General features: G+C 37.0%; 2 protein-coding genes and 1 pseudogene across 3 annotated transcripts; 2 read left to right on the forward strand and 1 right to left on the reverse strand.

The window, feature by feature from the left end:
* The first annotated feature begins 13152 nt into the window (after nt 1-13152).
* LOC122965558 lies at nt 13153-36743 on the forward strand. Of its 2 annotated transcripts, none has more exons than XM_044329704.1 (7): nt 13153-13263; nt 14091-14396; nt 15317-15652; nt 32642-32749; nt 33492-33517; nt 34259-34348; nt 34976-36743. In XM_044329704.1, the coding sequence occupies exons 1-7, from the start codon at nt 13218-13220 to the stop codon at nt 35066-35068; spliced, it is 1005 nt and encodes a 334-aa protein (XP_044185639.1). In that variant the 5' UTR covers nt 13153-13217; the 3' UTR covers nt 35069-36743. The 2 variants fall into 2 exon arrangements, with proteins under 2 accessions (XP_044185639.1, XP_044185638.1); XM_044329703.1 differs by lacking the exons at nt 32642-32749; nt 33492-33517; nt 34259-34348; nt 34976-36743 and adding exons at nt 15834-15941; nt 17099-17124; nt 17878-17967; nt 19070-19773.
* A 12785-nt stretch (nt 36744-49528) lies between these two features.
* LOC122965665 lies at nt 49529-55997 on the forward strand. The gene is made up of 7 exons (XM_044329824.1): nt 49529-49536; nt 49572-49687; nt 50367-50687; nt 51005-51112; nt 51650-51675; nt 52332-52421; nt 53343-55997. The coding sequence occupies exons 1-7, from the start codon at nt 49529-49531 to the stop codon at nt 53439-53441; spliced, it is 768 nt and encodes a 255-aa protein (XP_044185759.1). The 3' UTR covers nt 53442-55997.
* An 88-nt stretch (nt 55998-56085) lies between these two features.
* LOC122965562 lies at nt 56086-58725 on the reverse strand (annotated as a pseudogene).
* Between the last annotated feature and the right edge of the window lie 2616 nt (nt 58726-61341).

The raw sequence follows: 61341 nt of genomic DNA on the forward strand, positions 1-61341 counted from the left end.
TTAATAACAACAACACTTTATTTGTATAGCACCTTTCATACAAAAAATGCAGCTCAAAGTGTTTTACCACAAAACAAATTACATGCACCAAGTGCTTCACATGAAAAAAGATGAATGTAAAAACATGTAAATGTACAGTGCTGCTTGTGAGTTTGTGAACCCTTTAGAATTTGCTCTATATCTGCATAAGTATGACATAAAAATGTGATCAGATTTCCATGCAAGTCTTAAAACCAGATAAAGAGACATCAATTAAACAAATGAGACATAAACTTGTTTATTTATTGGGATAAATGATAAATGTTAGATATTTGTGTGTGGCAAAAGTATTTGAACCTCTAGAATTATCGATTCACTTGAAGGGGAAATTAGACTTGGGTGTTTCAATCAATGGGATGACAATCAAATGTGAGTCTGGGAGCTCCTGCCTTATGTAAAGAAGAGAAATATGGGTCTTCACTATTAAAGTTTGAGCTTCACAACACATGTTTGTGGAAGTGTGTCATGGCTCAAACAAAGGATATTTCTGAGGACCTTAGAAGAAGAGTTGCTGATACTCACTAGGCTGGAAAGGGTTACAAAACCATTTCTAATGAGTTTGGACTCTACCAGTCAACTGTCAGGCAGATCGTGTACAAATGGAAGATATCTAACTCCATTGTTACCCTCCCCAGGAGTGGTCAAACAACACAGATCACACCAAGAGCAAGGCATGTAATACACCGGGAAGCCACAAGGGACCCCGGGTTACGTCTACGAAACTAAAGGCCTCTCTTGCAGTGGCTATAGTCAATGTTCATGAGTCCACAATCAGGAGAACATTGAACATCAATGGTGTGCATGACAGAGTTGTAGGGAAAAAAGCCACTTCTCTCCAAAAAGAACATTGCTGCCATCTATGGTTTGTTAAAGACCACTTGGATAAGCCAGAAGGTGATTGCAAAAATGTTGTGTGGATGGATGAGACCAAAATCAAACTTTTTGGCTTGAATGAGATGCGTTATGTTTGGCAATGAGCAAACACTGCATTCCAGCATAAGAACCTTAACCCATCTGTGAAACATGGTGGAGGTAGTATCATGGTTTGGGCCTCCTTTGCTGCCTCTGGACTAGGACGGCTTTCAATCATTGATGGAGCTATGAGTTCTGAGTTGTACTAGCAAATTCTACAGGAAAATGTCATGGTATCCGTCTGTGAACTGAAGCTCAACAGTAAGTGGGTCATGCAGTTAATATCTGATCACGTTTTAGGTCACATTTATGCAAAAATAGAGAAAATCCCCTCTGTTCACAAAGTTTCAAGCAGCACTGTACATAAGATGGAAAATAAAACCCACTTGATAACAATGAAAATAAGATAAAATAAAGTGAAAATAGAATACATAGAATGCGTACTTCAGTGGTAATTTGAGAATTAATAAGCAAAAATTCAGACAACTCAGAAAGTATTTCACCATGTGTACACAATCAGTAAATCGGCGCCTAGGTCTCTGAAGCCTTTAAGCATTACAGAACCTCCCTTTTCCAATTGACATAAGTCAAGACTCACCACCAGTCTTGATTGACTGAAATAAGCCTCTTTCAACTTACCTTGGAACGTCTTCCCATGGGTTTAACCTCACTTTGGGTCTTATCAAACATTACAAGAAAATGACAGCAACCTATTATTTTTGAAAGCATCTGAAATCGTCTACAGAAGAAAGAATTTAAAACAAGTAAAATGAATGACGGAGAAAGATTCTGGTAAAGCAATAGGAAGAAAGTCACATTCCCAACACTTTTGTATGCATTTAACTTGAAGAAACCCTTGCATGATTTGGCACACAGTTCTCTTTAAAAATAGCAAAACATTTCTTGAAGAATATTATGGTATCAATTCTTTTAAACTTGCGGCAAGAAAGTGAATAAACATATTTTCCAAAATGTCAGTAATTCAAGTTAACCTTTGTTTATATTAATTAACTGTGTGATATTTCAACAATATATAATACAAATATTCCAGTAACTGTGATGTATGCTAACTGTGAGGTATAGACTTGAAAATCACTTTTGAATAAAAATAAATAAATCAACTGATTCATTTTTCATTGAAAAAACAATGTATCCCCTTTGAAAATGAAATGAAATTGTAAATAAAAATCATCAGTGATTACTAAATATTTACCGTAATAATGTAATAATTTTGTGTGTAATCTGTCACTCAAAAAAACAAACAAATGTGTTTTGTCTTTGCAGCAAGCGTCGGTGTCATCTATCTTAACTACTCTCCTGGACGCAATGTCATTCTGCCCTGTGATGGTGTTTCCTCCTCTGACAGATTTTGCTCCACAGTTAGCTGGCTTTACAGCAAAGATCTTTCGGAGACATCTGACCTGGTTCAGAATGGAAATGTTGTGAACAACTCAGCCCAAGCTGCCAGACTGAGTCGGGACACTAACTGCTCTCTGGTCATCAACAACATTATTGCTGAGGATGTTGGTTTCTACACCTGTCGACAAAGACCTGAACTGGACATTGTTATGTATCTAAATATTATGACAGGTGAGAATCATTTCTTTAAATTCCATTGTTGTGATAGATGCAAATATTTACATATTTACAATATTTATAATATAATATAATACAATATAATAATTATAGTAGCACAAACAAAATAAAACCAAAACATCAGATCAGCAGATTTGATCTGAATCAACTTTTGTTTATTTTGATTAAATCTGTGGTGATTTCATCCCATTCCAGGACTACGCGGTCCCCCTGGTGCTGGAGGGCCCACTTATCTCTACTACACACCTGGAGTCGATGTCATTCTGCCCTGCTCATCCTCTGACAGAGATTGCTCCATGGTTAAGTGGCTTTACAACAGAGTTGAATCTCAGACATCTCTTGAGGTTCTGAGTGGAAAAGTTGTGACAAAGTCAACCCGAGCTACCAAGCTGAGTCTGGATACTTACTGTTCTCTGGTCATCAACAACATCACTGCTGAGGATGCTGGTTACTATACCTGTCGAAAGAGAGAACATGACACTGGTTTGTTTCTAAGTATTATGACAAGTAAGTCTCATTTATCACTGAGATTAAAGAATGGAACTATGTTTAATTTAAATGGCATGTGGTGCCAGATGCTGTCAGCTGACAGGAGCACAGAGGTCAATCTCTAAGCAGCTACTACACTTTCACCCTGTCCACCCCAACTCTGTTTCCAAGTTCAGGTGGAGGGTTCACTTCAGCTCTCCCAAACCACTAGGAGGCAGTGAAGAATATACATAGTTACAGATCGGTGGAGTTAAATGGTGGGGTGAAGAGAGGGTGAAGATGAAGAAAATAAATGAGAATACGTGTAAAGAGAATCAGTACCCTAAACTCATGCAGAGGTGATAAATACATGCAGATGTGTGTTATTTCAGTAATGAATCTTTTCAGCATGTAAATATGTATTTGCTTCATTTTTAGTAACACTACCAGCAAGGTTCAAGGGGTGGCAGTGTCTGTCAGTTATGTGGTCTGACCAGTTTGGTCCAGATTGAAATATCTCAGCAACTGTTGGTCAGTCTCGTTCGCCACAAACAGTAAATTAAAATAATCTTGCTGATCCTTTATCTATTGCCATCACCAAGACATTTTTTTATTTGTCCAGTAGTTTGGTTTACAACCTGCAAAATCAGACATTCCCCTTCACCTCAGCTATACTTTGTGTTTAGCGTTTATTAGCAAACTAAGATGTTAAAGATTATGGGCTGAATCTCTGTATGTTAGCATTGTCAGTGTATTTCAGTGAATGCACTGCTGGGTATAACTGTGGCTGTAGATGTTCTTGTTCTCACACTGTCTGTAACAGTGACTTAAAACAAAACCTGATATCGATGGCCGAAGAGCAAAACCCCCTATCTGAAAAATGCACTTTTTTGAGAAAACTAAAAAAAACTTGTTTTCTCACAGAATTCTATTTGTTAAGGATACCCAATACGTAATACACTGTTTTTGGACTATATTATTATATTATGTGTTTATGTGTATTATGTGTGACTAGATATTAATGCCTCACAAAGTGCAGAGAGGAGCTTTTGTACTTGGTGCAAGTTGGAAGAGGTTCTACAAAACAATGCTCTAAATTAAGTTAATAATTAAAATTAAATTAAAAATAAAATTTAGTTTGTTTTCAGGTAAACAGATGTAGTAAATGTAATAGTTACTACATTGTAGTATACTAGGGTCAGAATGGGGAAATGAGAGTGGGAAATTCCTTAAATTCAGTGTTTGCTTCCTTGTCCACTGGAAATGAATGTTCAGTGATTGTGTAACTCACTCGTGCTGTAGCCTCTCTACACACTCAGGGACTCTGCGTTGTGTTTTTGTTTTGTTGTGTGACTTTTCTGTCACAACGAAGGGCGGGATTATCTTGCAGACAGACTGAATATGAGCAGCCTTCCTTGTTCTCATCATCAAAAGTGAAATCCTCCAATCAGAAAATTCTGCAGATAGGAGGTTTTGCACTTTGGCCATCGATATATGTAATGTAGTACCTAAAGTCATGCACATACCTTTGTTGTCAATTACTTTTTTTTTTTTTTAACCAAATTGTGCTTAAATAAGTCACCTCACACTTTAATGTGTCAAATTCCAATTGAAGGGTGCAAGGACTTCACTGGGGTAAAATCTATATCCACCATGAGACCCAGAGTTCATATGCTGTTTTTTTTTTTTTTTGGTTAGTAAACACTACAGGTTATTTGTAATATACTTTCAGCTTGAGCCAGCTTGTCTAATTAAAGGAAACACCATGGATAGGTCCTGATTCAGCTCAGTTTTCTTTCATTTCACCTCAGTTCTTTCCAGTCAAACTGAATTTTCCCCTGATATTACAAGTTACATGTTAAACCAGCAACACTGACACTAATTAGTGAAACATGAAAAAAAGTCAGGAAAAGCAAATTTTCAATGATAAAATAACAGTTTTTAATATTTTCTTTCAGTCTTTCCATCTCCACCAGATGCTGATCCAAAGAGAGATGGTAATGTCACATTAGAGTGTTCTCTGCTGAGATACAGGCAACTTGGTTGTCGACCGGACAGCATCCACTGGGTGAATGAAACAGGCACTGTGCTGTGTAGTGAAAGTGTCGAATACGAGTTCAACGGACAGACAGACTGTGTTTCTGTTCTGACTGTGAAGCGTCAGAGTGGTCACAACAGGAGATACACCTGCCAGGTGGTTGATGAGAGGAATATTGTTCAGGTAGAGGCTCACTACACACCTGTCTTCACAGAAGGGACAAGTGATGATGAGCCAGAAAAGTCCAATACAGGTAAGATAATGTTCAGCCTACCAGATACACTGCTGGGTTTGACATGACAAAAAGAAAACTTTGCCTCTAAGATTGTGAAAAGGTCACATGCACAAGTACCTTCACAACAGCAACATTAAAAAGAGAAAACATTATTTATTCTCCACAGATACATTATGGTTATTTTCTTCTGCAAGGAATTCAATATTAGTTCAATGATTAACTGACATGTTTTTCTAAAGGATGCACCACAGATTGGTCTCCTCTGGACTACACCATGTTGACTCTGCGTATTGCAGGACTTCTCCTGATTACTGTAATTGTTGTTCTTCTCATCAAAGGCAGAGGTCAGAACATAATTTTGTATTCATTTTTTAACATAAACCACCAGAAGTTCAGAATTTAAACTACTATTCTTTTATTTATTTTCCAGGGAAGAAAACACCGCCTGGCCAACACAATGTGAGTTACAAAAACTGCAACATTTTGTACCCATGAAACACTTTGTCAGAATCTCACATGTTGTTTTGTATTTCACAGGTCCATGACGATGGCAATGAAGTCAATTATGAAAATGTAGAAGCAACTTCTGCTGCTACCTGACTGCACTGATCAACAACCTTAATATCAACATAAAAAAAAGTAAAATGTCATTTTACATGAGTGATCAAAGCTTTGAGATAAAATGAGAGTTTTTGATGTTTTTTACATTTACAATATAGATTTAAGTGCTTGCAATTTAAAAAAAGTCACTTGTGTTGACAAAACAACAAAGAATTAAAACCAGCTCTGCAGCTTTACTGAGCTTTTTGTCTCTTTCAGCTCATAGTTTTAGTTTCAGGTACATTTAGTTTCAGGTTCAGTCAATTGATCAGGTGACAGAAAGACTCCAACTGGATGATATTGTTGCTCTGTGTCTGCTGGAAGTGTAAATAGGCCACCTTTTGCTAGCACAATACTTAGCATGTAATAAAATATGCTGAGTAATACACAAGTATACATCATTCCTATGTTTTACACTGTTGGACGTTTTGGCAATGTTCATGAATGTGTAAGTTTAAAAAGGGTTTGTGTTATGATGGTTTAAGGAAGCTACATGAAGCTGAATTCCTTCCTCAAGTCAAACTCTTCAGAAGCCAGTTTTGCTTTAACCAAAGTTCAGATGGTTAAAAAGGTAGACTACAGCTTTACTTACAGAGTGGGCTCATCGAGGAGGGGGGCCTTAAAGAGACTAAGGAGCTAAAACAACCTGTTTCACACAGAGGCTGAACTGAGGGATTGTTGAAACTGTATATGTGGCCCAGACAAACTCTATTCAAGCCTGCTTTAAACTACTTCATTTAATTAAAGTTGGGGACAAAATTAACATAACTTAATGTGTTGCACCACTTTCTGAGGAATTTGCACAACTTGTGCAACGTGTACTAAACTAGAACTGAACCTTCAAGAATGACTGTACAAATACAAACAAACATCACAAAACTTAGGCAACCACCTGAAATTCTGAGGCAATACAGGGGCTGTGTTCATGCATCTTGCAGAAATCCTTTGATAACAATCTCAAAAAGTGAATAAGAAGAAGTACAAAAGTTCCATGTCCTCTGCTGTAAGTGACAGATAAAAAGTATAAAAAGTAAAGCCTACAGACGTGCAGGGGGAGAGGCCATCCTGAATTCCTTGGGAGAAGAGGATGAGGCTTTTTCCTTGTAGGAGATCTCCTAGAGACTCTCTTTAATGTTTGTTTTTTGTATTTTACTATTTTTGTAGTTTTAAATCGCTTGCTTTTTAAAACCCAATAAAACTGGTTTGTATTTTTATACACTCCAACCAAAGTTCCTGACTCGTGCTCATCTCTGAGGTTCTCTGAACAAGTTTCTTAATAATTCAGTTGTTCCACTGTCTGAATGCACAACACACAAACAGAAGTGTTGTAACTCATTACTCTGTAGGACTTACAACAGGTTGGGTGGTGGGTGATGTTGTCATTTTTACACAGAAAGTCAACCAGAAAGAGGAAACAGCGCCATCACAAACAGATCTGGAGCAGAGGAGAAACGGCAGACAACTTCTGCCTGCTGACAGAGAATGACTCTACTGGAATTAATTCTTATTTTAGTGCTTCAGTTTGAAGGTAAAGTAGTGTTTTATTATTTAAATGTAATTTCTTGATTATTATTAAATAAAAGTTGGAGTGAAAATTGCTACTAGGAACTATTTGCCAATATTTGCCTGCTTTAGCTGCTCCTTTAATAATCTTTGACAATTTTTCTGGAATGTAAAAATGTAACACATAATATACAAATATTTGTGTGAGAAAATAAAAAGTACAGCAATTATGAGTGATTTTAAGTTTACATGTATTTTCAAATGTATATAAACTAGATCAAATAGTCTGTTTGCTCTCTGTTCTCCCTGTTGTTCCTTTAAAGGACAAGTTCACAACTTTTCAAGTGTGTCTTAAAACAACAGTCAGGTGTCCATATGAACGGTGAAAGAGGTTTTCCTCACTGGAATTATTCCTCCTGTTCATACTGGCTATTAAAAGATCCTTCAAATGTGCTTTCGATGTAAGTGATGGAGGCAAAAATCCACAGTGTGTCCACACAGTCATTCTGTGCTAAGATGCATTTAAAAGTTGATGTGAAGCTTATATGAGGCTTCAGCAGTCTCAATTAGTCATATCAAGTGGATGTCTGCCACATTTACAGTCTTTTTAGCATCAAATTCCCTCTTTGTGTTTCCTCAGACAGTGTTTCCCTGTTGAACTGCAGGTGGAAGTATAGTAACAAAAAGAGGGACTTTGCCACTAAAAAGACTGTAACGTTGAAAGATATCTACTTGATTTGACTCATTTGGACAACTGAAGCTTCTAGGATTCTCTCCCATAAACACCACCACTAGATGGCGTAGGTAATACTAAATGCAGATGATTTTAAATGTAATGTGTCATTTCTTACAAAACATGTGATTTCTTTCAACCAGGCATCAGTGGAGTCATCCATTTCTACCACAGACCTGGAGATGATGTCATTCTGCCATGTGACGATGTTTCATCCTCTGACAGAGTTTGTTCCACAGTTAACTGGCTTCACAGCAGAGATCCGTCTCAGACATTTGATCTGGTTCAGAATGGAAATGTAGTGAAGAACTCAGCCCGAGCTGCCAGGATGAGTCTGGACACTAACTGCTCTCTGGTCATCAACAACATCACCGCTGAGGATGTTGGTTCATACACCTGTCAACAGGGAGATAAACGGGACATTTATGTGCACTTAAGTGTTATGACAAGTGAGTCTCATTTATCACTGAGATTAAAGAGTTGAACTATGTTTAATTCAAATGGCATGTGGTGCCAGATGTTGTCAGCTGACAGGAGCACAGAGGTCAATCTCCAATCAGCTACTACACCTTCACCCTGTCCACCCCAACTCTGTTTCCAAGTTCAGGTGGAGGGTTCAGTATGACGGGGCTCTCCCAAACTAAGGGGGAGTGGAAGTAGAGTATAAAACCCTCCTTTTGAATGATGACACAATGCTGGGGTGGTTAGAGGTGAAGATGAAAGAAATAAATTATTATAAGTGTACAAAAGACAGCACAGGTGATAAAGACATGAAAATATCTGTTATTTCAGCTATTAATATTTTGTCATAAATATGTATTTGCTTCACTTTTAGTCACACAAGGTTCAAGGGATGGCAGTGTCCATCAGTCAGTTGGTCTGGCCTCTTTGGTTCAGACTGAAATATCTCAGCAACTATTGGATGGATCGCCATGACATTTGATACAGTCATTCATGTTCCACACAATAAAAATTAAAATAATGTTGGTGATCTCCCATCTATTGTCATCACAAAGTCACAATTTCAATTTGTCCAATCAGACATTCCCCTTCACCTCAGCTATACTGTGTGTCAAAGTCATGTACATATGACCAAAGGGTGCACGGATGGGGTAAAGTGGGGTAAAGTCCCCATCCACCACTGCAGAGACCCAGAGTTCATTCGTTGTTATTTTATTGGCTAATAAACACTACAGGTTATTTGTAATGTGTTTATTTTCAGCTTGATTCAGCTTGTCTTATTCAAGGAATCATCATGGATAGGTCCTGATTCAGTTCAGCTCATTTTCCTTCGTTTCACTTCAGTTCTTTCCAGTCAAACTGAATTTTCCCCTGATATTACAAGTTATATGTTCAATCAGCAACACTGACACCGCATAGGTATAAACATGAAAAAAGGTCAGGAAAAGCAGCTTTTCAATGATAAATTAACAGTTTTTACTTTTTTCTTTCAGTCTTGCCATCTCCACCAGATGCTGATCCAAAGAGAGACGGTAATGTCACATTAGAGTGTTCTCTGCTGAGATACAGTCAACTTGGTTGTCGACCGAACAGCTTCCGCTGGGTGGATGAGACAGGCACTGTGCTGCTTGGTGAAGGTGTCGGATACGAGTTCATCGGACAGACGAACTGTGTTTCTGTTCTGACTGTGAAGCGTCAGAGTGGCCACAACAGGAGATTCACCTGCCAGTCGGTCAATAGGAGCAATAAAGTCCAGATAGAGGTTGACTACACACCTGTCTTCACAGATGGAATAACTGATGATCAGACAGACAAGTCCAATACAGGTAAGATAATGTTCAGCCTGCCAGATACACTGCTGGGTTTGAAATGCCAAAAAGAAAACTGCCTCTAAGATTTTGAAAAGGTCACATGTACAAGTATCTTCACAACAGCAACATTAAAAAGAGGAAACAGTGTTTATTTTCCACAGATACATTATGGTTATTTTCTTCTGCAAGGAATTCAATATTAGTTCAATGATTAACTGACATGTTTTTCTAAAGGATGCACCACAGATTGGTCTCCTCTGGACTACATCATGTTGACTCTGCGTATTGCAGGACTTCTCCTGATTACTGTAATTGTTGTTCTTCTCATCAAAGGCAGAGGTCAGAACATAATTTTGTATTCATTTTTTAACATAAACCACCAGAAGTTCAGAATTTAAACTACTATTCATTTATTTCTTTTCCAGGGAACAAAACACCACCTGATGAAAACAATGTGAGTTTAAAAAAAAAACTACAACATTTTGTACCCTTGAAACACTTTTTCAGAATCTCACATGTTGTTTTGTATTTCACAGGTCCATGACGATGGCAATGAAGTCATGTATGAAAATGTAGAAGCAACTTCTGCTGCTACCTGACTGCAGTGATCAACAACCTTAATATCAACGCAAAAAAAGTAAAATGTCATTTTACATGAGTGATCAAAGCTTTGAGATAAAATGAGAGTTTTTGATATTTTTTACATTTACAATATAGATTTAAGAGCTTGCAATTTAAAAAAAGTCACTTGTGTTGACAAACCAACAAAGAATTAAAACCAGCTCTGCAGCTTTACTGAGCTTTTTATCTCTTTCAGCTCATAGTTTTAGTTTCAGGTACATTTAGTTTCAGGTTCGGTCAATTGATCAGGTGACAGAAAGACTCCAACTGGATGATATTGTTGCTCTGTGTCTGCTGGAAGTGTAAATAGGCCACCAATTGACAGCACAATATTTAGCATGTAATAAAATATGATGAGTAATACACAAGTATACATCATTCCTATGTTTTACACTGTTAGACGTTTTGGCAATGTTCATGAATGTGTAAGTTTAAAAAGGGTTTGTGTTATGATGGTTTAAGGAAGCTACATGAAGCTGAATTCCTTCCTCAAGTCAAACTCTTCAGAAGCCAGTTTTGCTTTAACCAAAGTTGAGAATGTTAAAAAGGTAGACTACAGCTTTACTTACACAGAAATTAAATGTACAGTTGGATAAAAATGTAAATGATTCTGTCATGGGGGAATAAAATACATTATGTCCTCTGGATACTTGATGGTAGTTTGTTGCAAAGAAAAACAACAAAAACTGAGGTCGTCTCTTTAATTTCTGCTGGTAAGGTGTTCCATATTTTGGGTGTGTAAGAAGAATAACCAGGTTTCTCATGTTCCATGTTAACGCCACATCTAGAATACGTACAATCAAAACCAGGTTACTAGTGTGCATGTTAACACACTCACTGAAAAGTATTTTCTGTCTGTTAAAGAAAATGAGTGGGTATTTACCTACTGAATCAACTTAATACTTGTCACAACTTGGCTCAAGGCTGGATAAAGGAGGGGAGACCACACATGAGGTATAACTAAAAATAAATTTATTGTACATAACTTAAAGATAAATGAAACTAAACGCAACCAAAATCTCCACCCACCAGGCTCCTGCAGGTAGAGGACTCTGAGTCTGTTCAGAGAGGGTCGTCACATACTGTTCTCTGTTTTTTCTTATAATTTGTACTAAATCGTAGCACCCTTTCTGTAAATGTTCAAAAAGTTAAAAGTTGAGTCAATGATTCTGGAGAAAGATTGTTCAAAACACTTTTTGTCAAATTCAGTGAACATCTCCTCACAGTCCACTAGCTTTTTAGATTTACATTGAGTGTTGTTGTGGGTGTCTGTCAGCACATTTACTGTATACCATGATGTCATTTTTTACAGTGTGCGTGCTCAGCACACTCAAAATCTGTCTAAAATATAAATGTAAATTAAAACACAGCTGCTTTCTGACAGTCAGTGTGGTGACGTCAACAAAAGTGTCAGTCACAAGAAATGAACAAAACATGACAATTTTCAAATGTGCACAAAAAGAAACACTTCAAACATTAAGCAAAACACTGGACAGAAATAAATCAGATTACAGATATTTATATAATCCCTCAGAGTACCCTCAGAGGTAAAGGGGACATATCATGCTTCTTCTGGTTTTCTGTTATTTATATACTGTTATGATGTTGGATGTTAAACATGGTCAAAGTCCCAAAACTTGAGGTGAACGTAATATGTAGGAAAGCTCCCTGCAAGTCAAAATTCGGGGCCTCAACCTGATCTGAACGTTTTGTTTCTATCTTGCTGACGAGCTGATGTCAGGTCGTCCTGCATGCTCATAAGCAGCTGTCTGTTCTGTAGCCTTTGTTGCTAAGGTTGTTCTAAACATTCTTCCATGTGTTGTTTGCGATGACCACTCTTATATGTCAGATCTGATTTCAGCTTGAACATGTACGAATGTATTTGAGAAGATGACATTTGAGTAAAGAATGTGGAAAAGTACTGAAATCCTACTGCTATAGTATGTTTCATGGTTTGTTGACGTAACCTCAACAGATTATTTTTTTTTGGTTTCTCATGAAACAAGCACTTCCTCTTTTAATTACACAACTTTTACAGCTTCACTGTGCGTGAGGAACATACATCACAGAAATAAAAATGCATTTGATTACAGTGGAAAAACACACATGCTGATGTAAACCTAGATCATCATAATATGTATTTTGTATTAAAAAAAAAAATCCTTTCAGTTTTCAGCATCTTTACATTTGGAGATACAAGATTTCACTTCAGAAAAAGATTGTACATGGACAGAATGAAGATATTTGTAGAATCTGCTGTCGATTTTTGGATAAACTACATCTGTAGTATATGATGTGTATGTCTGTTCAGTCAAGTCACCTTGAATGCACCGTCAATCATTTAAAACATGGCATTAGTTATATTATTAGCTGTTTGTGTTGTTCTGTTCAAGAAGTCTATCAAAGTAACGAGGTAGGTTGCTCTTAAAAAGGAATTTATTCATAATTTCCAAAATGACACAACAGCAGTTTGTGACAAACAAGTTTGTTATAATTGAGTCTGTTGTTCTGCTGTCTGAAGGTACAACACACAAACAGAAGTGTTGTAACTCATTACTCTGTAGGACTTACAACAGGTTGGGTGGTGGGTGATGTTGTCATTTTCAGTTAGAAAGTCAACCACAAAGAGGAAACAGCGCCATCACAAACAGATCTGTAGCAGAGGAGAAACGGCAGACAACTTCTGCCTGCTGACGGAGAATGACTCTACTGGAATTAATTCTTATTTTGGTGCTTCAGTTTGAAGGTAAAGCAGTGTTTTATTATTTAAATGTAAATGTTTGATTACTATTAAATAAAAGCTGGAAAGAAAATTGCTACTAGGAACTATTTGCCACTATTTGCCTGCTTTAGCTGCTCCTTTAATAATCTTTAATAACCTCTCTGGAATGTAAAAATGTAACAAAATATACAAATATTTGTGTGAGAGAATAAAAAGCACAGCAATTATGAGTCAGTTTAGGTTTACATGTATTTTCACATGTATATAAACTAGATCAAATAGTCTGTTCATGCTCTGTTCTCTCTGTGGTTCCTTTAAAGGACAAGTTCACAATTGTTCAAGTGTGTCTTAAAACAGCAGTCAAGTGTCCATATGAACAGTGAAAGAGGTTTCCCTCGCTGGAATCATTCCTTCTGTTTATACTGGCTATTAAAAGATCCCCTTCAAATGTGCTTTCAATGTAAGTGATGGAGGCGAAAATCCACAATGTGTCCACACAGTCATTTAAAAGTTGATGTGAAGCTTATATGAGGCTTCAGCAGTCTGAGTTAGTCATATCAAGTGGATATCTGACACATTTACAGTCTTTTTAGCATCAAATTCCCTCTTTGTGTTTCCTCGGACAGTGTTTCCCTGTTGAGCTGCGGTGGAAGTATAGTAACAAAAAGAGGGACTTTGCCACTAAAAAGACTGTAACGTTGAAAGATATCTACTTGATTTGACTCATTTGGACGACTTCTACGATTCTGTCCTATAAACACCAGCACTAGATGGCGTAGGTAATGTAAAATGCAGATGATTTTAAATATAATGTGTCATTTCTTACAAAAGATGTGATTTCTTTCAACCAGGCATCAGTGGAGTCATCCATTTCTACCACAGACCTGGAGATGATGTCATTCTGCCTTGTGACGATGTTTCATCCTCTGACAGAGTTTGTTCCACAGTTAACTGGCTTTACAGCAGAGATCCGTCTCAGACATTTGATCTGGTTCAGAATGGAAATGTAGTGAAGAACTCAGCCCGAGCTGCCAGGATGAGTCTGGACACTAACTGCTCTCTGGTCATCAACAACATTACTGCTGAGGATGCTGGTTTATACTCCTGTCGACTGAGTTCTAAATCGGACAGTCTTGTGCATTTAAGTATTATGACAAGTGAGTCGTCTCATTTATCACTGAGATTAAAGAGTTAAATTATGTTTAATTCAGATGGCATGTGGTGCCAGATGCTGTCAGCTGACAGGTGCACAGAGGCCAATCTCCAAGCAGCTATTACACCTTCATCCTGTCCACCCAAACTCTGTTTCCAAGTTCAGGTGGAGGGTTCAGTATGACAGGGCTCTCCCAAACTAAGGGGGAGTAGAAGGAGAGTATAAAACCCTCCTTTTGAATGGTGACACAATGCTGGGGTGGTCAGAGGTGAAAGTGACAGAAATAAATTATTATAAGTGTACAAACGATCAGTACAGGTGATACAGACATAAAAATATTTATTTCAGCTATTAATATTTTGTCATAAATATGTATTTGCTTCACTTTTAGCCACACAAGCTTCAAAGGATGGCAGTGTCCATCAGTCAGTTGGTCTGGCCACAGACTGAAATATCTCAGCAACTATTGGATGGATCACCATGACATTTGATACAGTCATTCATTTTCCCCACACGAAAAATTAAAATACTCTTGGTGATCCCTCATCTATTGTCATCACAAAGTCACTATTTTGACTTGTCCAATCAGGCATTCCCCTTCACCTCAGTTATACTTTGTCCCCATCCACCACTGCAGAGACCCAGAGTTCATTTGTTGTTATTTTTTTGGCTAGTAAACACTACAGGTTATTTGTAATGTATTTATTTTCAGCTTGAGCCAGCTTGTCTTATTCAAGGAAACACCATGGATAGGTCCTGATTCAGTTCAGCTCAGTTTTCCTTCATTTCACTTCAGTTCTTTTCAGTGAAACTGAATTTTCCCCTGATATTACAAGTTACATGTTAAACCAGCAACACTGACACTAGTTTGGTATAAACATGAAAAAAGTTTTAACAGTAACAGTTTTTCCTTTTTTCTTTCAGTCTTTCCATCTCCACCAGATGCTGATGCAAAGTCAGACGGTAAAGTCACATTAGAGTGTTCTCTGCTGAGATACAGCAACCTCCCTCATTTTCTACGGAACAGCATCCGCTGGGTGAATGAAACAGGCACTGTGCTGCTTGGTGAAGGTGTCGGATACGAGTTTATCGGACAGACAAACTATGTTTCTGTTCTGACTGTGAAGCGTCAGAGTGGCCACAACAGGAGATACACCTGCCAGGTGGTTGATAAGAGGAATAATGTCCAGATAGAGGCTGACTACACACCTGTCTTCACAGGTGGGATAAGTGATGATCAGTCACAAAAGTCCAGTACAGGTAAGATAATGTTCAGTCTACCAGACTGGTATTAAAACTGTATTTGATTGATCACATGTAAATCATAAACCTCATGCATTGTGTCAATAGATCCTATAGTTTAAGATGAGGTGTCACATGTTTGAGTATTTGTTTTGTAATGAATTTGATATCATTGGTTAATTGTATCCTCTGAACACAGGTCCCTCTCTTTACGTCATCACTGGTGCAGTGGTCGGGGTGGTGGTGGTGGTGGTCGTCATCATTGCTGTCTTCATCAAATTCAGAAAGAGACACACAGTGACAGAAGGTCAGTAAAAAGAGCATGTACAGTATTTGTTTAAATATAACATGATATACTTAATACACAATATGAGTTAAGTGTTAAATGAGATATGATTCAATATGAGACTAGATGAGTAACAATTCAGCCTGAGCTATGGCTGGACTATGTGAATCTTTATTAAAATAACTTAACATATTTACATATATAACAACAACTATTTATTTTCAAATATCAGAGCATATTTCATTTGTGGCTTCCTGACTGGACTGTGAGCTGATTGGCACTGGTTAGACATCACTGGTTATTGTGTTTATTCTTTGTTTAATGTTCATATGTGATTCTGATCATTTATAGTATTTACTGAATATTGCAATTTGGTTGGTAAGACTTCCACAGTGTTGCATGAAGCTTAAGTACCAAAACTAGTAATGTACCTTGCACACGGATATAGAATGGTGATTTGAAATGTTTTTTTTGACTTTCCATTGTCACAATGTAAATGATAACATGAATACTGTCAACGCAATCGCCAGAATAAAAGGTTGGCATTGTACGTTTCTGCAAACCACGGATACGTTGAATGTCTACATTTCATATGTTGAATGTGTACATTTCAATGTTGGCCATTATCACTTGATAAATGATATTTTATGATGTGACAGTGCTGTGGTTAAGGTATCGTTGGGTTTAGGCACAAAAACCACTTGGTTAGGGTTAGGGAAAGATCATGGTTTGGGTTAAAAAAAAAACAATAAAATAAAATAAAAACGGCTGCAAATGTCCCGACGTCTCACCACAAACACCTGGTTTTATTGGTTGAAACAGGAAGGCACTGGTTTCCAGGTGGTCTCGAACAGTGCTCTCTGCTATTTTCCAACTGTCTTTCATCTGTCGTCTAACTAACTTTCTAGCCATCCACCAACCCCTCCTCATCCTAATAAGAAAGTCAGCTCATATTGATGTCATGTGAACTATGTCACTTTAGAAATGTTGATATGATACATATTGTTGAAATGTTGATATGCTATGTATTAAACATTTTGAAACATACAGATTCAACGTATCAGTGGTTTGCAGAGGGGTACAATGCCAGCGTTTTATTCTGGCGATCAGGCTGATACTGTATAGAATGATGACATTTGAAGACTAATCTTGAAATTTTACCTTCCCTTTTGTTCCAGATTTTCCAAAAATAGTCAATCCCCCTGTGAGTAAAATGTATTTTCAAATATATTTAATATGATAGACAGACACATAAGCAGCCTCTTGCCTGTTTCATGATGCTAGAAAATTAAATTACAGTATCTAAATCACACAGTAAAACTCTATCCAGATAACTCTGAAACCACCAAAGACCAAAACCAATTCATTTAAATGAATGTGGATTCTCTCACTGCAACAGAGTAAATTCACATGATTGGATTTCGGTTTCTTGGTGGTTAACACCTGATGTAGGGCCGCCATATTATGTATCCCAGTCCTGGGTGGCTACAGGAGTGAAGCAACATATGCCATTTAATGCTCATCAGTGCTGTAGAAAATAAAAAAACATCAAGGATTAAATTAACATCATGTATGTATGTAAAGTACCAAAATCATGATTTACACTGAGAAGTGGTGATGAATTCCGCAGTCGACTCTATGTAGAATCTAAGATGGTGTGTAATTTTATTTTTCTTTCATCAGTTTCATGTAAAAACATTAGATCACCAATGATGCATATCTGTGCTCAGTGCTGCCACTGGTGGCCAGAAGTTGTACTGCAATAATACAGTTATTTAAAGTACTTGTAGTACTTGTCTCTAAGTAAGTAGTAGTAGTATTTGTCTCTAATGTAAAGCAAAGTTAAGTAACACATTAAAAAAGAAATGTATTTTCACATCAGGTTGGGAAACAATACTGCACTTGATAAATACAGGTGGGTAACATGAACTTTCTGTTTATATTTTATAAACCACAGGATCCTCAGGAACCTCAGGATGAGCCAGACGGCAGTCTGACCTATGTCACTGTTAACCATGCCAATCAAAAGACAACTTCCAAGAGAAAGGTAAGTGACCAACCCCCCCCCCCCCCCCCCCCCCCCCCCCGCCCCTTTATGTATTGTACATTAATAATGGTCCCATCAAAAATCTATACTATATTGCCAAAAATAAAAAAACACCTGTCCACACAGTTTTTGTACTTTTAATGTAGGGCAGTTTATGATGGTTTGGACTAGATCCTTGAGTTCCAATGAAGGAAAAATCTTAAAGGGGAACGTAACATGCTTTTTATGATGTTGGATGTCCATGTTAGACATGGTTAAATTTCCAAAACTTGAGGTGAGCATATGAAAAATGTGCTCTCTGCATGTCAAGGGCTTCAGCCTGCTCTGAACGCTTCATTTGCACTTACCTCTGCTTATCCTTGCATATTTTGCATCAGATTCAGACTCAGACATGTTTGGATGTATTTGAGGAGTTTCCATTTCAAATAAAGAATGAAAAAAAAAGAAATCCTGCTACTACTGTTGGTTTATGTAGCTTCTGGAGCTAGCCAAAGCTTCTGGGAACTAACCAATCAGAAAAGAGAGGGCTCATCTAGAGGGGGGCCTTAAAGAGACAAGGGCTAAAACAGCCTGTTTCAGACAGAGGCTGAATTGAGGGGCTGCATAAAGAGCCAGTATAAGATAAATAAGGAGCTTTTAACTGTAAATAATGCAAAGATATTCCAGTAGAGCCCCAGAATTTAAATATAGACCTGGAAATGTGCATATTAGTTCCCCTTTAATAATAATGCAGAATACAGCAATATTTTAGTGTGCTTTCAACTTTGCGGTAACATTTTGGGAAGGGACATTTCCTGTTTCAACATGACAATTACCCTGAGCACAAAGCCAGGTCCATAAAGAAATGGTTTTCCCAGTTTGGTGTTGAAGAACTTGACTATGGCCGGCACAGAGCCTCAATCCCATTCAACATCTTTAGATAGATTGCATATTAATGCCCATGGTTTTGTAATGAGATGCCCAGCAATCATATACAGGTGTAATAATACAGTATATATTATGTATAATATACAATCAGGATTGTTTTGCACACATACAGTAGACAGTTTTGCAGTTAACAGTCTTCTGCTTAATAAATAAACCTCTGCTTTGTGTTATACAGGTGAAGGAGGAGGAGGTGACTTATTCTACAGTCAAGACTGCGGTGACGATGGAAGCAGACGATGATCCCAGCAGGATCTACAACTATGTCAGCGATTAACAATAAATGAGAGGAAAGAGGAAGAGGAAATGAGACTAATCATAATGTAGCTACATTCATAAATCCTGCTGAGTGTTTTCTGTCTGTAAGGGAGCGGACAGTAGGATCATCAAACACTGAGTAGTTGTTTCTAGTTTTTGTTGGACTTGCTTTGCTCTGCATTAAGATGATTGTTCTATTAAAGTGATGTAGAAGAATTTGGTGATCCATTACTTAGCCAGTGTATGATTTTAAATAGATGAAATTGGCAGCATCATTGTCTCTTATAACAAGTGAAATTACAAGTTCTAGTGATAGATTCCATCTTTTTAGGTAATAAATATTGACTAAAAAACAACGTGTTATTTCCAGCAGTTCAGTTTTACAAGTTGCAACGAAAAAATAATCACCATAAATAGTCAAATGAGTTCTTGTTCTGAGAAAATATTTCATAGCATCCAAATGTGCCCCACCGTGGGATTCAACATTGTAGGGGGTGGACTGTGAGCCTTTTTTTATTGTTTTTATGTTATTTTAACACATACATACTCGGGATGTGCAGAGAGCCCGGTATTCGTATTTGCATCTATATTTGTTATTATTATTATTTGTTCGAATAAATGTGGAAAAAGGCCTAAAAATCCTGTTTTTGTTTTTATTACGTTTTTAATTTTAGAAAGTTAAAAGTGTTACAATGAGTGTTCATGAATAAACTACCTTACGAAGGAGGTCCCCACACCGGGTCTCAAACTGGAGTCTCCCAGATCATAGACGACTGCGCTGACTACTGAACTAAAACTTTACTCATCGCCTCACTGCAGACAGACCTCTACCTATTTATACACCCATAAGACAGAGACAGTACAGCGTGTAACGTGTAGGGAAGAACTTCAAAGGCGATTATTGCTTTGCACTTTTCTTTTATTGCCTATTTTTTACAACCTAACTTTGTGGAAAGGAGAAGGGAAACAACAGATTATGGAGAGTCCTTTGGGAGCACTTCGCATGTGCCAGTAGCTCAGCTTTATCTCTGGTGAACACCCCCAACGCTGGGAATGATGTCCAAATTAGGAAATGTGCGTCATGTAGCAGTTCGATGTTGAGACCAGCTGATAGCCGTAACAGCGGAGGCTTCTTTAAGGCAGAAAACTCTCTGGAAAGCTGAAAACACACATCTGACAGATTGTACAGCTGTCATAGAATAAATTAAGAATCCTGTATCCTATAATACAGGTGCTATATATATGCTTAGCACTCATGTGATTGGCTGAGTACTGATCATGGGATTGCAATGATTATTGACTGAAACAGCACTGTGGCTAAAGACACCACAGCACAAGTAAATGGATAGGTTCACGTCTTTTAAAGTCAATCTTAAAACACTCACATGTCCATTCTGTATGTACACTGAAACAGATTTTGGTCGCTGGAATGATTCCCACTCTACATACAGCTACTTTCTGACACTGTGTAATTGATGATGATGACATCAACAAAACTGTCAGTCACCAGAAATGAACAAAACATGACAATTTAAAACTGTGCACAAAAAGAAACACTTCAAACCTAAAGCAAAGTGGACAGAAATAAATCAGATTACAGGTATTAATACAATCACAAGTACTCTCAGAGGTAAAGGGGACATAACATGCTTTTTCCGCTTTTCTGTCATTTATATACTGTTATGATGTCGGATGTTAAACATGTTCAAAGTCCGACATTTTTTTCTTACCCATAAATGGCCATCCGTACTGTAGCCTTTGTTGCTAAGGTTGTTCCAAACATTCTTCCGTGTGTTGTTTGTGATGACCACTCTCATATTTCAGATCTGATTTCAGCTTGAACATGTATGGATGTACTTGAAAAGTTGACATTTCAAGTAAAGAATGAGAAAAAGTAGTGAAATCCTGTGTTTTAGGTTGTCTTTACACAGTGTCCATAGCTGGCGCATATCTGTAGAGGGGCAGCTCCTGAGATCTGGCCGATCAGAACAGAGTGGGCTCATCGAGGAGGGGGGCCTTAAAGAGACTAAGGAGCTAAAACAGCCTGTTTCACACAGAGGCTGAACTGAGGGATTGTTGAAACTGTATATGTGGCCCAGACAAACTCTATTCAAGCCTGCTTTAAACTATTTCATTTAATTAAAGTTGGGGACAAAATTAACATAACTTAATGTGTTGCACCACTTTCTGAGGAATTTGCACAATTTGTGCAACGTGTACTAAACTAGAACTGAACCTTCAAGAATGACTGTACAAATACAAACAAATACATCACAAAACTTAGGCAACCACCTGATACTCTGAGGCAATACAGGGGCTGTTCATGCATCTTGCAGAAATCCTCCGATAACAATCTCAAAAAGTGAATGAAAATAAGTACAAAAGTTCCATGTCCTCTGCTGTAAGTGACAGATAAAAAGTATAAAAAGTAAAGCCTACAGACGTGCAGGGGGAGAGGCCATCCTGAATTCCTTGGGAGAAGAGGACGACGCTTTTTCCTTGTAGGAGATCTCCTAGAGACTCTCTTTAATGTTTGTTTTTTGTATTTTACTATTTTTGTAGTTTTAAATCGCTTGCTTTTTAAAACCCAATAAAACTGGTTTGTATTTTTATACACTCCAACCAAAGCTCCTGACTCGTGCTCATCTCTGAGGTTCTCTGAACAAGTTTCTTATAATTCAGTTGTTCCGCTGTCTGAATGCACAACACACAAACAGAAGTGTTGTAACTCATTACTCAGTAGGACTTACAACAGGTTGAGTGGTGGGTGATGTTGTCATGTTTACTCAGAAAGTCAACCAGAAAGAGGAAACAGCTCCATAAACAGATCTGGAGCAGAGGAGAAACGGCAGACAACTTCTGCCTGCTGACAGAGAATGACTCTACTGGAATTAATTCTTATTTTGGTGCTTCAGTTTGAAGGTAAAGTAGTGTTTTATTATTTAAATGTAAATGTTTGATTACTATTAAATAAAAGTTGGAGAGAAAATTGCTACTAGGAACTATTTGTCACTTTTTTCCTGCTTTAGCTGCTCCTTTAATAATTTTTAATAACCTTTCTGGAATGTAAAAATGTAACAAAATATACAAATATTTGTGTGAGAGAATAAAAAGTACAGCAATTATGAGTCAGTTTAGGTTTAGATGTATTTTCAAATGTATATAAACTAGATCAAATAGTCTGTTTGCTCTCTCTTCTCTCTGTGGTTCCTTTAAAGGACAAGTTCACAATTGTTCAAATGTGTCTTAAAACAACAGTCAGGTGTCCATATGAACAGTGAAAGAGGTTTTCCTCGCTGTAATCATTCCTCCTGTTCATACTGGCTATCAAAAGATCCCCTTCAAATGTGCTTTCAATGTCAGTGATGGAGGCAAAAATCCACAGTGTGTCCACACAGTCATTTAAAAGTTGATGTGAAGCCTGAGGCTTCAGCAGTCTGAGTTAGTCATATCAAGTGGATATCTGACACATTTACAGTCTTTTTGGCATCAAATTCCCTCTTTGTGTTTCCTCGGACAGTGTTTCCCTGTTGAGCTGCAGTGGAAGTATAGTAACAAAAAGAGGGACTTTGCCACTAAAAAGACTGTAACGTTGAAAGATATCTACTTGATTTGACTCATTTGGACGACTGAAGCTTCTACAATTCTGTCCCATAAACACCACCACTAGATGGCGTAGGTAATACTAAATGCAGATGATTTTAAATGTAATGTGTCATTTCTTACAAAACGTGATTTCAACCAGGCATCAGTGGAGTCATCTTTCTCTACCACAGACCTGGAGATGAGGCCATTCTGCCCTGTGACGATGTTTCATCCTCTGACAGAGTTTGTTCCACAGTTAACTGGCTTCACAGCAGAGATCCGTCTCAGACCTTTGATCTGGTTCAGAATGGAAATGTGAATAACTCAGCCCGAGCTGCCAGGATGAGTCTGGACACTAACTGCTCTCTGGTAATCAACAACATCACTGCTGAGGATGCTGGTTTATACACCTGTCAACAGAGCGATAAAGAGGACATTAATGTGCTTCTAAGTATTATGACAAGTGAGTTTCATTTATCACTGAGATTAAATAGTTAAATTATGTTTAATTCAAATGGCATGTGGTTCCAGATGTTGTCAGCTGACAGGAGCACAGAGGTCAATCTCTAACCAGCTACTACACCTTCACCCTGTCCACCCCAACTCTGTTTCCAAGTTCAGGTGGAGGGTTCAGTATGACGGGGCTCTCCCAAACTAAGGGGGAGTAGAAGTAGAGTATAAAACCCTCCTTTTGAATGGTGACACAATGCTGGGGTGGTTAGAGGTGAAGGTGAAAGAAATAAATTATTATAAGTGTACAAAAGATCAATACAGGTGATACAGACATGAAAATATCTATTTCAGCTATTAATATTTTGTCATAAATATGTATTTGCTTCACTTTTAGTCACACAAGGTTCAAGGGATGGCAGTGTCCATCAATCAGGTGGTCTGGCCACTTTGGTCCAGACTGAAATATCTCAGCAACTATTGGATGGATCACCATGACATTTGATACAGTCATTCATGTTCCCCACAAGAAAAATTAAAATAATCATTGTGATTATCTGTTGCCATCACAAAATCACAAATTCAATTTGTCCAATCAGACATTCCCCTTCACCTCAGTTTTACTTTGTGTCAAAGTCTTGCACATTTGACCAAAGGGTGCACGGATGGCAGTGGGGTTAAGTCCCCATCCACCACTGCAGAGATCCAGAGTTCATTTGTTGTCATTTATTTGGCTTTTGAACACTACAGGTTATTCATAACATACTTATATTCAGCTTGAGCCAGTCTGTCTTATTCATGGAAACACCATGGATAGGTCCTGATTCAGTTCAGCTCAGTTTTCTTTCATTTCACTTCAGTTCTTTCTAGTCAAACTGAATTTTCCCCTGATATTACAAGTTATATGTTAAACCAGCTACACTGACACTATTTAGGTAAAAACATGAAAAAAGGTAAGGAAAAGCAGCTTTTCAGTGGTCAATTAACAGTTTTTACTTTTTTCTTTCAGTCTTGCCATCTCCACCAGATGCTGATCCAAAGAGAGACGGTAATGTCACATTAGAGTGTTCTCTGCTGAGATACAGTCAATTTGGTTGTCGACCGAACAGCTTCCGCTGGGTGGATGAGACAGGCACTGTGCTGCTTGGTGAAGGTGTCGGATACGAGATCATCGGACAGACAGACTGTGTTTCTGTTCTGACTGTGAAGCGTCAGAGTGGCCACAACAGGAGATACACCTGCCAGTGGATCAATAAGAGCAATAAAGTCCGGATAGAGGCTCACTACACACCTGTCTTCACAGAAGGGACAATTGATGATCAGCCAGAAAAGTCCAATACAGGTAAGATATAATGTTCAGCCTACCAGATACACTGCTGGGTTTGAAATGCCAAAAAGAAAACTGCCTCTAAGATTGTGAAAAGGTCACATGTACAAGTATCTTCACAACAGCAACATTAAAAAGAGGAAACAGTGTTTATTTTCCACAGATACATTATGGTTATTTTGTTCTGCAAGGAATTCAATATTAGTTCAATGATTAACGGGCATGTTTTTCTAAAGGATGTACCACAGATTGGTCTCCTCTGGACTACGTCATGTTGACTCTGCGTATTGCAGGACTTCTCCTGATTACTGTAATTGTTGTTCTTCTCATCAAAGGCAGAGGTCAGAACATAATTTTGTATTCATTTTTCAACATAAACCACCAGAAGTTCAGAATTTAAACTACTATTCTTTTATTTATTTTCCAGGGAACAAAACACCACCTGATGAAAACAACGTGAGTTTCAAAAAAAAAAAAACTACAACATTTTGTACCCTTGAAACACTTTTTCAGAATCTCACATGTTGTTTTGTATTTCACAGGTCCATGACGATGGCGATGAAGTCAAGTATGAAAATGTAGAAGCACCTTCTGCTGCTACCTGACTGCAGTGATCAACAACCTTAATATCAACATAAAAAAAGTAAAATGTCATTTTACATGAGTGATCAAAGCTTTGAGATAAAATGAGAGTTTTTGATATTTTTTACATTTACAGTATAGATTTAAGTATTTGCAATTTAAAAAAAAGTCACTTGTGTTGACAAAACAACAAGGAATTAAAACCAGCTCTGCAGCTTTACTGAGCTTTTTGTCTCTTTCAGCTCATAGTTTTAGTTTCAGGTACATTTAGTTTCAGGTTCAGTCAATTGATCAGGTGACAGAAAGACTCCAATGGGATGATATTGTTGCTCTGTGTCTGCTGGAAGTGTAAATAGGCCACCAATTGACAGCACAATATTTAGCATGTAATAAAATATGATGAGTAATACAACTGTACATTGTTCCTAAGAGTGCTTTCTTTACACTCATTCTTTGCATAAAATATAGAAATAAGGTTACATACAGTACAGGATTTTTATATGTTTTTACACTGTTGGATGTTTTGGCAATGTTCATGAATGTGTAAGTTTAAAAAGGGTTTGTGTTATGATGGTTTAAGGAAGCTACATGAAGCTGAATTCCTTCCTCAAGTCAAACTCTTCAGAAACCGGTTTTGCTTTAACCAAAGTTGAGAATGTTAAAAAGGTAGACTACAGCTTTACTTACACAGAAATTAAATGTACAGTTGGATAAAAATGTAAATGATTCTGTCATGGGGGAATAAAATACATTATGTCCTCTGGATACTTTGATGGTAGTTTGTTGCAAAAAAACCCCAAAACAACCTCCCACTAGATGGTGCTAATGGTCTTTGATGGCTCCATGTCCCAGTAACAGACTGTAGTTATAGTAAGGTGTACCTCATTCAGTCTGCATCAGGATATCAGAACAGGTGAAAGTTTGGGTCACTCTTTATTTTACAGGTTCTTTAATTTTATACTAATTTTCTGAAAATGTTCTGAGTAATTTGTACATATTTAAAAAAAAGGCATTAAGGCATTTTACAGAAAGGGTGGTGCAATTTGGTACAAGTGTTGAGTTGGTAAGTGTCCACTCATTATATTTGGGTTCATATGTAGTTGTTAATTTGCAAAAATTGTTGATAAATTAGACTCTTAACAATTATTTAACTGACAGAAAATAATTTTCAGTGTGTATTTTTTTGTGTCAAACATTATATTAGCATATTTTATTCCTTCTTAAAAACTCCATAATGATCGTATTTCCCATATACTAACAAATTATGTAACCCTTTCAAGTTTAAGATTATTTATCTGTATAGCACTTTTCATGCAGTAGTTGCAACCCAACGTGTTGTACACATTAGAAAAACATTAAAAATACGAAACATTTAAAATACTTCAAATCCATTAGAAATAAGAAAAACATTAAGATACTTTAAAAATAAGAGAATAAAACATGAAAATATATTAAAAAATGACACGTGAAAGTGCACAAAGTGCAATAGATGTAGATGTTGGGGAGGAAGTTAATTGAAGGCTAGTTTGTGTAGGTGAGTTTTTACTTGGCCTCTAAATGTGCTCACTGAGGTTGTCTCTTTAATTTCTGCTGATAAAATGATCCATATTTTGGGTGCATAAGAAGGCTGCACCCCCAATGTTTTCATGGGTTTGGTACTGTGAGAGCAGCAGCGGGGTATCAGAGGACCTCAGGGAACAGAGTCAGACATGTGGTTTTAGTAGTTCTGCTATATAGGCTGGGGCCACTTAATGCTTTGTAAACCATTAAATGAATTTTGAAATAAATTCTAAAAGTAACTTCTTAAAAGTAAACACCTTGTCCTGGTTTCAGAAACCTGGATAAAGTATTATTCTGGTTTTGAGAAACCTGTATATGCTACCTGGTGCACTTCAATAAAAACCAGGATACTGTCGCATGTAAACACCTGATCCAGGTTTCTGAACATTCTTTCTTGGTACAGAAAATAGTGGCTGAGATGCTCATAAATCAAGACAATGAATACTGGATACTGTGAGAATCATGTAAACAGGGATATGAATAACCTGGTTTCTCATGTTCCATGTTAACGCCACATCCAGAATACGTACGATCAAAACCAGGTTACTAGTGTGCATGTTAACACATTCACTGAAAAGTATTTTCTGTCTGTTAAAGGAAGTGAGTGGGTACTTACTTACTGAATTAACTTCTTACTTTTTTTTTCTGTTTTTTCTTATAATTTGTACCAAATTGCACCACCCTTTCTGCAAATGCCCAAAAAATTAAAGGTAGATTCAGTGATTCTGGAGAAAGATTGTTCAAAACACTTTTTGTCAAATTCAGTGAGCATCTCCTCACAGTCCGCTAGCTGCCCGTTCTGTGTGTACACTGAAAAAAAATCTATTGTTCATACACAGCACTGGCTCTGTAGATGGGAAACAAACAAAGTGGCTATTTGTTATAAAACAGACCTTTATTCATCTATGAGCTGTTTTTCCGTTTATGTTGAGTGTTGTTGTGGGTGTCTGTCAGCACATTTACTGTATACCATGATGTCATTTTTTACAGTGTGCGTGCTCAGCACACTCAAAATCTGTCTAAAATATAAATGTAAATTAGAACACAGCTACTTTCTGACAGTCAGTGTGGTGACGTCAACAAAAGTGTCAGTCACCAGAAATGAACAAAACATGACAATTTTCAAATGTGCACAAAAAGAAACACTTCAAACATTAAGCAAAACACTGGACAGAAATAAATCAGATTACAGTTATTTATATAATCACAAGTACCCTCAGAGGTAAAGGGGACATATCATGCTTCTTCTGGTTTTCTGTTATTTATATACTGTTATGATGTTGGATGTTAAACATGGTCAAAGTCCCAAAACTTGAGGTGAACGTAATATGTAGGAAAGCTCCCTGCAAGTCAAAATTCGGGGCCTCAACCTGATCTGAACGTTTTGTTTCTATCCTGCTGATGAGCTGATGTCAGGTCGTCCTGCATGCTCATAAGTAGCTGTCTGTTCTGTAGCCTTTGTTGCTAAGGTTGTTCTAAACATTCTTCCATGTGTTGTTTGCGATGACCACTCTCATATTTCAGATCTGATTTCAGCTTGAACATGTGAATGTTTCCACAAGAATGTGGAAAAGTACTGAAATCCTACTGCTATAGTGTGTTTCATGGTTTGTTGACGTAACCTCAACAGATTATTCTTTTTTGGTTTCTCATGAAACAAGCACTTCCTCTTTTAATTACACAACTTTTACAGCTTCTCCGTTATTCTGCACTGTGCGTGAGGAACATACATCACAGAAATGAAAATGCATTTGATTACAGTGGAAAAACACACATGCTGATGTCAACCTAGATCATCATAATATGTATTTTGTATTTTTAAAAGATTATCCTTTCAGTTTTCAGCATCTTTACATTTGGAGATACAAGATTTCACTTCAGAAAAAGAGTATACATGGACAGAATGAAGATATTTGTAGAATCTGCTGTCAATTTTTGGATAAACTACATCTGTAGTATATGATGTGTATGTCTGTTCAGTCAAGTCACCTTGAATGCACTGTCAATCATTTAAAACATGGCATTAGTTATATTATTAACTGTTTGTGTTGTTCTGTTCAAGAAGTCTATCAAAGTAACGAGGTAGGGTGCTATTAAAAAGGAATTTATTCATAATTTCCAAAATGACACAACAGCAGTTTTTGAAAAACAAGTTTGTTATAATTGAGTCTCTTGTTCTGCTGTCTGAATGTACAACACACAAACAGAAGTGTTGTAACTCATTACTCTGTAGGACTTACAACAGGTTGGGTGGTGGGTGATGTTGTCATTTTCAGTTAGAAAATCAACCACAAAGAGGAAACAGCTCCATCACAAACAGATCTGTAGCAGAGGAGAAACGGCAGAAAACTTCTGCCTGCTGATGGAGAATGACTCTACTGGAATTAATTCTTATTTTGGTGCTTCAGTTTGAAGGTAAAGCAGTGTTTTATTATTTAAATGTAAATGTTTGATTACTATTAAATAAAAGTTGAGGTGAAAATTGCTACTAGGAACTATTTGTCACTATTTTTCTGCTTTAGCTGCTCCTTTAATAATCTTTAATAACCTTTCTGGAATGTAAAAATGTAACAAAGTATACAAATATTTGTGTGAGAGAATAAAAAGTACAGCAATTACGAGTCAGTTTAGGCTTAGATGTATTTTTAAAAATGTATATAAACTAGATCAAATAGTCTGTTTGCTCTCTGTTCTCTCTGTGGTTCCTTTAAAGGACAAGTTCACAATAGTTCTTCTAGTTTTCCTCGCTGTAATCATTCCTCCTGTTCATACTGGCTATTAAAAGATCCCCTTCAAATGTGCTTTCAATGTACGTGTCATAGCCCCTCTGCTTTGTGCTCCTTGTTGCTGCTGTGTCCTGCAGGGGCAGGTTCCTGAATGCACACTGATTAGCAGGATTGGACACAGCTGGGCCCTGTGTGTCCCATGTATAGAACCAGAGAAGCTGCCAGTTCAGACTCTTCTCTCTCCTCCACACTTTTCTACATTGCTTTTTGGTTCTTCTTCCTTTGTTTCACCATACAACACCTACACAGCATACTCTCACTCATGCACTCCCTACATGACTGATTTTACACACTAACCCTACCCATTTGTTATTTTATGCTTGTTTTGAGTACTTTGTTTTAAATAAATTTACTTTTGTGCTATTGGATACCCGAGTGATTTCACTTTTTTTAGCTGTAGTCGAGAGCTGGGCTGTGACATTAGCGATGGGGGCCAAAATCCACAGTGTGTCCACACAGTCATTTAGTGCAAAAATGCATTTAAAAGTTGATGTAAAGCTTATATGAGGCTTCAGCAGTCTGACCTAGTCATATCAAGAGAATATCTGCCACATTTACAGTCTTTTTAGCATCAAATTCCCTCTTTGTGTTTCCTCGGACAGTGTTTCCCTGTTGAGCTGCAGGTGGAAGTATAGTAACAAAAAGAGGGACTTTGCCACTAAAAAGACTGTAATGTTGAAAGATATCTACTTGATTTGACTCATTTGGACACTGAAGCTTCATATTAGCTTCAGATAAACTTTTAAATAGATTTTTGCACAGAAGGAGGACTGTGGATTTTGTCCCCCCTCACTTACATTGTAAGTGCATTATGAAGGAATCTTCTAATGGTCAGTATGAACAGGAGCAATGATTATGGCATTTAAGACAAACTTGAAAAAATGCCAACCTGTCCTTCAAACTCTGTCCATGTGATAAAATATGCAGATATTAACATTATAATATAATATACAGTTAGTACATACAATGCACAGCACAATAAAAGCACACAAAACAAACCAAAACATCAGATCAGCAGATTTGATCTCAATCAACTTTTGTTTATTTTGATTAACTCTGTGGTTTTAACATTGGAGAATACTTTAAAAAATCCCAAAGAAACCACAGCTCACTGAATAATTGAGACATAATTGAAAACGATTCTCTCCTATAAACACCACCACTAGATGGCGTAGGTTGACACATTCTCTCCCTGTGGTTGCAAATGTAAAATGCAGATGATTTTAAATGTAATGTGTCATTTCCTACAAAACGTGATTTCTTTCAACCAGGTGGCATCAGTGGAGCAGACATCTTTCTCTACTACAGACCTGGAGATGAGGCCATTCTGCCCTGTGACGATGTTTCATCCTCTGACAGAGTTTGTTCCACAGTTAACTGGCTTTACAGCAGAGATAAGTTTAACACATTTGATCTGGTCCAGAATGGAAATGTGAATAACTCAGCCCGAGCTGCCAGGCTGAGTCTGGACACTAACTGCTCTCTGGTCATCAACAACATCACTGCTGAAGATGCTGGTTTATACACCTGTCAACAGAGCGATAAAGAGGACATTAAGGTGCACCTACGTGTTATGACAAGTGAGTCTCATTTATCACTGAGATTAAAGAGTTAAATTATGTTTAATTCAGATGGCATGTGGTGCCAGATGTTGTCAGCTGACAGGAGCACAGAGGTCAATCTCCAATCAGCTACTACACCTTCACCCTGTCCACCCCAACTCTGTGTCCAAGCTCAGGTGGAGGGTTCAGTATGACGGAGCTCTCCTAAACGAAGGGGGAGTAGAAGTAGAGTATAAAACCCTCCTTTTGAATGGTGACACAATGGCGGTTTGGTCAGAGGTGAAGCTGAAGGAAATAAATTATTATAAGTATACAAAAGATCATTACAGGTGATACAGACATGAAAATATCTATTTCAGCTATTAATATTTTGTCATAAATATGTATTTGCTTCACTTTTAGTCACACAAGGTTCAAGGGATGACAGTGTCTGTCAGTCAGGTGGTCTGGCCACTTTGGTCCAGACTGAAATATCTCAGCAACTATTGGATGGATCACCATGACATTTGATACAGTCATTCATGTTCCACACAAGAAAAATTAAAATAATGTTGGTGATCCTTCATCTATTGTCATCACAAAGTCACAATTTCAATTTGTCCAATCAGACATTCCCCTTCACCTCAGCTATACTGTGTGTCAAAGTCATGTACATATGACCAAAGGGTGCACGGATGGGGTAAAGTGGGGTTAAGTCCCCATCCACCACTGCAGGGACCCAGAGTTCATTTGTTGTTATTTTTTTGGCTAGTAAACACTACAGGTTATTCATAACGTACTTATATTCAGCTTGAGTCAGCCTGTCTTATTCATGGAAACACCATGGATAGGTCCTGATTCAGTTCAGCTCAGTTTTCCTGAATTTCATTTCAGTTCTTTCCAGTGAAACTGAATTTTCCCTGATATTACAAGTTATATGTTAAGCCAGCTACACTGACACTAGTTTGGTATAAACATGAAAAAAGCCAGGAAAAGCAGCATTTTGACTCTAAATTAACAGTTTTTACTTTTTTCTTTCAGTCTTGCCATCTCCACCAGATGCTGATCCAAAGAGAGACGGTAATGTCACATTAGAGTGTTCTCTGCTGAGATACAATCAATTTGGTTGTCGACCGAACAGCTTCCGCTGGGTGGATGAGACAGGCACTGTGCTGCTTGGTGAAGGTGTCGGATACGAGATCATCGGACAGACAGACTGTGTTTCTGTTCTGACTGTGAAGCGTCAGAGTGGCCACAACAGGAGATACACCTGCCAGTGGATCAATAAGAACAAAAAAGTCCGGATAGAGGCTGACTACACACCTGTCTTCACAGAAGGGACAATTGATGATCAGTCAGAAAAGTCCAATACAGGTAAAATAATGTTCAGCCTACCAGATACACTGCTGGGTTTGAAATGCCAAAAAGAAAACTTTGCCTCTAAGATTGTGAAAAGGTCACATGTACAAGGTGGGAAATGATATGACCGGTCAGAAAAATCAATAATTGTACAAAAACTGTATTTCATTGATCACATGTAAATCATAAATCTCATATACTGAGTAAATAGATTTTATAGTTTAAGATGAGGTGTCACATGTTTGATTGTGTGTTTTGTAATGAATTTGATATAATTGGTTAATTGTATCCTCTGAACACAGGTCCCTCTCTTTACATCATCACTGGTGCAGTGGTCGGGGTGGTGGTGGTGGTGGTCGTCATCATTGCTGTCTTCATCAAATTCAAAAAGAGACACACAGTGACAGAAGGTCAGTTAAAAAGAACATGTACAGTATTTGTTTAAATATAACATGATATACTTAATACACAATATGAGTTAAATGTTAAATGAGATATGATTCAATATCAGACAAGACGAGATGAGTAACAATTCAGTCTGAGCTATGGCTGGACTATGTGACATAAAATCTATATTAAAATAACTTGGCATATTCACATATGTAACAATAACTATTTACAATTGTGCTCATAAGTTTACATACTCTGGCAGAATCTGTAAGATGTGTATCATTCATAGTGTCTATAGTTGTGACGATAAAACTCAATTTTGGTCTCATCACTCTAAATAACTTTGTTCCAGAAGTTTTGAGGCTTGTATATATATATATATATATATATATATATATATATATATATATATATATATATATATATATATAATATCAGAGCATTATATTTCATTTGTGGCTTCCTGTCTAGACTGTAGGCTGATTGGCACTGGTTAGACATCACCGGTTATTGTACTTATTCTTTGTTTAAAAATATGCGATTCTGGTCATTTATAGTATTTATTGAACATTGCAATTGGGTCGGTAAGACTCCCACAGTGTTGCATGAAGCATAAGTACTAATACTATTAATGTACCTTGCACACAGATATAAACATTTTTTGTCTTTCCATTGCCACAATGTTAATAATAAAATGTCTACTGTACAGAATGATGATATTTGAAGACTAATCTTGAAATTTTACCTTCCCTTTTGTTCCAGATTTTCCAAAAACAGTCAATCCCCCTGTGAGTAAAATGTATTTTCAAATATATTTAATATTTTCTAATAAGATAGATAAACACATATACAGCCTCTGGCCTGTTTCATGATGCAAGAAAATTAAATTACAGTATCTGAATCATGCAGTAAAACTCTATCCAGATAACTCTGAAACCACCAAAGACCAAATCCAATTCATTTAAATGAATGTGGATTCTCTCACTGCAACAGAGTAAATTCACATGATTGTAGTTTGGTTTCTTGGTGGTTAACACCTGATGTAGGGCCGCCATATTATGTATCCCAGTCCTGGGTGGCTACAGGAGTGAAGCAACATGTGCCATTTAATGCTCATCAAGCTCCACAATGGATGAATGTATAATAAACCCCACCGAGGATTAAATTAATTTAATATATTTATGTTAAATAACAAAGTCATGATTTACACTGAGAGGTGGAGATGAATACCTCAGGCAAGTCTATGTAGAATCTAAGATGGTGTGTAATTTTCTTTTTCTTTCATCAGTTTCATGTAAAAACATTAGATCACCAGTGATTTATATCTGTGCTCAGTGCTGCCACTCCGTGGCCAGAAGGTGTACTGCAACAATACAGTTATTTAAAGTACATTTGTCTCTAATGTAAAGCAAAGTTAAGTTACACATTAAAAAAGAAATGTATTTTCACATCAGGTTGGGAAACAATACTGCACTTGATAAATACAGGCAGGTAATGTGAACTTTCTGTTGATACTTTATAAACCACAGGATCCTCAGGAACCTCAGGATGAGCCAGACGACAGTCTGACCTATGTCACTGTTAACCATGCCAATCAAAAGACAGCTTCCAAGGAAAAGGTGAGTGACTAACCACAAAATAAAAAACACCTGTCCACACAGTTTTTGAAGTTTTAATGTGGGGCAGTTTATGATGGTTTGGGCTAGATCCCTGAGTTCCAATGAAGGAAAAACCTTAAAGGGGACATAATCAGTCAAAACAGATTGGGCTCATCAGGAGGGGGGGCTTAAAGAGACATGAGTTAAAACAACCTGTTACAGATACAGGCCGAACTAAGGGGCTGCATAAAGGACCTGTTTCTAAGTCTAAATCATGGAAAGATATTCCAGTAGAGCCCCAAAATATACATGTAGACCTGGAAATGTGTCTATTACTTCTCCATTAATGATAATGCAGAATACAACAATATTTTAGTGTGCTTTCAACTTTGTGGTGACAGTTAGGGAAGAGCCATTTCCTGTTTCAACATGAGCCTTGACCTCAACCCCATTCAACACCTTTAGTTAAATGACATATTAATGCCCATGGTTTTGTAATGAGATGTCCAGCAATCATATATAGGTGTAATAATACAGTATATATTATGTATGATATACAATCAGGATTAATTTGCAAACATACAGTAGACAGTTTTGCAGTTAACAGTCTTCTGCTTAATAAATAAACCTCTGCTTTGTGTTATACAGGTGAAGGAGGAGGAGGTGACTTATTCTACAGTCAAGACTGCGGTGACGATGGAAGCAGATCCCAGCAAGATCTACAGCTATGTCAACGAATAAAAATAAATGAGAGGAAAGAGGAAGAGGAAATGAGACTAATCATAATGTAGGTGCATTCATAAAACCTGCTGAGTGTTTTCTGTCTGTAAGGGAGCGGACAGTGGGATCATCAAACGCTGAGTAGTTGTTTGTAGTTTGTGGACTTGCTTGGACTTGCTTTGCTTGGCATTAAGATGGTCGTTCTATTAAAGTGATGGTAGAAAAACTTGGTGATCCATAACTTAGTCAGTGTATGATTTTAAATAGACAATTGGCAGCATCACTCTCTTATAACAAGTGAAATTAAAAGTTCTTCTAGCAATAGATTGCATCTAAATATTGCACATTGTGTTATTTCCACCAGCTCAGTTTTACAAGTTGCGAATAAAAATAAGCACCTTTAATAGTCGAATGAGTTCTTGCACTTAGAACATTTTATTTTGCACTTCTTTCGTGAACATATCACAGTATCCAAATGTGCCCCTTGGGATTTAACGTTATATGGGGTGGACTGCGAGCCTCTTTTAATGTTTTTATGTTATTTTGGCAGTTGCAGCACTTCATTTTGTCATAATTTTGTGGCATATTGCATTAACACTGCTGTGATATCCAGTAAAAAAGATTAAAACAACCAAATTAGTTGATTATTGTTATTTTTTATGCAGTGTTTCAATTTATTTTCTGAATCTTGGATTCAAATAACTGATTTAAAAACAATCAGTTATTATTATTACAATCGACTGCATTAGAGCTATACAACACTGCACACTGAATTTTGATCAATATTCTGTTAACAATACTTCAAAAGTTATAAGCTTCTTACTCTCTGGTGACAAAGGAAGCAATTCCAAAGGAATTCCTCTTGTCTCTCACAAGTGGACTCAAAGTGGGAGATGCTTTCCTTCGCAAAATGCCTGTGAGTTACACTAGATTTGTGAATTTTTTTTTCTAAGGACTCTGTATCTGTCAACTTTATCAAGAGGGCTTGAGAGAGGGAAATCAATGCTGTGTTGCCTGTTAAAATATGGAGGACAGTACTTTCCTGTATTCATAGCTGTTCAATAAACAGCAGACACAGGTTAATTCAGTTCGAAGTGATTCACCGTTACCATCACTTTAAGGTCATGTTACACAGATTTTACCCCTTTGTGTCTCCAATCTGTGATAAATGTAAATTGAATGATGATATATTATTGCATTTATGTTGAGACTGTCCACTAATTCATCCATTCTGCTCAAGAATTTTTTTTTTTCTTTTTTCTGGGGTCTACCATAGGACCCTCTCTCCTGACAGGGACTTGCATGAACTTGTTTTGATTATGAGAACAATCTTGGAGTATCTTTTTTCAATATCTGGACTCAATTTGACCATATTTGTATGTATATATAGATTGTTGTTTTTGTTTGTTTGTTTGTTTTTATTTAATATTCCTATTATCATTGTCATAGTCACTTATGGATGATATGTGCTGTTATGTGATTTTCTGTCATTGACATGTTGTTAAGATGAACTTTTCTTACTTATATCTTACCGGTACTTGTATCGCTCTCCTCCATTGTGTATGTGTTTGTATGTAGGTGTCTGTGTGTATATGTGTATAAATGTGTATCTGGCACCCAATCAGAAGGCTTCCTTTTTTGCTGGATCATCCAGTGAATAGCAGTCAATGAATACTGCTTCAGTTATCTGACTACGCAACCAGGAAAAATAAAACATTTCTTGTTTCTTGCTTCCTGTTTACCATGATGATGATGTTGATAGGTCAGATTTGTTGAGCAGCAGTGCATTTCGCTAATGCCGGATTGCAAGCAGCCTCTCCTCTTTCACTCAGTGTACAGCATTGCACAGAGGAGTAGGAGCCAACTGTCCACTAGCCAGCTGCTTTTAATGTAGGTCAAGATAAAAACCATGGAGAAACAAAGCAGTCACAGAAAGACGTTAATGTTACTGTTTATTGGGTAGCCTATAGTTTTTGTTGTGTGTACAATTGGATTTTATGCTGACATTGCTGTGTCTGCCATCTCTGCGTGTGTGAATGCATGTGTGTGGTTTATGTGGCCACTGAGCATGTTGGTACTGGTTTACCTCTATCCATACACTACGCTGTTGTGTCTGTCAGACTCTGGCTCCAAATGATGTCACACAAGTAGGATGGCACCTCCCACAAAGGAGGTATTTTGGCTTCACTTCACAGGAAGTGGAGACGCGTCATCCATATTTATATACAGTCAGTAGTGTAAATATGTGGCCACCGTGCCCGGCTATGTGATGCTGTTAATGTTCATCTTGGTGCCTGTGACATTATGTCTGATGATGTATAAGGCTTCTAATGATTAAACTGTGGTCCATACAGGCAAGTATAGTTGTAATGGCCTATTTTGGTTAACATATGCGTTTCAGAACCTATTAAGTATGATTGGTCTTGGATTGGATAGGCCCACCTGATTCTCTCCATGCCCACCCACACTGTGATTTCTGCCTACACTAATGATCACAAGATAGTGCTAACGGGTTCCATGTCTCAATAACAGAAAATACTTTTCACTTTCACTTTTTACTTTTAATACTTTTCAGTGTGTAGTTTTGTATTAGATTTGTGTGATATATTATCATATTAGATTATTTCTTAAAAACTCTATAATTATTGCATTTCCCAATACTACCAAAGTACATAAATGTTTCATACAGTAGTTGCAACCAAAGGACATAAGGAAAACATAAAAAATAAGAAACATTTAAAATACATTTAAAATAACAGAACATTAAGATACATTAAAAATAAGAGAATAAAACATGAAAATACATTAAAAAATTGGACATTAAGTGCACAAAGTGCAATAAACATACATAGGTAGATGCTGGAACATACATAAGTAGAAGAGGAAGTTAATTGAAGGCCAGTTTGTATAGGTGAGGTTTTACCTGGTTTTTAAAAGTGCTCACTGAGGTCACCTCATTAATTTCTGCTGGTAAGGTGATTCATATTTTGGGTGCATAAGATGGCTGTGTCCCTGATGTTTTTATAGGTGTGGTGCTGTGACAGCAGCAGCAGGGTATCAGAGGACCTCAGGGAACAGGCTGGGACATGTGGTTTTAGTAACTCTGCTCTATATGCTGGGGATAAGCCATTTCATGCTTTATAAATCATTAAAAGGATTGTCTTTCAAACTTACAGTTTTCTTAGCACAAATGTTTTCTTTGTGTTTTCCCAGACAGTGTGTCCTACAGCTGAGCTGGTGGAGGGAAAGTAACACAAAAGGGAAAGTTTTGTACTGAAGCAACTGGAAGTTTGGTAGATACCCACTTTGTCCATTTGTCAAACTCAGACTGTTGAGGTCTCACATTATTAATCTTTTAAATGCGAGTATAAACAGGATTACAGTGATCAAAGTCTTACTTTAAACATAATTATACCTATGAAATAAAAACTTGCCAAAATCTGTAATAAAACAGATCTATATAACCATCTATGAGCTGTTTTTCCATTTATGTTGAGTCTTGTTGTGGGTGTCTGTCAACACATTTCCTGTATATCATGGTGTCATTTTTCCAGTGTGTGTGCTCAGCAAACTTAAACTCTGTCTAAAATTTAACTTCAAATTAAAACACAGCTACGTTCTGACAGTCAGTGTGATGATATCAACAGAACTGTCAGTCACCAGAAATTCACAAAACATGACAATTTTCAACTGTGCACAAAAAGAAACACTTCAAATGTAAAGCAAACTAGACAGAAATAAATTAAATAAAGTACTCTCAGAATTAAAGGGGACATATCATGCTTTTTCTGCTTTTCTGTTATTTATATACTGTTATGTCATGTCGGATATTAAATGGTTAAAGTCCCAAAACTTGAGGTGAATGTAATATATAGAAATGCTCCCTGCAAGTTAAAATCTGGGGCTTCAACCTGCTCTGAAAGCTTCGTTTATGATGGTTTTTTCTATCCTGCTGACGAGCTGATGTCAGTTCGTCCTGCATGCCCATAAGTAGCTGTCTGTTCTGTAGCCTTTGTTGCTAAGGTTGTTCTAAACATTCTTCCATGTGTTGTTTGCATTAACCACTCTCATATGTCAGATCTGATTTCAGCTTAATATTTCAAGTAAAGAATGTGGAAAAGCAGTGGAATCCTACGACTATAGTGTGTTTCATGGTTTGTTGCCTCAACAGACCGCAGATACCTGCTGAGGGGCAGCTTCCAACAGCTGTTGAATCAGAACAGAGGGGGGCCTTAAAGAGACGGGAACCAAAACGGCCTGTTTCAGACAGAGGCTGAACTGAGCGGCTGCATAAAGGCCAGTATAAGATAAATAAGGCATTTTTTTAAAAATTGTAAATCATGAAAAAATATTCAAGTAGAGCCCCTGAAAAAAAAATAGGGGATAAGATGAATTTGATGTTGACAATTACACACAAACACACACACACACACACACACACACATATATATATGTGTGTATATATACAGATCATGCTCTGTCAGGAAATAAGAACTAGCTGACATAGCCATAGTTTTTTTATTCCTCTTTGGTTTCTCACCAAACAAGCACTTCCTCTTCTAATTTCACAACTTTTACAGCTTCTCCATTATTCTGCACTGTGTGTGAGCAACATACATCACAGAAATAAAAGTGTATTTGATTACAGTGGAATAACTGACATGCTGATATAAAGTAATCGATTTTTGGATAAACTACATCTGTAGTATATGATGTGTATGTCTGTTCAGTCAAGTCACCTTGAATGCACCGTCCATCATTTAAAACATTGCATTAGTTATATTATTAGCTGTTTGTGTTGTTCTGTTCAAGAAGTACATCAAAGTCATGAGGTAGGGTGCTATTAAAAAGGAATTTATTCATAACTTTCAAAATGAGTTGGGTGCTGTGCTCTGCTGTCTGAATGCACAACACACAAACAGGAGTGTTGTAACTCATTACTCTGTAGGACTTACAACAGGTTGGGTGGTGATGTTGTCATTTTTGCTCAGAAAGTCAACCACAAAGAGGAAACAGCGCCATCACAAACAGATCTGTAGCAGAGGAGAAACGGCAGACAACTTCTGCCTGCTGACAGAGAATGACTCTACTGAAATTAATTCTTATTTTGGTGCTTCAGTTTGAAGGTAAAGCAGTGTTTTATTATTTAAATGTAAATGTTTGATTACTATTAAATAAAAGTTGAAATTGCTACTATTTGTCACTATTTTCCTGCTTTAGCTGCTCCTTTAATAATCTTTAATAACCTTTCTGGAATGTAAAAATGTAACAAAATATACAAATATTTGTGTGAGAGAATAAAAAGTACAGCAATTACGAGTCAGTTTAAGTTTAGATGTATTTTCAAATGTATATAAACTGGATCAAATAGTCTGTTCTCTCAAGTTCACAATTGTTCAAGTGTGTCTTAAAACAGCAGTCAGGTGTCCATATGAACAGTGAAAGAGGTTTTCCTCGCTGTAATCATTCCTCCTGTTCATACTGGATATTAAAAGATCATTCAAATGTGCTTTCAATGTCAGTGATGGACGCAAAAATCTACAGTGTGTCCACACAATCATTTAGTGCAAAAATGCATTTAAAAGTTGATGTGAAGCTTATATGAGGCTTCAGCAGTCTGAGTTAGTCATATCAAGTGGATATCTGACACATTTACAGTCTGTTTAACATCAAATTCCCTCTTTGTGTTTCCTCGGACAGTGTTTCCCTGTTGAGCTGCAGTGGAAGTATAGTAACAAAAAGAGGGACTTTGCCACTAAAAATACTGTAACGTTGAAAGATATCTACTTGATTTGACTCATTTGGACGCTGAAGCTTCATATTAGCTTCAGATAAACTTTTAAAGAGATGAAAGGAGGACTGTGGATTTTCACTTACATTGTAAGTGCATTATGAAGGAATCTTCTAATGGTCAGTATGAACAGGAGCAATGATTATGGCATTTAAGACAAACTTGAAAAAATGCCAACCTGTCCTTCAAACTCTGTCCATGTGATAAAATATGCAGATATTAACATTATAATATAATATACAGTTAGTACATACAATGCACAGCACAATAAAAGCACACAAAACAAACCAAAACATCAGATCAGCAGATTTGATCTCAATCAACTTTTGTTTATTTTGATTAACTCTGTGGTTTTAACATTGGAGAATACTTTAAAAAATCCCAAAGAAACCACAGCTCACTGAATAATTGAGACATAAATGAAAACGATTCTCTCCTATAAACACCACCACTAGATGGCGTAGGTTGACACATTCTCTCCCTGTGGTTGCAAATGTAAAATGCAGATGATTTTAAATGCAATGTGTCATTTCATACAAAACGTGCTTTCTTTCAACCAGGCATCAGTGGAGCAGACTTCCATCTCTACTACAGACCTGGAGATGAGGCCATTCTGCCCTGTGATGATGTTTCATCTTCTGACAGAGTTTGTTCCACAGTTTACTGGCTTTACAGCACAGATAAGTTTAACACATTTGGTCTGGTCCAGAATGGAAGTGTTGTGAAGAACTCAGCCCGAGCTGCCAGGATGAGTCTGGACACTAACTGCTCTCTGGTCATCAACAACATCACTGCTGAGGATGTTGGTTTATACACCTGTCGACAGAGTCCTGAACTGGCCAGTGCTGTGCTTCTAAGTATTATGACAAGTGAGTCTCATTTATCACTGAGATTAAAGAGTTAAATAATGTTTAATTCAGATGGCATGTGGTGCCAGATGCTGTCAGCTGACAGGAGCACAGAGGTCAATCTCTAACCAGCTACTACACCTTCACCCTGTCCACCCAAACTCTGTTTCCAAGTTCAGGTGGAGGGTTCAGTATGACAGGGCTCTCCCAAACTAAGGGGGAGTGGAAGTACAGTATAAAACCCTCCTATTGAAAGGTGACACAATGCTGGGGTGGTCAGAGGTGAAGGTGACGGAAATAAATTATTTTAAGTGTAGAAAAGATCAGCACAGGTGATATAGATATGAAAATATCTGTTATTTTAGCGATTAATATTTTGTCATAAAAATGTATTTGCTTCACTTTTAGCCAAACAAGGCTCAAGGGATGGCAGTGTCCCCCTTCACCTCAGCCATACTTTGCATCAAAGTGTGGCTGCACATATGAGCAAATGGTGCACAGATGGCAGTGGGGTAAAGTCCCAGTCCACCACTGCAGAGACCTAGAGTTCATATGTTGTTAATTTTTTGGATAATAAACACTACAGCTTATTTGTAACATATTTATTTTCAGTTTAAGTCAGCTTATCTTATTCAAGGAAACACCATGGATAGGTCCTCATTCAGTTCAGCTCAGTTTTCCTTCATTTCACTTCAGTTCTTTTCAGTGAAACTGAATTTTCCCCTGATATTACAAGTTACATGTTAAACCAGCAACACTGACATTAGTTTGGTATAAACATGAAAAAAGTTTGAACAGTAACAGTAACAGTTTTTACTTTTTTCTTTCAGTCTTGCCATCTCCACCAGATGCTGATGCAAAGAGAGATGGTAAAGTCACATTAGAGTGTTCTCTGCTGAGATACAGCGGCCTTCGTCCTTGTCTACGGAACAGCATCCGCTGGGTGAATGAAACAGGCACTGTGCTGCGTGGTGAAGGTGTCAGATACGAGATCACCAAACTGATGAAGTGTGTCTCTCCTCTGACTGTGAAGCGTCAGAGTGGCCACAACAGAAGATACACCTGCCAGGTGGTCGAGACGAATAATGTCCAGATAGAGGCTGACTACACACCTGTCTTCACAGAAGGGACAATTGATGATCAGTCAGACAAGTCCAATTCAGGTAAGATAATGTTCAGTCTACCAGATACACTGCTGGGTTTGAAATGCCAAAAAGAAAACTTTGATAAGATTCTGAACAGATCACATGCACAGGTGGGAAATCATATGACTGGTCAGAAAAATCAAACTAGAGCAAGAAAAATCAATAATTGTACAAAAACTGTATTTGATTGATCACATGTAAATCACAAATCTCACATACTGAGTCAATAGATTCTATAGTTTAAGATGAGGTGTCACATGTTTGACTGTATGTTTTGTAATGAATTTGATATCATTGGTTAATTGTATCCTCTGAACACAGGTCCCTCTCTTTACATCATCACTGGTGCAGTGGTCGGGGTGATGATGGTGGTGGTGGTCATCATCATTGCTGTCTTCATCAAATTCAGAAAGACAGACACAGTGACAGAAGGTCAGTAAAAAAGAGCATGTACAGTATTTGTTTAAATATGATGAGATACATAATATACAATATGAGTCAAATGTTAACTGAGATACGACACAAGACGATACAATACGATACAATACGAGTAATATGAGCATAAATGCAGCCTGAGCTATGGCTGTGACCTTAAATCTATATCACAATAACTTGGCATATTTACAGATATGACCATATATACTTTGTTTAATTATATGTGATTCCGATAATTTTTAGTATTTATTGAACATTGCAATTGGGTCGGTAAGACTCCCACAGTGTTGCATGAAGCATAAGTACTAATACTATTAATGTACCTTGCACACAGATATAAACATTTTTTGTCTTTCCATTGCCACAATGTTAATAATAAAATGTCTACTGTACAGAATGATGATATTTGAAAACTAATCTTGAAATTTTACCTTCCCTTTTTTTCCAGATTTTCCAAAAGCAGTCAATCCCCCTGTGAGTAAAATGTACTTTCAAATACATTTAATATGATAGACAGACACATAAGCAGCCTCTTGCCTGTTTCATGATGCTAGAAAATTAAATTACAGTATCTGAATCATGCAGTAAAACTCTATCTGGATAACTCTGAAACCACCAAAGACCAAATCCAATTCATTTAAATGAATGTGGATTCTCTCACTGCAACAGAGTAAATTCACATGACTGTAGTTTGGTGTCTTGGTGGTTAACACCTGATGTAGGGCCGCCATATTATGTATCCCAGTCCTGGGTGGCTACAGGAGTGAAGCAACATGTGTCGTTTAATGTTCATCAAGCTCCACAATGGATGAATGTAGAAAATAAAAAAACATCAAAGAATAAATTAACTTCACGTATGTATGTAAAGTACCAAAATCATGATTTACACTGAGAAGTGGAGATGAATTCCTCAGTCTATGTAGAATCTACGATGGTGTGTAATTTTACTTTCTTTCATCAGTTTCATGTAAAAACATTAGATCACCAATGATGCATATTTGTGCTCAGTGCTGCCACTGGTGGCCAGAAAGTGTACTGCAGCAACACAGTTATTTAAAGTACATTTGTCTTTACTGTAAAAGCAAAGTTAAGTAACGCATTCAAAAAGAAATGTATTTTCACATCAGGTTGGGAAACAATACTGTACTTGATAAATACAGGCAGGTAATGTGAACTTTCTGTTCATACTTTATAAACCACAGGATCCTCAGGAACCTCAGGATGAGCCAGATTGCAGTCTGACCTATGTCACTGTTAACCATGCCAATCAAGAGACAACTTCTAAGAAAAAGGTAAGTGACTGACCACTAAGGATGTGCATGATTACAAATATTTTATTTGGCAGCACATAAATAGTGGGTTTTTTGGTTTTTTTTTTTTAATGAATATTTGTTTCATACAAATATTTTAAAAAATCATTTGTTTTTGGAAAGAAAAAACCCCCAAAACATGTCAAATACCAGCTCGCAGGTCGATTACATTGTTATCTCAGTCTCTCTCCTCTGCTCCGCTGTTACGTGTATCAGCAGGTTTCAACATCCACCTGCTACATGATGCACATTTCCTAATTTGGACTTCCCTCCCGGAGCTGGGGGTGTTCCTCAGAGATAAAGCTGAGCTACTGACACAAGCAAAGTGCTCCTGAGGGACTCTCCATAACCTGTTGTTCCCCTTCTCCTTTCCACAAAGTTAGTTTGTGAAAAAGGCAATAAATGAAAAGTGCAAAGCAAGAATCGCCTTTGAAGTTCTTCCCTACATGTTACATGGTGTGCTGACTCTGTGTTATGGGTGTATAAATAGGTAGAGGTCTGTATACAATGAGGCGATGAATGAAGTTTTAGCTCTGGGAGACTCCATTTCGAGACGACTTCCTTCGTAGGGTAGTTTATTCATGAACACTTATTGTAACACTTTAATTTTCTAAAATTAAAAATGTTGTAAAAACAAAAACAGGATTTTTAAACCTCTTTCGACTTTTATTCAAATACAAATACAGATACAAATAATTTTGCTGCCTCAACAAATATAGATACAAATACAAATACTGGGCTCTCTGCACATCTCTACTAACCACACCTTTATGTATTGTACATTAATAATGGTCCCATCTAAAATTTATGCTATATTGCCAAAAGTAAACAAACAGCTGTCCACACATTTTTTGTATTTTTAATCTGGGACTGTTTATGATGGTTTGGGCTAGATCCCTGAGTTCCACTGAAAGAAAAACCTTAAAGGAGACATTACATACTTTTTATGATATTGGATGTCCATGTTAAACATGGACAAACTTCCAAAACTTGAGGTGAGCATATGTAAAAATGCTCCTTGCATGTCAAGGGCTTCAGCCTGCTCCGGACGCTTCATTTGCACTGTTACCTCTACTTATCCTCGCATATTTTGGATCGGATTCAGGCTCAAACATGTATGAATTTCCATTTTAGTTTCCAAAAGAAGTGAAATCCTGCTACTACTGTTGGTTTATGTAGCCTTTGGAGCCAGCCAAAGCTTCTGGGAACTAACCAATCAGAAAAGAGAGGGCTCATCTGGAGGGGGGCCTTAAAGAGACAGGAGCTAAAATGACCTGTTTCAGACAGAGGCTGAATTGAGGGGCTGCATAAAGAGCCAGTATAAGATAAATAAGGAGCTTTTAACTGTAAATAATGCAAAGATATTCCAATAGAGCCCCAGAATTTAAATATAGACCTGGAAATGTGCATATTAGTTCCTCTTTAATAATAATGCAGAACACAGAAACATTTTAGTGTGCTTTCAACTTTGTGGTAACAGTTTAGGGAAGAGACATTTCCTGTTTCAACATGACAATTACCCTGAGCACAAAGCCAGGTCCATAAAGAAATGGTTTTCCCAGTTTGGTGTTGAAGAACTTGACTATGGCTGGCACAGAGCCTCAACCCCATTCAACATCTTTAGTTGGATTGCATATTAATGCCCATGGTTTTGTAATGAGATGTCCAGCAATTATATATAGGTGTAATAATACAGTATATATTATGTATAATATACAATCAGGATTGTTTTGCACACATACAGTAGACAGTTTTGCAGTTAACAGTCTTCTGCTTAATAAATAAACCTCTGCTTTGTGTTATACAGGTGAAGGAGGAGGGGGTGACTTATTCTACAGTCAAGACTACGGTGACGATGGAAGCAGATCCCAGCAAGATCTACAACTATGTCAACGAACAAAAATAAATGAGAGGACAGAGGAAGAGGAAATGAGACTAATCATAATGTAGGTGCAGTCATAAAACCTGCTGAGTGTTTTCTGTCTGTAAGGGAGCTGACAGTGGGATCATCAAACATTGAGTAGTTGTTTCTAGTTTTTGTTTGACTTGCTTTGCTCTGCATTAAGATGATCATTCTATTAAGATGATGGCAGAAGAGCTTTGTTATCCATTACTTAGCCAGTGTATGATTTTAAATAGAGGAAATCGGCAGCATCATCGCCGCTTATAACAAGTGAAATTACAAGTTCTACTGATGGACTCCGTCTTTTTAGGTAAGCAAATTGACCACAAAACAACGCGTTATTTCCAGCAGTTCAGTTTTGCAAGTTGCAGCTAAAAAAAATCACCATAAATAGTCAAATGAGTTCTTGTTCTGGGAAAAAAAAATTTTCGCACTTCTTTTGTGAACATTCGGTAGCATCCAAATATGCCCCACCTTGGGATTCAACATTGTAGGGGGTGGACTGTGAGCCTTTTTTTATTGCTTTTATGTTATTTTGACACATACTAGGTATGTGCAGAGAGCCCAGTATTTGTATTTATATCTATATTTGTTGAGGCAGCAAAATTATTTGTATTTGTATTTGAATAAAAGTGGAAAAAGGCCTAAAAATCCTGTTTTTGTTTTTATTGCGCTTTTAATTTTAGAAAATTAAAGTGTTCATGAATAAACTACCTTACGAAGGAGGTCCACACAGCAGGTCTCAAACTAGAGTCTCCCAGATCATAGACGACTGCACTGACTACTGAACTAAAACTTTACCCATCACAAGTTTTTTTTTAGTTTTCTCAAAAAAGTGCATTTTTCAGATAGGAGGTTTTGCTCTTCGGCCATCGATATATGTATTATAGATATTCAGATCTTGTTCTGTCAAGAAATAAGAACTGACGTTTTAATAGTCTTTTTATTCTTTTTTTGTTTCTCACCAAACAAGCACTTCCTCTTTTAATTTCGCAACTTTTACAACTTCTCCATTATTCAAGATTATCTTTTTAGTTTTCAGCATCTTGATATTTGGAGATACAAGATTTCACTTCAGAAAAAGATTGTACATGGACAGAATGAAGATTTTTGTAGAATCTGCTGTCGACTTTTGGATAAACTACATCTGTAGTATATGACATGTATGTTTGTTCAGTCAAGTCACTTTAAATGCACCGTCAATCATTTAAAACATGGCATTTGTTAAATTATTAGCTGTTTGTGTTGCTCTGTTCAAGATGTATATCAAAGTAACGAGGTAGGGTGCTATTAAAAAGGAATTTATTTATAATTTCCAAAATGACACAACAGCAGTTTGTGAAAAACAAGTTTGTTATAATTGAGTCTCTTGCTCTGCTGTCTAAATGTACAACACACAAACAGAAGTGTTGTAACTCATTACTCTGTAGGACTTACAACAGGTTGGGTGGTGGGTGATGTTGTCATTTTTGCTCAGAAAGTCAACCACAAAGAGGAAACAGCGCCATCACAAACAGATCTGTAGCAGAGGAGAAACGGCAGACAACTTCTGCCTGCTGACGGAGAATGACTCTACTGGAATTAATTCTTATTTTGGTGCTTCAGTTTGAAGGTAAAGCAGTGTTTTATTATTTAAATGTAAATGTTTGATTGCTTTTAAATAACAGTTGGGGTGAAAATTGCTACAAGGAACTATTTGTCACTATTTTCCTGCTTTAGCTGCTCCTTTAATAATCTTTAATAACCTTTCTGGAATGTAAAAATGTAAGAAAATATACAAATATTTGTGTGAGCAAATAAAAAGTACAGCAATTATGAGTCAGATTAGATTTACATGTATTTTCAAATGTATAAACTAGATCAAATAGTCTGTTCATGCTCTGTTCTTCTCCTTTAAAGGACAAGTTCACAATTGTTCAAGTGTGTCTTAAAACAGCAGTCAGGTGTCCATATGAACAGTGAAAGAGGTTTTCCTCGCTGGAATTATTCCTCCTGTTCATACTGGCTATTAAAAGATCCCCTTCAAATGTGCTTTCAATGTAAGTGATGGAGGCAAAAATCCACAGTGTGTCCACACAGTCATTTTGTACAAAACTTCCTTTTAAAAGTTGATGTGAAGCTTATATGAGGCTTCAGCAGTCTGAGTTAGTCATATCAAGTGGACATCTGACACATTTACAGTCTTTTAGCATCTAATTCCCTCTTTGTGTTTCCTCGGACAGTGTTTCCCTGTTGAGCTGCAGTGGAAGTATAGTAACAGAAAGAGGGACTTTGGCACTAAAAAGACTGTAACGTTGAAAGATATCTACTTGATTTTACTCATTTGGACGTTGAAGCTTCATATTAGCTTCAGACAAACTTTTAAATAGATTTTTGCACAGAAGGAGGACTGTGGCTTTTGTCCTTCATCACTTCCATTGTAATTATGAAGGGATCTTCTAATGGTCAGTATGAACAGGAGGAATGATTATGGCATTTAAGACAGACTTTTAACAATGCCAACCTGTCCTTCAAACTCTGTCCATCTGATAAAATATGCAGATATTAACATCCTAATATAATTTACAGTTAGTACATACAATGCACAGAATGATAAAAGGACACACAAACCAAACCAAAACATCAGATCAGCAGATTTAATCTGAATCAACTTTTGTTTATTTTGATTAACTCTGTGGTGATTTCACAAACCAAACTTATCTGGTTTTAACATTTATATATCCCAAAGAACCCACAATTTACTGAATCATTGAGACATAATTGGAAACGATTCTCTCCTATAAACACCACCACTAGATGGTGTAGGTTGACACATTCTCTCCCTGTGGTTGCAAATGTAAAATGCAGATGATTTTAAATGCAATGTGTCTTTGTCTTACAAAACGTGCTTTCTTTCAACCAGGCATCAGTGGAGTCATCCATTTCTACCACAGACCTGGAGATGAGGCCATTCTGTCCTGTGATGGTGTTTCATCCTCTGACAGAGTTTGTTCCAGAGTTAACTGGCTTTACAACAGAGATACGTCTCAGACATTTAATCTGCTTAAGAATGGAAATGTGAAGAACTCACAAGCCCGAGCTGCCAGGCTGAGTGTGGACACCAACTGCTCTCTGGTCATCAACAACATCACTGCTGAGGATGTTGGTTTATACACCTGTCGACTGAGTTCTAAATTGGACAGTGCTGTGCTTCTAAGTATTATCACAAGTGAGTCTCATTTCTCGCTGAGATTAAAGAGTGGAACTCTGTTTCCATGTTTCCTGTTCCAGGTGGAGGGTTCAGTATGATGGGGGCTCTCCCAAACTAAGGGGGAGTAGAAGTAGAGTATAAAACCCTGGTCTGGTCACTTTGGTCCAGACTGAAATATCTCAGCAACTATTGGATGGATCGCCATGACATTTGATACAGTCATTCATGTTCCCCACAGGAAAAATTAAAATAATCTTGGTGACCCTTCATCTATTTTCATCACAAAGTCACAATTTTAATTTGTCCAATCAGACATTCCCCTTCACCTCAGCTATACTTTGTGTCAAAGTCATGTACATATGACCAAAGCATGCACGGATGGCAGTGGGGTAAAGTCCCCATCCACCACTGCAGAGACCCAGAGTTCATTACAGGTCATTTGTTGTTATTTTGGCTGTTAAACAATACAGGTTACTCATAATGTACTTATATTCAGCTTGAGCCAGCTTGTCTTACACAAGGAAACACCATGGATAGGTCCTGATTCAGTTCAGCTCAGTTTTCCTCCATTTCACTTCAGTTCTTTTCAGTGAAACTGAATATTTCCCCTGGTATCACAAGTTACATGTTAAATCAGCAACACTGACATTAGTTAGGTATAAACATGAAAAAAAAAGTTTTTACTTTTTTCTTTCAGTCTCGCCATCTCCACCAGATGCTGACGGAAATGTCACATTAGAGTGTTCTCTGCTGAGATACAGCGACCTTGGTTGTCGACCGAACAGCATCCGCTGGGTGAATGAAACAGGCACTGTGCTGCTTGGTGAAGGTGTCGGATACGAGTTCAACAGACAGACAAACTGTGTTTCTGTTCTGACTGTGAAGCGTCAGAGTGGCCACAACAGAAGATACACCTGCCAGGTGGTTGATGAGAGGAATAAAGTCCGGATAGAGGTTGACTACACACCTGTCTTCACAGAATGGACAAATGATGATCAGACAGACAAGTCCAATACAAGTAAGATAATGTTCAGCCTAACAGATACACTGCTGGGTTTGAAATGACAAAAAGAAAAAACTTTGATAAGATTATGAAGACTAAGATTCTGAAAAGGTCACATGCACAGGTGGGAAATGATATGACTGGTCAGAAAAATCAAACTAGAGCAAGAAAAATCAATAATTGTAAAAAAAATTGTATTTGATTGTTCACATGTAAATCATAAATCTCATGTATGGAGTCAATAGATTCTATAGTTTAAGATGAGGTGTCACATGTTTGTATGTTTTGTAATGAATTTGATGTAATTGGTTAATTGTATCCTCTGAACACAGGTCCCTCTCTTTACATCATCACTGGTGCAGTGGTCGGGGTGGTGGTGGTGGTGGTCGTCATCATTGCTGTCTTCATCAAATTCAGAAAGAGACACACAGTGACAGAAGGTCAGTAAAAAGAGCATGTACAGTATTTGTTTAAATATAACATGATATACTTAATACACAATATGAGTTAAATGTTAAATGAGATATGATTCAATATGAGACTAGATGAGTAACAATTCAGCCTGAGCTATGGCTGGACTATGTGAATCTTTATTAAAATAACTTAACATATTTACATATTTAACAACAACTATTTATTTTCAAATATCAGAGCATGATATTTCATTTGTGGCTTCCTGACTGGACTGTGAGCTGATTGGCACTGGTTAAACATCACTGGTTATTGTTTTTATTCTTTGTTTAATGTTCATATGTGATTCTGATCATTTATGGTATTTACTGAATATTGCAATTTGGTTGGTAAGACTCCCACAGTGTAGCATGAAGCATAAGTACTAAAACTATTAATGTACCTTGCACACAGATATAAACATTTTTTGTCTTTCCATTGCCACAATGTTAATAATAACATGTCTACTGTACAAAATGATGATATTAAAGACTAATCTTGAAATTTTACCTTCCCTTTTGTTCCAGATTTTCCAAAAGCAGTCAATCCCCCTGTGAGTAAAATGTATTTTCAAATATATTTAATATTTTCTAATATGATAGACAGACACATATGCAGCCTCTGGCCTGTTTCATGATGCAAGATCCAGTTCTATTAAATGAATGTGGATTCTCTCGCTGCAACAGAGTAAATTCACATGATTGGATTTCAGTTTCTTGGTGGTTAACACCTGATGTAGGGCCGCCATATTATGTATCACAGTCCTGGGTGGCTACAGGAGTGAAGCAACATGTGCCATTTAATGCTCATCAGTGCTGTAGAAAATAAAAAAAAAACATCAAGGATTAAATTAACATCATGTATGTATGTAAAGTACCAAAATCATGATTTACATTGAGAGGTGGAGATGAATTCCTCAGTCTATGTAGAATCTAAGATGGTGTGTAATTTTACTTTTCTTTCATCAGTTTCATGTAAAAACATTAGATCACCAATGATGCATATCTGTGCTCAGTGCTGCCACTGGTGGCCAGAAAGTGTACTGCAGCAATACAGTTATTTAAAGTACATTTGTCTTTACTGTAAAAGCAAAGTTAAGTAACGCATTCAAAAAGAAATGTATTTTCACATAAGGTTGGGAAACAATACTGTACTTGATAAATACAGGCAGGTAATGTGAACTTTCTGTTCATACTTTATAAACCACAGGATCCTCAGGAACCTCAGGATGAGCCAGATGGCAGTCTGACCTATGTCACTGTTAACCATGCCAATCAAAAGACAGCTTCCAAGGAAAAGGTGAGTGACTAACCACACCTTTATGTATTGTACGTTAATAATGGTCCCATCTAAAATTTATACTATATTGCCAAAAATAAAAAACACCTGTCCACACAGTTTTTGTACTTTTAAACTGGAGCTGAGTTCCAATGAAGGAAAAATCTTAAAGGGGACGTAACATGCTTCATTTGCACTTATCTTTGCATATTTTGGATTGGATTCAGGCTCAACCATGTACGAATTTCCATATCAGTTTACATTTCAAGTAAAGAAGGAGAAAAAGAAGTGAAATCCTGCTACTACTGTTGGTTTATGTAGCCTCTGGAGCAGGCCAAAGCTTCTGGAAACTAACCAATCAGAACAGAGTGGGCTCATCTGGAGGCGGGCCTTAAAGAGACAGAAGCTAAAATGACCTGTTTCAGACAGAGGCTGAACTGAGGGGCTGCATAGAGGACCAGTATAAGATAAATAAGCAGTTTTTAACTATAAATCATGCAAAGATATTCCAGTAGAGCCCCAGAATATAAATATAGACCTGGAAATGCGCACATTACTTCCCCTTTAATAATAATGCAGAATACAGCAACATTTTACTGTGCTTTCAACTTTGCAGTAACATTTTGGGAAGGGACATTTCCTTTTTCAACATGACAATTACCCTGAGCACAAAGCTGGGTCCATAAAGAAACGATTTTCCCAGTTTGGTGTTGAAGAACTTGACTATGGCCGGCACAGAGCCTCAACCCCATTCAACATCTTTAGATAGATTGCATATTAATGCCCATGGTTTTGTAATGAGATGTCCAACAATCAAGTGTAATAATACAGTATATATCATGTATAATATACAATCAGGATTGTTTTGCAAACATACAGTAGACAGTTTTGCAGTTAACAGTCTTCTGCTTAATAAATAAACCTCTGCTTTGTGTTATACAGGTGAAGGAGGAGGAGGTGACTTATTCTACAGTCAAGACTCCGGCGATGATGGAAGCAGACGATGATCCCAGCAGGATCTACAACTATGTCAGTGATTAACAATAAATGAGAGGAAAGAGGAAGAAGAAATGAGACTAATCATAATGTAGGTGCATTCATAAAACCTGCTGAGTGTTTTCTGTCTGTAAGGGAGCGGACAGTTGGATCATCAAATGTTGAGTAGTTGTTTCTAGTTTTTGTTGGATTTGCTTTGCTCAGCATTAAGATGATTGTTCTATTGAGATGATGGCAGAAGAGCTTTGTGATCCATTACTTAGCCAGTGTATGATTTTAAATAGAGGAAATTGACAGCATCATTGTCTCTTATAACAAGTGACATGACACGTTCTAACGATAGATTGCATTTACATGTTGAACATTGTGTTATTTCCATCAGTTTAGTTTTACAAGTTGCAACGAAAATACTCATCCAAACTAGTCGAATGTGTCCATTTTTTGTGAACATATCAAAGTATAGCATCCACAGGTTCCCCGACTTGGGTTTTTACATTGTATATGGTGGACTATGACCCTTTCTTATTGTGTTTATGTTTATGTTTTTTTATGTTTTGACAGTTGCAGTACTTCAGTTTGTTGTAATTTTGTGTCATATAACATTAGCATTGCTGTGATATCCAGTAAAAAAATTAAATAAAACAAATTAGTTTATTGTTAGTCAGTTGTTAGTTTATTTATTATTGTTATTTTTTTATGCAGTGTTTAAACTTATTTTCTGAATCTTGGATTCAAATAACTGATTAAAAACAACTGATAATGCATTATTTCAGGGGACTATACAACACTGCACAGTTAATTTTGATCAGGATACTGTTAACAGTACTTCAAAAGAAATCCATTGCCTTTACCTTATCATCACTGATTATTTAAGTTAAAATTTTAATGCAACTGAGAGCAGGAACCATTTTATTTTATTTTCCTTGGCGATGTTTTCAAGGACACTCAAACATTTGAGAGTAAACTACTAATAAGCATTTTATTCATGAACAGTTAGAAAATTAACCCAAGGGGACAATCAATAAGCAAACTGGAGAACTGGTGGTGTCTTGTATTTAAAGGGTGAAATCTGAGTGTCCTTGAATGCATCGAGGTAATCTTTGCTCAGTACTGCATTACAATATGATCATAGCTTCAATATTACATATTCCATGTCTGATAAGAACCGTAACTAAAATGTAACTAAAAGAACAAAGGTGACTAAATATTCACTCTGAAACTTTCAAGCATCTGTGTTGAAATGAACTGTTGTTGGGTGTACTGAACTATGCTAAGTCTAGGTCTAAGTTACTATACTTTTTTAACAAAAATGTCTGTCAAATCAAGTAAATTTTATTTATATGGCACAAATCATAAGTTTGCCTCAAATTCTCCAACAATTCTAATATATCCTATAATTCTCAGTAAAGCATTAAGGTAATCTTCAACAATTAATTAAGTCAAAAAATATCACATATAACATGACCGGGTACAATATTTGTGAGTTTTTGAGTTTCATCTATTTATCTATTTCTAATCCTGCCTCTGGTGTGTCCTCATTGGAAATTGATGAGATTTATGATAATGTTTCCTCTGTTCCTGTTATTATTGAGTGCTATTATTATTGAGTGCTTTATTAATTACCAAGTCATTTATCGCTTTGTGTGTGGATGTGAGGCGGTGGGGGGTTATTGTTTATTGTGTGAAGCAATACATACAAGCATTTTGCTTGTATGAAAAGTGCTATACAAATAATAAAAGTCTAAATAAAGTCTGATTGATTGATTGATTGTGTTCACGTGTTGATCAGTCATTGGTACAGTGTATCACATGAAGCAGACCAATAAAAAAAGCCAATGCAGGATGTAAATAATGTAGGCAAGGTATATATATGGTGTTCTTTTCTCCATAAATGATGTTAGTCACGGAAAAATAAGGTTACAACAGAAGTTTACCACTGGTATTTACACATTTTTTATGTTGATCTTCTACTGTACTGTGTTGTTAATCAGTTGTATTGAGCTGTCTTTTTAAATTTGTTAAGCTATCCTTTACTGCACAACATGTTTTGCTGGTTATGTTGGCCATTCCCACACTGAAGTCTTACTCTCTTTGTCAAGTCATTGCTTCATGTGTCTCTTTGTGTCGTTTCGAAAAATGAAGAAAGACAGTTTCATGTTCCTCCCTGTTGTGTCAGAACTCTGAACTTCCTGTAACTCTCACCAGTGCAAGCAGATCTAAAATACTTTTTATGCTCAGTACATAAAAAACATTTCGTAATACAACATCATAAAACACTGAACATCTGTTTCCTTTCTAACATGACGGTGCACATTGTGTATCATACATTTAAATGTGTTATAAAATTACAAAGTGTTCCCTTTTCAAGGTTGAACTTGTTTTCTATTGGTTTTGGAGGAAGCTGGAAAGCTCTTATCAGTGTACTTCAAATGTAATTCTAATCATCTGGCATACATCCATAGCACTATCAGAGTGTCTAAATGATCTTTGATCTGTATGTGATCAGCTTTATGACTGTTTGAGTTTGGTTTCTACACTTTGCCACCAGTTGGCTGTTTGCCCAAGTCCATCTGACTTGGGGTTAATCCAGCCAAGTACTCTCTGGATAAAAACTGTAGTTTCAATAGATTTATTTTGGTCCTCTTCAAATAAAAATGATGCCACGCCTCATTTTGTGTTGTTTTGCCAGTTTTTAATCAATGCCATTTAAATAGCCTTTCCAAATTCAACTGTGGTACCACAGCATATCCCCCACTTACACAAAAAGTGTCATACAGACTTTCATTTTCTTCAACTACCATATTTAAACCAAACACAGGCAGTGCTATTGAGAGGCATGATCATTAAAATACTATACTGAATTTGTAAATTACTTGATTATAGTTATTTTTAGAGAACATAAAATATAAGTGATTTTTTTCATGTTTTTGAGAGGGAGTTGGTGCTTTTGATTATCCTTTTCATATTTCTGTCTCATGAAAGAGCCAGGAGAAGGGTTGTATTATTCAGCAGGGCTGTGTGAAAAATGTAGGTAGTAGCTTAAGTATTGTACAAAACAGGCTATAACCCAGATAGCACAATTGCTGTGACCCAGATCCGGCCCACATACCATGTGAAATGATGGCACTTGGGTGGTCCACTCCTGGTTCCATGTGCATGACATGTCCCATTTACCATAACGTTTTTGCATTAAGGCATGCATGTGATACAGTTAATTCTTACATTCCTGATAACTCATGAGGTATTACATGAATTAATTCATGCTTTTTCATGCATGAATTCATGTAGCCTCACTCTTTTATTCAGTCTGACCTTCTTGATGAAGTGACCCTGGAAGGAAGGGAGGAAGGGATGTAGGGATGATGTTAGCCAGTCTCTGTGTCTCATGGATGACGGCGTTGGTGAAGGGCAGGTTCTTCCTGTCCTCAACCTGCACCTGACGACTCCCTATCACCCTGCTCAGCTCCTCCTGGACCTGGTCTGAGAGATTTTGTGTTGGTAAAGCACAAAGTGTGGCTTTGACAGTATGTTGTTCTATGAAAGTAGTGGATATCTACAGCCATTTACCTTGTATTTTTGGATACTTGATCATGAGCAGAAGTCCCCATCTGAGTGTAGTAGCTGTTGTCTCAGTGCCAGCAGCAAACAGATTCATTACTGATATCAAAAGGTTTTCATTGTGGTAGTGACTGTTGGTAATCCCAGACTCCTGCAGGTGAAGATTTATCAGCACATTTACTGAAACAATCTGTCCCAAAGTTGGATGTTTTTTAAATTAGTAAAAGAAACCAACATACTGATTTACTGTTTTATTCTAACAGAAAAATGCTACAGTTCATAGACAATCAGTTGTCAATCAATTTGCAGATTTGAAATGTCTTTGCCAATAAACTAAAAGTAAAACTTTACACTTATGTTTTTGTTTTACGAGAATTTTCTGGATCTGTCTCAGCATCTTTCATAGTCTACATCAACAGCACACTCAGAAATCAAGCCTTTTAGAGTATGCATGCACTGACACTTTTAAGTGTACTTAATTGGACTCAGCTATGGCATCATACACTGCTTTTTTTTTTACAGCCGGACAGGAGCTCCTTTCCTTGCGTGGCATCTGGATTCACAAGATCACACATCATCTGGCACGTCAGGTTAAGCAGCTCCACCAGGAGGGTCAAATTCACACTATTCCCAAGCTCTATAAACCAGAATATAATGTAATATAATAGTGATAGGTGACAGTTTTACCAACCTCAAGATTCTGTTTTCGTAACAGAAAGGCATCCACAAAGCCTCTGCACATCTGTGGATTAAGGGTCTCTTTCAAATGACTTAACAGCGCCAAGTTCTGTTTCCTATTAGCAGCAGCCAATTTGTGAAATTCCTTCCTGTTAGCAACCCATTTGCCAATCCATGGGAAGACGTTGTACAACTATAAAAAAATATATGCGTCAGTGATTAAAATAACATTAATAAAGCTTTAAAGGTTTTACAAAGAGAGTGAAACTGAGAGTATTTCCTCTTTTTTCCCTTGTTTTATGTGTTATGTATTATATACTTCAGTCACTACACTGAAATTATAAACTTGACAGAAAAGCTTGTTAAAATGATACCTGAATTGATGTTGAGCCCACAAGTTCATTGTTTCTGTTTGTTCTACCAGGGATGTGAACTCTGGATCATCATATTCAAATCTGTTGCCATAGACCATGGAACAGATAATATTAGAGACTGCATAGGTCACTGGTCGGGTCGTATCAAAAGCTTCTCCTGAAACAACAGAAACAGAATTAATCTAAATGATAAATTAAAGCCTGAAATGTTGCTTATCGTGCAGTTGGCATACATCAACAACATATATGCAAAATGACAACGCTTACCTTTGAAGTTCTTCAACACTTCCATAAGATATTGACATTCCTCAATGATTTTGTCCTCACATGCCTTCTTTCCCATCCCAAAGTCTCTCAGGTGAGGCAAAGGCAAAGCGCCTCATCTCTTTCCATGAATCCCCATTGGACCATAAATCCCCTGAGATGAAGTATTTGAATAAAATATGTTAAATAAGTAACAGATTGAAGGCTGTACACAATAAAAAAAGGATTGGAAAATGATTGGGCAAAGTATTACCATGTCCTTGATTAAATTCATCAACAATCAGCATTGGATCTCTGTCTCCAAACTCATCAGCATGGTTGACAAGTGCCTCCTTCACTGTCTTGTATCCTGCCAAGACCACCACTTTCTTGGGTCCCAAATAGACAGTGAACACTGAGCCATATTTCTTGGAAAAATAAGAACAGAGGCATACTGTCATGACATTTTTTCATGCTTCACAGAAACACGGGAAAAAGGAAAAAAGTGACATAATTATTAGCAGACACAACAAACTAAAAAAAAAAAAAAAATACTATGGCACTTCCTCACCTTCAGTAATGTGTGGAAGGGTTTCTTAAGGTCCAGCTGCAGCAGGTTACCCAGCAGGGGAAGTGGTTTTGGTCCAGGAGGTTCCTTCCTGTCCTCCTGGGAGCTGAAGCTGGAGGAAGAGATGAGGTAGATGAGCAGCAGGACCACCAGAGCCCCCAACAGGGAGACAGAACTGGAGGACTGGAGAAAAAGATTTAACATCTCCATGAAAAAAGTGTCCTGCAGTTGCAAGTACACTGACAAAATGAGTCTCCTTCTGGTGTATTTAACTCTATTAGTGTTTTGGTGCAGAGGAGGGATCTTTTATGGCTGCCATTAAAAAGTTGCCACAGCCAAGTTTTAAACATTACAAGGACAAATCTCTCTTCAAAGAAACAACATTCAAGGGGAGGCAGGGAGGGGAATAGTTGTTTGGAAACCTGATTTCAAAACAGGTCAGGTCAGAGCACACCCACTGTATCGCACCTATGATGTGCACATATAAAATTGTACGCTCAAACACACAAACACACACGTGCATACTTGTGTGCATGAGGATTAAACACTGATGATGATGCACATAAAATACACATGGAATAACAATATCTAATGCAATTGTTATGTTAAAATTGTCCACAAATTCATCAAACTTTAACAGATGATATGGAGACAAACACAGTTAGATGAGATAAAGTACACAATAACTGGATGTTTAATATTTCAGTAATGATTCACCTTTTAGCTGGCTGCTGCAATATTATATAATTAACAAAAGTACCAACTTGCTTTCAGGTAGATATCAAATAACAAAGCAAGCACACAGCTGGTGAGATCATTAGCTCAACACTGGAAGGAAAGCAGTGGAAAATAAGTGACTAGCATTATTATGAATTTTATAGATAAACATTACTGTGAGGCTACAGCATGTGTGACTGTTATATAAGGCAATAATACAAGCCGTGCAAGTATACGCAAAAGCATACTATTTTAAAAATGTAATATTAAATAAGGAGAAAACAGAAATCTTATTAATTGGCCCCACAGCAAAGAGTGAAAAGCTATTTAAAAGATTTGGTAACCTGACTCCTTTGAAAGTGACTAAAAAGCATTCTTTCATCTCAGAAATATTGTAAAGGTTCACCTATTCCTAACTCAGCAAGATGCTGAAAAACTAAGTCATACTTTTGTCTTGAGTAGGTTGGACTACTGCAATGCACTTTTTATGGTCCTCTTAGTTGTTTATAAAGCTCTCAATGGGTTATTGCTGAGCTACATCACAGACTCTCTGTTGCTTTATGTTCCTTCACGAGCCCTTAGATCCTCTACTGCAGGTTTGCTTTAGACCCATGAGCCTACCCAAAAGAAAACTGGAGATGCGGCTTTCTTCAATTATGCTCCCAAATTATGGAACGCCTTACCTGAAGACGTTAGAGAAGCAGGCTCGGTTGAAAGCTTTAAACGACACTTAAAAACATATCTTTTTAACCTAGCCTTTCTATAGCATGATTTTTGCACCATTTCTTTTGCACCATATCCCATCATCTTTAAGACACTTTATTCCATTTTAAGGCATTTTTATTCTTTTTTCATGATTGATTATGTCTTTTACTTAGGAATTTTAGCTGTGTTTCCTTTTTAAGCTATTGCTTATAAGCCTTGTCCTCTCTTTTAATGCAATGCACTGTTTTCCATTTTTCTTGTTTGCCTCCTTTTATTCTATTCCTGTTTAATGTTCTTAATGTCTCTCTTTTGTTTTTTTTTATCTCTTTAATGTGAAACACTTTGAGTTGCATTTTGTATGAAAGGTACTATACAAATAAAGTTATTAGGGACCGAGCCCAAAAGGAAGAGGACCCTATTGTTTTTCGTATGTTTGTTTGTTTGTTTGTTTGTTTCTTTCTTTATTTATTTATTTATTATTACGCCATTTAAACCCTTAATTTGACCTACAAATCATACACTGACACAAATCCAACAGGAAGTCCGCAATTAGCCTTTCACAATAAGACTTTGCCCCAATTTTGGCTGCCAAACAAACGCTATCTCCCCCAAAGGCGTTAATGGTATCAGCTTCAAACTTCTTAGATGACTTATGACACTATGCTGAAAAAAAATTGTTAAAAACTTTGTAATAACTGGAACAGTTTGAATTTTATAAGCCCTCAATGTTACAGTGCCACACCACTCTTACAATGTAAAACAATGGGGAGGCATGAACTCTTAACAATAAGTCTGACCACTTTCAAACCCGTATCAATGGATTCACCATGAAATTTCCTACTAATACATGATTTTTAATGTAAGATTTGGCCAAAGTAATGGGATTTATGAGGATATTTCACAAGAAGTGTTCTCTAAAATCCTGCTCTCCAGCTGCTCCTGGTGATGTCACTCCCTCAGTGCTGTGAAACATTCCGCAATACACACTCATTATAAAATCGCAGGAGGAGCAAGAAAAGACTTTATAAGTCAAACTCTAATATCTCAAAAACAGTAAAAGATAGAAAAAACATGTAAATTCAAGATTTGTAGGTCAAAGTCT

The sequence above is a fragment of the Thunnus albacares genome, chromosome 16 (genome assembly GCF_914725855.1).
Source record: "Thunnus albacares chromosome 16, fThuAlb1.1, whole genome shotgun sequence".
NCBI lineage: Eukaryota > Metazoa > Chordata > Actinopteri > Scombriformes > Scombridae > Thunnus > Thunnus albacares.

Coding starts and splice junctions, on each gene's coding strand:
- LOC122965665 (XM_044329824.1), top strand. Junction 51,676..52,331: donor CAAAAGCAGTCAATCCCCCT/GTGAGTAAAATG, acceptor TATAAACCACAG/GATCCTCAGGAACCTCAGGA. Junction 52,422..53,342: donor AGACAGCTTCCAAGGAAAAG/GTGAGTGACTAA, acceptor TGTGTTATACAG/GTGAAGGAGGAGGAGGTGAC.
- LOC122965558 (XM_044329703.1), top strand. CDS start 13,218: ATGACTCTACTGGAATTAATTCTTATTTTGGTGCTTCAGTTTGAAG. Junction 13,264..14,090: donor TTTGGTGCTTCAGTTTGAAG/GTAAAGCAGTGT, acceptor TCTTTCAACCAG/GCATCAGTGGAGTCATCCAT. Junction 15,653..15,833: donor GTCACAAAAGTCCAGTACAG/GTAAGATAATGT, acceptor CTCTGAACACAG/GTCCCTCTCTTTACGTCATC.